Below are 72089 nucleotides of genomic sequence, written 5' to 3' on the forward strand. Positions count from 1 at the left end.
CGTGGTGCCAACCTGCCCATAGTGGCATCATCAATGTTTTTCCCCCTTCCCGCCATTGTGTTCATACTCTTTCATATAAAATCATAAACACTACAGTAGCATATTTGTCTAAATGTCACTGTGTTGTGCTTTATGTCTCATTTATAACGTAGCTGCCAAAGTTTTAATTGTATGTAAAGCTGTAGCTATGCCTATGTGTATATAAAGCAAGTCACTCTGAAATATTAGCATTTGACCACTTTAAACCTGGCATCCCTATAGTTTGGGTATGTCCTTATAGGTGAAACGTTCAATTATTTTAATTTTATTCTTCCAAAAAATGATCTACACAAGCACACAACGCGATGCGATGTGACGCACTGTGAGGTATTTTTGCTGCCCTTATAAGTTGCTTCAATTGTTTAATGAACATTTTCCTAAGACCTCACTCACACCTAAGACCACGCAAGACACACTTATTGTGTCCTGTGTCTTTTGTGTGTCATCATGGCCGCCTCAATGCATTTCCAATGGGAGTCACATGGTTTGAAGACACAAGGTTGCAGCGGTGGCCGAACGGATAGCGGCGCGGTCTTGATACCGGAAGGTTCCTAGTTCGAATCAGCCGTCCGACACGTTAAAATTACCACCGCTGAAGTGCCCTTGAACAAGGCATTGAACCACTACGATGAAATGTGTTCTATGAGCAGGGCCTGGCTGGAAACAAGTTCTTGAGCTTAGCCCAGATACCCTGGGTAAATATAGATTTCATTTCATTTCATTTCAACCTTGTTGCATGGGGGGGGGGGGGGGGGGCAGAAGACAGCCATGCAACAAGGCTGTCATGAAACCATGTGAAATTGGAAATGCATTGAGGCGGCCATGACACACAGAAGACACAGCGGACACAAGTGTGTCTTAGGTGTGAGTGAGGCTTTCCTTCATCCTTCTGAAGGAATAAGGGACGAGTTGAAAGTGGAGCTGGGGTCACCCCTGTCCCTTCCTGGGCCTGCCCCGCAAAGTGGCGGCCGGCCGGGTCTCACAGCAGAGCTGTTTAAATAAGGGCCCAGCCATGCAGCAGAGATAAGCTGTATGTGTGTTTAACAGACTCCCTGTATACTGTGCGTTGTACTGCAGAGTCACAGTGTTATCAAGGTAATGTTATCAGCTCACACGTTACCGAACCACGCATTCATGGGAGGAGAGAAAGGGTCTAACGTAGAATAGGATGGAAGGTTCAGGAAAGAGAGGCTTAAAAAGGATTATTTCCCCCCAAAAAATGCCTATACAGATATAATGTTTGTTATTATTATCATCACCCAACCAGGCCTCCTTCATTAGACAGCTCAAATTCACCCTTTGTCAGCCATCTGATTGGTCCCTGACTGACTAACCAGCAAGCTCTTTCAGCCTTGTTGTTCCGCCCTGGTTCCGCCTTGTTCATATTGAATTTGCTAAAACATCTTTTTGGGAAAAAACTAAAAAACAAACATGATATGCCCAGTCACCATGCTGCACCTGTGATGTTCCTTTTTTACTGACACCAAGTTTAAAATAAGAATTGAGTGCACAGAATATCAATATGAAGCAACTGAAAATGATGATATTTGATGTTATTTCAATGGTAGTGGATGGAGAGCGAGGATTTTTGTCCAACCACGAAACGGCAACCAATGGGTGCGAAGAGGGGCACAACCATGGGCGGGACTTGACAAAGGGTGCATTACGTCAGAAGGATGTGGAACAGGGCGCTCGTGTGCCACAGGGTCAGAGATAAGGAGGGCAGTCAGGCATGGAGGGTGATCTTTGTTAGAAGTGCTGCATGGGGCGGTGGCTGTCAGTAGTGAAAAGGACGTGTAAAGGACGCTAACACACCTGGGAGGCGCCAGACTCCCCGTGGGGACTCCTCACTGTGGCACGTGAACCAGTATAGTATAGGCCACAACAGCAATGGCAACACAACACAGCCATGTGTGTGGGGAGGAACGAAGTGATAGGCTCTATGCACACAGAATAATTAACTCTTCCTGCTTCCAGGCGAGGACTATCTAAAGAGGACGTACGGGAAGCGAAGACCGTATGGTGGACTCCATGTTGCTCCCTGGAAGGAAAGAAACATGCGCAGTTGAGACCAGGAAGTTGTACATGCCCAAATTTGGGCATTGCTTCCAGGCCCCTTCCCTATTCCCTACTGATGTATATTTAGCACCAAGTTACCCAAATTGTGTCGTTAGCAGTGATGGTCGTCGAAGGAAGAAAGGAGAAGACCAGCAGGTTGTCGTCACATTCTGATCAGCTTTATTGAACAGAATAACTCAGTACAAGGCTTTCCACGGGCGGAAGGCCCCGTGAAATACATGGAGTCACATCATAGCTAATCAGTGTGGACTCTCTAGAAGTTTCACTGCGTCCAAGTATTTACTAACTTCTAAGTCCCGCCCCCCTCCCTGGAAACTCACAGGCTCTTCCGGTCAAGGAGGAGGCGGGACATACACATGGCATGCAGCTCATGTGTCACTCTATGTTTTATACCAAATAAGACTAATTCAATATCTATACTATATATGAAGTATGCCAAACACATGTAATGAAATTGTTCAAACTATATTATTAACCAGTCTAAATGATTAAGCACAAATACACAGTGTAGATTCATCAATTCTGGAGCAGGGAGCAGAAAGCTCTCTGCAACACACACACAGCTGTTGGTTAGCAGTTTGAGATGTTACCAAGATTAGAACAGCACCCAGACCCCTGGGGTGCCTGGCCGCATTCTTAACAAAAGGCTTTGTTTTTACGGACTAGCTGTAAATAACTCTAAAGCAGTTGGCACACACACAGAGTATTGCATGTCTCGACTTAGTTCTGTGTCCTGTGCACACTGACACTGTGTGTCAACTGTCTATTAAAATATCAACTGATTGATATATACGTGTCCATGTCTATAAAATATCCATCACATCCTCCCTCAACAGGCTCTTACGCCTGTTGCAATACCATAACAGCATCATAAGTCATAACCTGCCTAATTAATTTTTCCAAAAATAAATTGCCAAATTAATCATTTTAACCATAGTACAACGTGATAGACCTCCCTGGACACAGAAGCATCTTGTTAACTACCTAAATTGTATCAAATTAGAACCGAACAAGCATGGGGCTTGTTCTGTTGTCTTGTATGACAGACCTGAAACTGAACCATATTTAAAACAGAAATTAAACTCCTTATTTAACTGAAATCCTATTTAGACTACATCAAATTCCTATATTGATTAAATTCAAATACCTGTACTTTAACTGAAATCCTATTTTAGACTAAATCAAATTCCTATATTGGTTACATCCTGTTTAGACTAAATCAAATTCCTATATTGATTGAATACAAATACCTGTAATTGAAAAGTTAACACTCATAGCATGACAAAATGGTTAATCATAAAAACAAACATCCCTTTAACAGTACTATTTCAGTACCTTGTTATATCTACTTTGACCTATGTCAGCACAGAATACAACATACAGACATTAGAACAACATTTTCCAACATTAATCACAATTCAGATGAACCACGATTTTTTCTTTCCATGACGCAAATTGTTCAGACGTTCAACGCGCCGTAGGAAACGGTTCCCACAATTATTTTTTTCGCCTATAGAATAAAAACGCTTGGAACCTCCTTCTTGATTCTCAGAGCTCGCACATAGCTCTCAGATCTGTAGGTTTGAAGCAGACCGTTGTCACCATATGCTTCAGCACACACGTGAACCACAGCTTAACTGCAGTCAGCAGTAGAACTCAGTAGAACTCACTTTGAGCATCACAAGGCTCGAGTGGACTGCAGATTCTCCTCGAGCAATCACAAGGCTCTTAGTGGACAGCTTATTGCTTAGTCATGTCAATCATGACAGCAAAAGCATTGAAACGCTCCTGTAGCAGGAACGCAGTTGGCACCGGCCCGTGGGCCGTAGCCTCCCTTGGACCTCTCCTGTAGCGAACACAGGTCTGTGAAAGTCACCTGCTGTTGATTTCCGACGGTAGAAGCTGAGTTAGGAGCTCCTCTGTCGCTGTTGTCACAGCTGCCTGTAGACACCCCCCTGGACTCTCTGCCCTCGGGATGACCTCCTGTAGGCGCTGGTGGTTTCCCCGTGATCCTTTTGGTGCAGTCAGATGTCACTTTCGACACCTTCAGGAATCCATAGATGGACTCCTCTCTTCCACACCTATTGAAGGAAGAAATACAGGCTCCCACTACAAATATCCCCAATAATTTCTTAGGATATTTGATGACACTACAAGCTACTGGTCACTAAGATGACCTCTCTGGCATTAATCTCATTCTCTTTGCTAACCTCCCTAGTTCTGGCATGGCAAAGGAATGTAATAACCATGGTGTTGAGAGATTACAATGAGACTATTAAATGAGAGCCCTAAATAGTGTCACTGAACTAACTAAATTCACTGATGTCATGTCACCAAACGTATTGATGATAGGGCAGGACAGGTGATTAAGCTGAGGGGTACATTGCTTTAACCCTAAAAGGTTCAACCGTGGGTGATCATCCCTCGGCTGAAACCTCCACTCCTAGAGATATGGGTCAACTCCCCCTCCGTCATGCTACCAGCTAGTCGTGCTCAGAACACAGGGTTGCGAATTCCTGTGATCACTGTTATGTAGTAAGGCTGTCAGCCGCCGCTTTCATCACCCGACACACAAACAGGCACTATTAACTAAAGCCAATACTTCAAATTCACCCCATAATACCCTCCCTTGAAACTGTAGTCCTTACGATCTACTCTTGACATCAGACTCCAAAAGCAGACATCACTTTGTGTACATGTCATTGCATGTCATTGGTCAATCAGTCATTCTTCACTCCTGTTCTTCAAACACTGTCCCATCTGTTTCTCTAAATAGCACCCCCAATAAATAGCTGCCTGCAGGACAGCTTAGTGGGTCTTTTAAAACAGACAGTGATAGGAGATAAGGAAGGGACAGGATGTCCACACCTGGCCCTAAAGCTCTCTATCTTAAAACTATTTAGGGTGAGAAGGGATTTTAGCTCTCTCCCCCTCTTTCCCTAAAAGCACATTCCGTCAGAGCATGCTAAAATTGTCATTGCAATTCCTCACACGTAGCTCTGTATGTATTTACTCATTTAACTATCACTTTTTGGCTCCTACTAGCAATATTTCACCGGACATAGCTAGAACCTTCTTGAAGTAAGTCTAGTATGAAGTACATTCAACCATTCATTCACTCACACATACATTATTCTCAATCAATTCTCGATTTCATTCACACCACAAACACTCTCAGGCTTGTGTGACCTTTTCATTGAAACCCCTGGCTGGTGCCTACCCCAAACTCAAGCTTCATACGGCCTGGCAAACATACTGTACGTTTCTTCTGACACCTGTGACAGGTGTACCAAGCCATAAATCCACCACCAAAATAAAAAAGATCATAGTAGACACGTCTACTATTGCTATGCCTTTTTTCAATGAAAAGTTCCCTGGCCTCTCATACAGAGTTGATTCAAAAATACTACCACTGTTTTAGTAGTATTATTTTCCAACCCTTCAAACTCACTCATTCCACACAGTTGTTTCACTCACTCATGCACTCAAACAAACAAGGTGGAAGTAATATTTGTCTTCCATTGCAATAGGAGAAGGAGACTCTCTCACTCCGTGACACAATCTCACACACACACACACACACACACACACATGCATGGGAATAGTTACCCCATCACCCACACACTCATTTGCATACAACCAACCCCATACTGAGTTCACCCTGAGCAACTGTTTTTGTCCCAGAATCAAATTACTCACGCAGAACTATATATAAATTTTACTAATAAGAACTGTATTTTTAACAATCCCTAATTAACCTATACCTAACTTTTACCTAAATGTAACCATTTCCAATTTGAGATGCATTTGTCATTTACCTTCTAAATTTTATTCGGACCCCCAAATTGAACCCACATTTTTAAACCTTAATTAATTGTCCCCAATCTCTGAGTTTTTGAGCACAAGACAACAAAAATAGACTGAGCTGTTGTCTCCGTCAAAATTTAAATGAACCTCCCTACTGTAATATCTATATTATTCATTTAAGAAAAAAGTCAATCCACCTTTAAACAGTCACTGATCAAAAATGAGGTAACACCCTATTATAGCTACTATTTTCACCAGGGCCTAACCCCACACCATATTCCTACAGTGAAGTTAATAGACTCGCTATCGTGGTTACTATATGCCCAATGGTTACTCTTAGCTCCACATTTTAACACAGAAAATGTCCATAAATGCACTTTAAATAATTTCTCAAATTTAATTTCACACTCCTTTATATGTGTACACTCTAATATCATTTCACACTCCTTTATATGTGTACACTCTAATGTACATGAATAGCCATATTATAGTTCCCTTATCTAATTTAGTTCATGCATCCAGTTTGTTCATTAACCTCCTATTAATTTCGTTCATTTATCTAGTTTGTTCATAAATGTATAAACCCATTACTCCCCCCTGAGCCATGACCCATCATGGCTCATGACAAGAATCTGATCATCACAAAAAACAGTGCTACGCCATCCATAACATCACTCCCAGTACAGTCATACAGTCAGTGGAACAAACCAACCGACACACGCATCCATCACGCACCCACGCACAGGCACAGGCACGCACTACACACATTGAGTACAGTCATACATACTCATCACGCACTCATCAGACGCACCCACGCAAGGCAGGCACGCACGCACCATAAACAACCATCCACAAGTACACACATACAGTACAGTCACACCGTCGCACGCATATCACAGACGTACCACGTACTCAAGGCACATGCACGCACGCACGCACGCCAAAACCATAGGCTTTGTCAAGCCAAAGATAAACCGCCACTCAAAGTCCCCAAAGAAAATAAAACAGCGCCGAAAGAGCGCACACCCACACGCACACGCGCACGCACGCAGCGGGCGTAAGGGAACAACCAGCTCAAGTTCAGAAACAACGCTTCTAGCTCAAGCATTCTACTTCCCCACATTCCCTTGCAATGGAAAGTGAAAAAATAAAAAGCATATACAGTCCGCATCACATACCGGAAGCCTGAAGAGAGTCTAAAAAGAAACAAGACTCCCCCTCCCATCGACCGGGAACAAAAACAGCAGAAAAACCGCAAAGGCCTCCTGGGTAAAAACATGGCCGCGACCAAACAATAATAACAAGACCTCAACAAGTCGTCGTGAATCCTGCCACAGATGACAAACATATCGAAAACGAACCAGCACGTCCCCCACACCACAGGGAACGTAACCACAACGCAAACGAAAAACAATAAACAGTCCGCATCACATACCGGAAGTCTGAGGAGACTGTAAAAAATAAAGAAACGCTCCCGAACGGGAGCAAAGACAGTACGGCCGCCGGATAGCCAGTACTCAAAGAGCCGCAATGCCACTGGGAAAACCAAAATGGCCACGAAGAGATATTAACAACAAGATGAGCACATCCAAATGAGCGTCACCCAAATGATACAAACAGCAAAAATAAATCAGCACGCTGCACGTCCCACTCAGGCCTCACAGGAAGAGCAACCATAAACACAATGAAAAGCAAAGCGTAACCTAATCGAATGTAAGACGCACGTTTAGTAATGCAGAAACATTTAAAAAGCGAAAAAAAGATCCGATTCCTGGAAACACTTGCTCCTCATATAGGCTACCCACTCCCCCAAAACAATACGCCCAAACGTGGAAAGCAGTACGCTGACGACAAATCATTGGCAAAAGTGTAGCAACAACATAACATCGCCATACTGTACCTGTCCAGACCCCTGTCCACGGGACAAAGGAATACGACTCTGCCATCACATCCCACGCATCTGTGTGTAGCGCTGCTCAAAACAAACTAGCCCTTATACAAGAGAAATACTCATCTAATCCCAGAATAAAGCCACACTTCCACACAGACCCACGCGATGTTTCAGCAAAAGCCCCTGTACTTTTCTTAAACAAAGGACCCCATACCCCGTCGAGCAGAGACCCCCCACCCCCACTTATACGAAGGTGTAAAACTTTAAACGTACACCCGTGTTTTTCCACAAATCACCGCTAGGAGGAAATAGTGCCAGCACAAAGCGATCATAACCAAACAATCACCAGAAATGCAGGCACATACCCCCAGCAGCAATATAAGCAAAAAAACACAAGTACACAGCAGTGCGCGCACCTTATGCATCGTATATATATATACGTCACAAAATCCCTGTTTTGCAATACGCTCGCCGGCTCGTCCTACTGGGCCTTGCGTAATCCAGACAACCTCAGAAGAATAATATTAATAAATATTAATATCAATCACCCAAAATCTCAGATTCCTATTCCATACACCCAGCAGCGTAGGGCCCAGTTATCCTACTAAACACCTTCGGCTTGCCCTCAGGAACGCACAAAACCGTCCAAATATTGTGCACCCCATGTAATACGAGAACAGCCACGCAAACAGAACTTGGTCATGAAAAACGCTCGCAAACCGCGCGCGCCTTCCGGGACTCCCAGCGGGGCAGAACAGCACTGCGGCAACTGCGTAGTCAGCTCGCATGCTACTATCCACAATCCCACCGGTTCCCCGAAAAACGTGTGCCGTTTGAAATCGCTTTAGCCTATAAGGTATATCAGAATCCACGCTCCCCCAAATTGAAGCAAAGGTATTGTTCTATATGGCCACGCCATATCTTCTGCACGTTTGGCCAGGTATGCTTCATGACAGCCATCACTTGACGACGGACTATCAAAAAGTAGGAAAGTACTTAATTGTCGTAAAAAATGCAAGATAAAGGGATAAAGACAAGTTTATGACTAGCTCGCCTGGCGTTTACAGAAAAAATAAAACAATGGTGAATGAAAACACGCGTTGTCACTGAGCAGACGACCCCCCTCTTCACCCCAACTCACCTCGATCACCCCATCACTGCTACGACACAGAGCCACAAAAGTGACCCCCAGCAGGTCGCAGGTCCGTTCAGCGTGGCATAGAGGCTACACCATCTCTCCTCCAGTCCATCGGGCGCCATTTATGATGTATATTTAGCACCAAGTTACCCAAATTGTGTCGTTAGCAGTGATGGTCGTCGAAGGAAGAAAGGAGAAGACCAGCAGGTTGTCGTCACATTCTGATCAGCTTTATTGAACAGAATAACTCAGTACAAGGCTTTCCACGGGCGGAAGGCCCCGTGAAATACATGGAGTCACATCATAGCTAATCAGTGTGGACTCTCTAGAAGTTTCACTGCGTCCAAGTATTTACTAACTTCTAAGTCCCGCCCCCCTCCCTGGAAACTCACAGGCTCTTCCGGTCAAGGAGGAGGCGGGACATACACATGGCATGCAGCTCATGTGTCACTCTATGTTTTATACCAAATAAGACTAATTCAATATCTATACTATATATGAAGTATGCCAAACACATGTAATGAAATTGTTCAAACTATATTATTAACCAGTCTAAATGATTAAGCACAAATACACAGTGTAGATTCATCAATTCTGGAGCAGGGAGCAGAAAGCTCTCTGCAACACACACACAGCTGTTGGTTAGCAGTTTGAGATGTTACCAAGATTAGAACAGCACCCAGACCCCTGGGGTGCCTGGCCGCATTCTTAACAAAAGGCTTTGTTTTTACGGACTAGCTGTAAATAACTCTAAAGCAGTTGGCACACACACAGAGTATTGCATGTCTCGACTTAGTTCTGTGTCCTGTGCACACTGACACTGTGTGTCAACTGTCTATTAAAATATCAACTGATTGATATATACGTGTCCATGTCTATAAAATATCCATCACTACCGTAACACCTTCACAGGTATTACGATTATACACATAATGCTAGTTAAATTAAGGCTCTGTTCCATTCTGGTCAGAGTCAGGGTGCTGCTATTGTGCATGTTGTCTCACTGGAAACACTACACTAACGACAAGGCATTTCAAAGTGCTTAACATAATGCATTCATTGTTGAATCATTAAGACACGGACCATTAAGAACTTAAGTCATCTGTTTTATTATGTTCAAATGTCCACACAGAAAATACACACGTAAAATGTAGAGTGTGCAAAGAAAAACAACTTAAGGCTAAACTAACTAACTAGGATACCAGGTAAACGATAAACGTATGTGTCTGTCCCTCAGGAAATTATAACTATCAAATGTTGAATTTTAAAGGTATATCCATAGATTCTATTTGACTCCAAGGAAACATTTTCAACTCCGGATCTGTACGACACCCATTTGCAACCTATGCAACAACAACAAACTGGGTGGGAACATATATGAATGTGATGTGGGAGTGTCCAAATGTCAATGGTTTTTAACTTTCTGGTCTAGAGTTTCAGAAGTATTATCTGAGGTAATGGGAACTTGTATTCCTCTATTGCTTGCCTAATATTTTAATGTTGAATGATGATTCAGCGATCGGGTTGACAATGCCACAAAGAATACTTCTGCTCTTAGGGCTGGCAGCTGCAAAGAAGCTGCTGATCACAAGATGGAAACCCCCCCAAAAACTTGAGGTCTCACAATGGATCGTCTCACTAATGGACATGATCTCTCTGGAACTCTCTATAGCTCGAAACAATGGGGCAAAAGAAAACACACTTGACATCTTACCCACAGCATTGGAAAAACTGAAATCATGTCATTAACATTATATCCGCTTATGGACTCTCGATTATTGTTTTACCCAGATTATTTTCTTTTCTCTTTTACTTTTCTTTCTTTTTCAACGGTTTGCTTTAGCTTTTTTGCTGTACTGACATTTTTGTGGGACATTTGGTATGTAGTAGGCCTATCTCTTTTTTATGTCAAAAATGTCAAACTTTCCTTTTGCTTTAAGTAGCATGTGACATGTCAAACTAGGGGGTTTTCATGATTCTGAATCCATTCCAAGCATTAGTTTTGCACAAAATACACTCCTTGGGCCTTTTAGCATTGTCTATTCAAAAAAATCACACCCGTGTGAACTGATTGGTGTAAGGTCTTATATAGACTGATCAGCTGTGGTCTGACGTAATGTCTGACGTAATGAAATCACACCCGTGTGAACTGGGTGACCATAGCAACCATGCTCATTTTTTTTGGTACGAACAGACACGTAAACTAACAAAGATGAAATCACACCCGTGTGAACTGGGTGACCATAGCAACCATGCTCATTTTTGAGTGGTGTAAACCACTCCTACGACTGGCTTTGTTAGTTTACGTGTCTGTCTGTCTGTCTGTTCGTGAAAAATGAGCATGGTTGCTATGGTCATCCAGTTCACACGGGTGTGATTTCATTACGTCAGACATTACGTCAGACCACAGCTGATCAGTCTATATAAGACCTTACACCACTCAGTTCACACGGGTGTGATTTTTTATTTATTTTTTGGTACGGACAGACACGTAAACTAACAAAGCCAGTTGTAGGAGTGGTTTACACCACTCAAAAAATAGCACATCTACAAGATCACGGTATGTCTCTTCATGCCACGCTGCCAACTTGTACATAATCATGTTATTTGTGAACATTTTTAGAAAAATCTTTAAAGTGTGAGAACTATACTGATTTAGAAGACGTCTTATTGGACTAAGACTAGTGGTTCTCAAACTGTGGTCCGGGAACCCCCAAGGGTTCAGCAAAAGAAAAAGAAAGATCACACCTGTGTGATACCCTCACTAAAAACGCCGGGACAACGCTCCACACGTCCCAAACTCTTCTCCCTTCTGGCCCCAAAACTGTGGAATGCATTCCCCGTTGCAATCAGAACTGCAGCATCACTCCCAATCTTCCGCCGTAGTCTGAAGACCCACCTTTTCAGACTCCATCATGGCCCATAGCACTTATCCTACCACCTTAGATAGCACTTTTTAGACTTAGATAGCATTTGAAACAGACTTATAGCATGTCATGTAGACAGCACAATAATTGCATTGTATGTAGCCTAGTCATAGCACATCATAGTACACATGTATAGCATAGTATAGTATATATGTATAGTTTATATGTATAGTGTCATTATATAGATATGTTCTAGTTACGTTCTTAGCTTACGCATGTTTCATGATAAATGCATTTTATATATGTGATGTATTCCCATGCTTTTGTTCTTGCCTAATGTAAGTCGCTCTGGATTAAGAGCGTCTGCTAAATGCCTAAATTGTAAATTGAAGTGAGGGGCGCTCTAATCATCGTACATCATCATCAATGAGGATGGATGGATCTTTGTTGGTTTTCTGCTTTATATGTAAAGTGTCTTGAGACAACTTGTTGTGATTTGACACTAAAAAAAAAATGGAATTGAATTGAATCAAGAATGGTGGTCCCTTATTGGCCAAGGGTTCCCACCGATTTACATATGACGATTTGCTCAGACACATATGACGTAAATTCTCCGTTCATTGTCAATGGCATTTTTGAGTGGTGTAAACCACTCCTACAACTGGCTTTGTTAGTTTACGTGTCTGTCTGTCTGTCTGTTCGTACCAAAAAATGAGCATGGTTGCTATGGTCACCCAGTTCACACGGGTGTGATTTCATTACGTCAGACATTACGTCTGATCAGACCACAGCTGATCAGTCTATATAAGACCTTACACCACTCAGTTCACATGGGTGTGATTTTTAATGTTTGTTCAGATAACACAAACATTAAAGCTGTATATAGGCCCTCAGTAAAATAATAATAATAATAAAACAACAGTTGTAAATCACACAGCTATTAGAGGTTAGCCCATAAGATCATGTATAAGAATAAGCAAGGTTTCACTCTCTCCACTGTCCTCTCCACACATACAGTATACCGGACATAGAATTCTGTAATGAACGGAAATATCCTCATGATGGAGTTCCTGGAACATAAATATCAATCACATCCTAAACAAATTGATTTGTGGTCAGTATGTTTATCTAATCCGTCCGTCCGTCCGTCCGTCCGTCCGTCCGTCCGTCCGTCCGTCCAACCATCCATCAATCCAACCATCCAACCAACCATCCATCCATCCATCCATCCACCCACCCACCCATCCATCCAACCAACCATCCATCCATCCATCCATCCATCCACCCACCCACCCATCCATCCAACCAACCATCCATCCATCCATCCATCCATCCAACCATCCATATATCCATCTATATATGGTACATATCCATCCAACTTCAACCGCTTATCATGAGTCGTGTCGTGGGGGCAACAGTTTCAGCAGAGATCACTAGACTTCCCTCTCCCGAGCACCCTATAAATCAGTGGTTCCCAAAGACGGGTCCGGGGACCCCTAGGGGTCCTTGAGAGAGTTCCAGGGGGTCCCCAGCAAAGTTTTAGTTAGGAACCAAATGAACCCTTATTGGTCTGTAACTCAGAGATTGTACAAATGGAACCAAACGGACCCGTTACTCTCAGAGTTAAATTAACTTTGATTTCACAATGTAAATTTGGGTCCCAGAGATAAAAATGCCATTAATAGTGGAGCGTATAACCTAATTCAGGTCAAACCGGGGGCCCTTGAAATTTAACGGGTTGAGAATCACTGGTAGGGCCGTTAAAACTCTCTTATGGGGGTCATAATATATTTTTAAATGGGGGTCCGCGGGCTAATTAGTGTCAATTTGGGGGTCCTTGACATGAAAAGGTTTGGGAACCACTGCTATACATAACACAACGTATGAATAAATAACCAACACTAGATAAAGTGCCCCTCGGGGCACAGGTCTCCACCAGGGCAGGTCAGGTTGTGGCCTCCTGGTGGCGCTATAACCTCGGGGCACAGGTCTCCACCAGGGCAGGTCAGGTTGTGGCCTCCTGGTGGTGCTATAATAGGCCAATGTGAAAAGCGTGCCATTTCTTCTTATGCCTTGGATGGCAATTGGATGATTTGAGGCAGTGTGCCAAAAATGTGTTTTGCAAAACTCCACCTGTTGGTGGCGCTATAACAGGGCCAATGTGAAAAGGGTGGGATATATTCCTCAGCCTAGTAGGAAAGTCTGTGAAAGATTACACGTAAATTGCACAGTGCGTTCATGATTTGAGGCCATTTGTTCCAAAAATGTGTTTTGCAAAACTCCACCTGTTGGTGGCGCTATAACAGGCCAATGTGAAAAGGGTGGGATATATTCCTCAGCCTAGTAGGAAAGTCTGTGAAAGATTACACGTAAATTGCACAGTGCGTTCATGATTTGAGGCCATTTGTTCCAAAAATGTGTTTTGCAAAAATCCACCTGTTGGTGGCGCTATAACAGGCCAATGTGAAAAGGGTGGGATATATTCCTCAGCCTAGTAGGAAAGTCTGTGAAAGATTACACGTAAATTGCACAGTGCGTTCATGATTTGAGGCTTTTTGTTCAAAACAGGCCAATCCTTTGAAAGCCAATGTTAGCCAATTAGAATGGAATATACGGACACAGTCACACACGGACACACACACGGACGGAGTTCAAAACATACTCTCTCCCCATGCCTTCGGCCTGGTGGAGACAATAAAGTACATTATCTATTCTGCATATAGTAGCCTAGTAATCTGAATACTAATGACCACGAATCCCAGCTGTGCCTGACCACTCGTGCTCTGTCTATCCTGCTGGGGATTTGATGCAGAGGAAGTTCCTTCTCTCCATGCAGTCCCTGATCTGCCACTGGGTGCTGTGGTCTTTGGGTAGGGTTCCACAGTGCCGCCCCCAGGCCGGACACAGTGGCAGGTTCTGGTACTGCTGTGGTTCCCCGTCCACCCAGAGCCACTGGCCCGCCAGGAAACGCAGATCTGTCCACACCTGGGGACAACATGGAAAGCAAAGGAGGTCAAACATCCTCCCTCAAGTGTAACTGTGTTGAAATTAGTACTACAGTATATGTTGGCCTATGGTAACTGCTTGTTAATAAATACAATTTAATTTTGGATTCAGAATGAGACAAACATTACTGCCAACAGTGTCAAGGTTAGTGTTTTCCGTTCTGACAGGGCTTGCCGATCCTAAGAAAGTTGGGAAAGTGATGAAAAAGTTTGATACTGCCTCAAGGCAAATAAAGGCAACCTGTATGAATGAGGCAACAGCTACAGCCTATGCATATGATATGAAGTAGTTCACATTTTGTGTTGATTATGACAATCCAACAGAAGACAATTAAGACTTAACAAGGGACTTTGATTTACAGTATCTTTGAAATTATAGAAAGAAGAAATCAAGTTTCCTGCACGTTCTAGCCACAATGTTGACCCGTCAACCCAAACCCTCAAACCTCATTGGTCGTGGCCTCCTGGATCTTGTCCCTGGTGTAGCGGTGGTCGTCCTCAGACTGCAGGCTCACCAGGTCATACTGGTGGTCACGGTAATGATTATGTTGGCTGGAGTCGACGCTGCCGATGGCCCTGCAGTGCTCCAGAGCCTCCTCCCATGTCTTGTTCTCCTTCACCACGATCACCTCACGGGTAGTGTTAGGGGTAGTTTTAGGGGTAGTGGGAGTGTTAAGGGCAGGGGCAGGGGCAGGGGTAGTGTTAAGGGTAGGGGCAGGGGCAGGGGCAGGGGTAGTGTTAAGGGTAGGGGCAGGGGCAGGGGTAGTGTTAAGGGTAGAGGCAGGGGTAGCGTCAGAGATCACCAGGATCACGTTGTCATCGAAACACATGAATGGAAGTTCTCTAGAGCAATGTGCACTGTACCACTTGTCAGTAACAACGGAAAGGAAGCCACAGTTCTCAAGATCTGGCTGTCCCGGAGCCCAATTCCTATAGTCTGAGTCCGTTCCAATCCACTTCCAGACGTCTTTAGACGTGGAGCTTCCAGGTGTGTTAGGGGGTATATGCAGTCCAATCCAACCACCTCTAGTGAACTTGTGCTGGTTGCTCTGTGTGACAGTGGCTAAGACCATGGACTTCTTGTTACAGCTCTCCTGGGCATCAAACCAGCTCATTTGTTTAGTCTCATGTAGGACACTGTCCCCATTAGAGCAGTAGAACCAACGATTATCAGAACATTTATAATTCTTCCACCCATTTGTAGCGCGCACACGGGTACAATTCAATACAAGTTCAAGTTCTCCTGTTGCCCAGTGTGTGTCAAGTGAGGCATCCCCTCTGTGGAAAATAGTATACAATATTCAATAATCATCATAAATAAATGTACTGTATGTACATGCACACACACACACACACACACACACACACACACACACACACACACACACACACACACACACACACACACGCACACACACACGCGCACGGACATGCACAAACACACACGTGCATGTGGACGCGCACACCTTTCTCAAAGGCTACACACCTTTCTCCTGTCCACCTCCAGACAGAAATGTCCCCAGGGTCTCTGTACAGACCGATCCACGCAGACATGGCTTTACTCTTCACAATCTCATTCAGCAGGTCTTCTCTCTGATAACCAGCAGAAGCCAAGTCAGTGAACTTCTCCTTGCAGTACTGTTGAGCATCAGACCAGGTTTTCTTCTCATTCACATAGTGAAATGTTTTCTTTATGAAAAACGCCTCCAATTGAAGAGCAGCAATGATGAGGAGGAGGAAGAAGAGGAAGAGGGAGAGGGAGGTCATGAATGAGATCCTCTTCTCCATTTTCACAAGTTGTTTCTTCAGTTCAAGCAGAGAAGAGTGCAGGGCAGAGTTCAGTTGTTGTCATAATGTCCACTCTGTAGCTGAGTCCTCTGTGTGACCTGGTGGTCTAAGTAAAGCAGGACTCACAGAGCAGGATAAAGATGTGGTTAGTTGTCTGGTGAGGAGCAGGCTGTCACACTGTTCTTATGACAGCCACCCACCTACATGCACCTGGACACATGCACATACATGCACCTGGACACACATACCTACATGCACCTGCATGTAGGTGGGTGCACGCGCACACACACACACACACACACACACACACACACACACACACACACACACACACACACACACACACACACACACACACACACACACACACACACACACACACACACACACACACACACAGATTTGAATATAGCTCATCACCCTATCTGGGCATGAAGGTGGCCGATTTTGAATGACAAAGTCTTAAATAAATAATTACATTTGTATAAGCTTTAGTGTCAGGAGTGTCCTCACGCCTGCAAGACCCGGCCATCATGGAGTCGTACAGGTGCACCATCACAAACAGGTTTAATGCTCTCTCCAGTGGGATGGCCCAGGATTGGCCTCACTTTAAAAATGAGGTCATCGGCCGTTAGTCCGAGTCTGGCAGTGTGCCGCGGGTTCGACTCCCGATCCCGACGGCCTTTACTGCATGTCACTCCCCCATCTCTCTCTCCCATTTCCTGTCAGCCTACTGTCTGTCTCTCTATAAAAATATAAAATAAAGGCGAAAGCCGCAAAAAAAAACATTAAAAAAAAGAAAATTGGTCATCGCTTCCACAGAATCCATCGGGCGAACAAGACCTGCCCCCAAGAAGCCCTGGATATCCCAGAACACACTGGACATTGTGAACAACAGACGAGCCGCCTGTTTGCGAGGGGATTTGGACCTATATCGGCGCCTCAACAACCGACGTAATATCTCTATCCGACACGACAGGGAGAACTTCTGGAGCAATCAGGCAACACCCATGGAGACAACCTCCCAAAATAACAACCTGCTCCGTCAAGGGAAAGCGGGCCCACGCCAGCACTGCTTCCTAGTCAAGGACCAGGCTGGCAACGTCCTTTCAACTGAAGCCGATTGTATCAGTCATTGGAAGGAGCATTTCAGCGAGCTCCTAAACCACCTCCCCTGCCCCAGAAGACCCCAGTCTTAACTCCACCACAAACCCGGACTGTTCCATCACCCCCGTCTCCCCAGCTGAAGTCAAAGCAGCCGCCGTTGACAAAGCTAAAGAACGGCAAAGCCCCCGGCATATGTACCATCACAGCAGAGATGCTGAAGGCTGGGGGCGACAACATCATCCTCTGGATCAAACAGATCATCAACCTTGTGTGGGTCTCTGAGTCGCTGCCCGATGACTGGAGACGGGGCATTATACTTCCCTTCTGGAAGCATAAGGGAGATCAGCTGACCTGCAGCAACCATAGAGGCATCACAGGGACCTTGAATATGCTGATGACACCAACCTGTTCAGTCTCGCCTGTTCGGCGAGACTGCCGATCAGCTCAGTGAAGCCCCTCAGCGTGTTTCGATGAGGAGACTAAAAAGCTTGGCCTGAAGATAAGCTGCGGTCCAAGACGGAGCTTATGCATGTAGGCGATGGCCCAGACCCACCACCCTTCATATTTGATGGTACCCCCTGTCCACTTTGTCCCCACCTTCAAATATCTTGGCTCGACAGTGTCCAACATCGGTGACCTCAAAACAGAGGTGGACCGTCGTCGTGCCCTATAGCAGCCTCTGTCATGCAGTCCCTGTGGAGGCCGTTGTGGCGACACCGGCACATATCCAGGGAGACGAAGCTCAGAGTCTACAATGCCTCTGTCATCTCAGTGCTCCTGTACGGCTCGGAAACATGGCCGCTGGCGGCCAGGCTCGATGGCTTTGACTCCAGAGCCTTCAGGAGGATCGAAGGCATGTCGTGGAGCCCCCCCCCCCCCCCCCCCCCCCCCCATAATGTATTCACTTATCAATAATAATATAATAACAGTTTTCCCTTTTGCACCCGTACATTGGTTCATTTTACCCCTAGCCACCATTTTAGAAAACCATGACTGAGGAAGGTCGCAAGACCAAACTTTGCTTTAATAAAATGCTCTGAACGCAGCAAGTGGCAGTGTGCGGGTGTCTCTCCTTTCACATTGTATATGCCTCGTCATCATCGCACCTGCTCCAAATAAGCTACTTCAGACAATTTATTTGCGAAATGATTCACGTGGTTCTATCATCAATGTGGATGATATTACATTTTAGACCTAAGTACATTTTGCTTTGTCGACATTTTACTTTGACCGACAAAAAACAGTTTTTTGTGTAAAATAATGTTTTCTACTTTCCCCATGTGCTTCCCAACTTCACAGCCAGGTGTAAATGATGGATACTATACTATAGCATCCACCCCCCACTGGCTGGATGTAATAGCCCAGGAGCATGTAACGTGACGTTGGCACAAGTTCAACACCTTGCCCACGACAGACCCAGATGGATAGACCTGGTTGCTATGGTTGGCGCTACGCGCCCTGAAGTGCAAGAGGACTAAGTAAGTAAGTCAGGAGTGTGAAATGAGGTCCATGGTGTACTGAGGCAGCTCAAGGTTCACGGTCAACGTTCAAGGTTTTACTTTATTGTTACATCTTGTGTAAATTACGTATGTAACTTATGCAGTTACATAAGAGTAAAACTTATTTTGGTTTTGGCTTCCTTCAGACAATACAGCAGCATAGACAATAATAACAGTAGAATAGTAATAAATAAGAAATAAACTAAAACGTAAACATATTAAAGAAAGGGAGAGAGTGCAAAAAATATGAAATATATATGTTCACTAATCTTTATACCGTTATATACTGTATGTAACGCTGCCTCTGTGCTGACGACCATAAAGGAGAATTTCAGACTAGAAGGCTTTCTTACCTTTATTTGTAGTTGTTACGTCCCCACCAAAGAGGTCCAGGTGTTATTTTGTGCAAAAGCCCATAATTGGTTATTTCCCCTACCATAAGCCCTCAATGAATTGAATTGAATTGAATGGGGCATTGGGTTGTTGCTAGGGATGTCCCGATCACGTTTTTTTGCTCCTGATCATTTTATTTTGAGACATACCGATACCGATCTTTCCCGATCCGATCTTTATATTTTTATATAACACTTATGCCATATCACAATAGCAAATATCCTAATGTATGTCACTCTAGTGTAGTCTGAAAGGCAAAATGTGACTATCATTTTATTAGAATGACTGTCATTGTGGGGTTTTTTTACCAGCAGCTTCGTAGAAGGTGCTGGTTAGTGTTTGCCCTGGAAACTTGCGACACCGCTAGTCGACCGGTAGACGTCTTTCTGCTGAGTGTTGCCAAGTCCGCAAATTTCAAAAGCCCACAAAAACACCTTTCAACACACTACTTACACGCACTCCAACTCGCTTATAAATCGCGGACCTGGCAACACTGCCTCCCCTCTCCATTGGCTCTTATTTACTGAGCAAGTCTGCACCATTGTGAGGTCAGTTTAAAAAAAAGAACGTATACAAGCACACCTGATAGTCGCTCAATGTAAACAAACCAGACAAGCCAACAAGTATGGCGGCCGCTACCACGTGACACATATGTTGACGCCCCCTCCAGGAGATTTTGTTACACCCTATAGCTGTACAGCGCTACAATTTGGAAACCAAATAGCTGTAGCCTACAGTGGACTGTAACTTTGCTTGGTCATCATGTAACGTGTATGCAGTGAACATTAACATTAGCGCTTACATATTTATATGGAGCATTTACCGTGGTGACGTTGATTAGGTAATTTAGGTTATTCACCCAGCTGGGTTCAATGAGACAGCAGTGTCTTGTTAAGCCCCGACCCGACGTTTCCAAAACTAGCTATTGCGGATGCATCGATGGTCTTATAAAACATTTAAGCATATGGTAAGTTAACTTTAGAGTTATATAGGGGAGAACGGGGTAAGATTAACCACTTTTTGCTTAAGTTGTCCTGGAAGCAAGGCAAAATGAGATGGCAGTAAAATCTAATGATCTACCCATATTTCAGGATGTCTTCTATCAATTGAAATTATGAGTAAGCATCTATGACAAAGGGCCATGAAAATATGACCTTTTTTTTAAAAAAAGTGGTCATGTCACTGTGGCTCAATTTGCCCCAGTAGGGGTAAGTTGATGGGTAAGTTGAACCACATGATATTTTAATGTTAAAAGCTTAAACTTGAACAGATAATGTATTCACTTATCAATAATAATATAATAACAGTTTTCCCTTTTGCAAATAGTTTTATTTATTTGTTTATTTATTATTTAAACAATATTAAGACAATTAAATAAAGTTGGTTATTCAGAACCTTATATTTGCAATATTGTTAATACAATATTGCAAACTTCTCTTAAATGAGTATGTACATGCAAGTTAAAGGTAATTTAGTATAATTTGAGTAGCAAAGACTTCATAAATAAAATATGAATAGTGATTACCATTGACTCAATTTATCCCCGGACATTGGTTCATTTTACCCCTAGCCACCATTTTAGAAAACAATAAGCTACTTCAGACAATTTATTTGCGAAATGATTCACGTGGTTCTATCCATTGGCAAATCATCAACGTGGATGATATTACATTTTAGACCTAAGTACATTTTGGCTTTGTCAACATTTTACTTTGACCGACAAAAAACATTTTTTTGTGTAAAATAATGTTTTCTACTTTCCCCATGTGCTTCCCAACTTCACAGCCAGGTGTAAATGATGGATGCTATACTATAGATTTAAGGTCACATGGCAACACAGTTTTCTAGTTTTCTAGATGAAGGGGGTGGTTAACTTACCCGTTGGCTCATCTTACCCCGTTCTCCCCTTGGTGCTGAGCACTATGCAGCTCATTTGGCTTGCAAACCAGAGGCCAGACAGCGGTAGCAAGTTCAACAACCACCGTTCTATTCTGTCATACTTCTCTGGTGCGCTGCTGATCCTCGCCTCCTCCTCCAGCAGTCCAGTCACATAATAGTATAATAGCCTAAACTGTAAAAGTTAATCGCCAGCATTCACCAGCTCAGCCCTCTTCATACAGAATTGTTATTTTTATTAAAATAAAACTATTACAAAAAATAAAAATGTCGGGCCGGGTCGAGTAGGGTCGGGTTCGGGCAGAGTTTGAGAACTCTAGGTAGTACATAATAAATGACAATAATAAAAAAAATACATTAAAGGGCCAGAATTTAAGCAATATTAACTAATACTCTCTTCACGTCTTGAGGAAAACACCTCATTGATTCATAATAGGCTACTTATGACTCAACTTATCTAATTATACGACAAAACACATATACCCATATAATGCCCATTAATTTATGTTGAAAACAAACACCGACTTACAACTTGTAATCAGAGTGAAGGAATTGTTCGTCTTCCCTCTGATATGGACAAAGGAAATTTCTTCTGTATGCCGCTTTTCAGTTACCTCGAAAGTTCGCTCAGCCACGGATCAAGTTTAGTGAGTTTGTAACTCTTAAAACCTCTAATTAAAGCTTATAGCTTTCGATTATATAATGTGGCTGTATTTTGGCTGACTTGTGTTGATCATGGAGGACCAGAATCCACAATGATTGTATAATGAATGATCAATAATTCACTCAGATCTTATTATTATATTTCAATTACACAAATTGTTTGACACACATTTACACACATTTACAAACATGAAAGCTGTATATGACAACTATTAGAGGTTAGCCCATAAGATCCTAAACAAATTGCTTTGTGGTCAAGAAAACAGTATCCATCCATCCATCCATCCATCCATCCAACCATCCAACCATCCATATATCCATCTCTCCGCTTATCCAGAGTCGTGTCGTGGGGGCAACAGTTTCAGCAGAGATCTCTAGACTTCCCTCTCCCGAGCACCCTATAAATTAGTGGTTCCCAAAGTGGGGTCCGGGGACCCCTAGGGGTCCTTGAGAGAGTTCCAGAGGGTCCCCAGGTTGGACCCGTTACTTTCAGAGTTAAATTAACTTTGATTTTACAATGTAAATTGGGGTCCCAGAGATAAAAATGCCATTAAATAAGGGACCGTAGCCTAATTCAGGTCAAACCGGGGGCTCTTGAAATGTAATGGGTTGAGAATCACTGCTATAAGGCCGTTAAAACCTTCTCTTATGGGGATCCCTGGCATAATATATTTTCAAATCTGCGGGCTAATTAGTGTCAATGTGGGGGTCCTTGACATGAAAAAGTTTGGGAACCACTGCTATAAATAACATAACATATGAATAAATAACCAACATAAAGTATATTATATGCATAGTAGCCTACTGTAGTAGTAATCTGAATACTAATGACTACAAATCCCAGCTGTGCCTGCACGCTACTCGTCCTCATGGCTGTTTTGCTAGGGATTTGATTTGCAGAGGAAGTTCCTTCTCTCCATGCAGTCCCTGATCTGCCACTGGGTGCTGTGGTCTTTGGGTAGGGTTCCACAGTGCCGCCCCCAGGCCGGACACAGTGGCAGGTTCTGGTACTGCTGTGGTTCCCCGTCCACCCAGAGCCACTGGCCCGCCAGGAAACGCAGAGCTGTCCACACCTGGGGACAACATGGAAAGCAAAGGAGGTCAAACATCTTCTCTCAAGTGTAACTTGAAATTAGTACTACAGTATATGTTGGCCTATGCATGGTAACTGCTTGTTGTTGAATACAATTTAATTTTGGATTCAGAATGAGACAAACATTACTGCCAACAGTGTCAAGGTTAGTGTTTTCAGTTCTGACAGGGCTTGCCGATCCTAAGAAAGTTGGGAAAGTGATGAAAAAGTTTGATACTGCCTCAAGGCAAATAAAGGCAACCTGCATGAATGAGGCAACAGCTACAGTATATGAATAGAATATGAAGTAGTTCACATTTTGTGTTGATGACATTCCAACAGAAGACAGTTACGACTTAACAAAGGACTTTGATTTACAGTATCTTTGAAATTATAGAAAGAAGAAATCATGTTTCCTGTTCTAGCCACAATGTCACCCCTGAACCCAAACCCTCAAACCTCATTGGTCGTGGCCTCCTGGATCTTGTCCCTGGCGTAGCGGTGGTCGTCCTCAGACTGCAGGCTCACCAGGTCATACTGGTGGTCACGGCAGTGCTCCAGAGCCTCCTCCCATGTCTTGTTCTCCTTCACCACGATCACCTCACGGGTAGTGTTAGGAGTAGTTTTAGGGGTAGCGTCAGAGATCACCAGGATCACGTTGTCATCGACACACATGAATGGAAGTTCTATAGAGCAAGGTAGACTGTACCACTTGTCAGTAACAACGGAAAGGAAGCCACAGTTCTCAAGATCTGGCTGTCCCGGACCCCAATTCCTATAGTCTGAGTCCGTTCCAATCCACTTCCAGACGTCTTTAGACGTGTATGTATTAGGGGGTATATGCAGTCCAATCCACCCACCTTTAGTGAACTTGTGCTGGTTGCTTTGTGTGACAGTGGCTAAGACCATGGACTTGTTGTTACAGCTCTCCTGGGCATCAAACCAGCTCATGACTTTAGTCTCATGTAGGACACTGTCCCCATTAGAGCAGTAGAACCAACGTTTATCAGAACATTTATCATTCTTCCACCTATTTTTAGCGTGCACACGGGTACAATTCCAAAGTTCAAGTTCTCCTGTTGCCCAGTGTGTGTCAAGTGAGGCATCCCGTCTGTGGAAAATAGTATACAATATTCAATAATCATCATAAATAAATGTACTGTATGTACACGCACACACGCACACGCACACGCACACACACACACACACACACACACACACACACACACACGGACACACGCACACGGACACGTACAAACACACACGTGCATGTACACGCGCACACACACACACACACACACACATGTCGTGTATTTTCACACCCAACTAACCCAGTTTACTCACTAAACTAGAGAAAATGAACTCTAAAGCAAGCAGCAAACTGTAGTCATCAGATCGAAGAGAAACAGGCAGAGAAAGGTGAACTGAGATCCCAGAGTAGTATTTATTCAGAAGTACAAATACAACAGAGTCTAGAACAGAGCTTCCCCTCAGACCCTGAGCATGGAGCCCAGGGCCCCTATAGTACTGACCACCGGAGCCAGCCAAGACTAGTGATTCTTACATTGACAACATGACAAGATATAGTACAGAATTGAATTCAGAGGTGGAGTCAAGATTTACATACATCTCAACAAATGGCATTTGGTTAGCAGATGGCCGTCTCACAAACATCCTTGAGGGTATCTTGAGACAAAAGAATGCTTAAGTGTCTCCAACACCTCACCGAGCCTCAAAGGGTATAGAACAAAGCCTAGCCACAGGTACTTCCCTGAGAACTTCTGATGAAGGAAGGCCCCCAGACTAAGCACTTTTGACCAGACAATGAGTCTCCACTCAAATTAGCAGTACCAAAATGTATAGTGTAGTTATTGACAGAATATAGCATATATTGGCTATGGACTATATTTTACGAGACCACATTCCCCCTTATGACAATCACAAGATTGGCATACAAAGAAATACATATAGTCCATATTCAACTGTAGTACACCCCCCTTTGACTCCACATAGCCTATAACACACATTAGGAAAAACAACAACAAGTGACACATTACAAAGAAGTACACAAATTATTACAACTGGTTCAAATTACATGGTCACGTTCTTCTAAATGATTCTTCTTCTACATCCTTACAATTTCATCAATGTACAACTAGCATCACTTTTCGACACATCACGACACTCACAATACCGCTGTCTGTAACTTCAAATCACTTTTTTTAAACGAATTTCACATAACCTTATCGATCAATGATAGAAATGATTTCCATTACAGTAAGTTACAAATACAATTTCGTATCAGTGGAGAATTCAGAAATGATTTCCATTACAGTAAGTTACAAATACAATTTCGTATCAGTGGAGAATTCTCTTTGCGTTATTTCAAACTCTTATGGCTAAAAATGTTACAGAACAATGAACACATCACATGGACCCCTCTTCTTGGAGACCCACATGAAAACTGCCGTCACTTCGTCAACTTTCGACAAAACAAAGACCAAATATCTCAGCTCGTACTATGCGCACAAACAAAGAAAATCGCATTTTAAGCCCTAGAGAACCACAAAGAGTCAAATTAAACACTGTCGGCACTAAACGGCTGCCAATTGCCCTGTCATTTAATCACTATCCTGACTTTAAACACTGTCGGCACTAAACGGCTGCCAATTGCCCTGTAATCTAATCACTATCCTGATTGAATCTCTCCGTTATTAATAAACTTCTTATAATGTCACACTTTTCATTGTTCTCACCTCATGTCCGTTTTAGCCATGCGTGGTCAAACAGAAGCTGCATGAAAGTTGCTGTTGAACTCGCACCGCACGTCGCTCTGCTTCCATTGTCCTATCCAACACAGCACTCATTCTCCCCCTTCCAGACATTATATGAATATGAAATATCACATAAATGACTGGAAAGAAAAATATGAACGCATGTGTAGCTACAGGCCTCGTCGAAACAAAGATATGCCGCAAAACGAGCTTGCAGATCCGCTGTACTTGAAGAATGAAATGAACCCGTGGTCGCCGTTCGTGGCCACCTCCGCTGATGACGAAACGAGCCAAGCCGAGCCGAGCCCTCTCCTCCCGGTGCACGGACCGCTGATGAACGCCCCCGGTCCGCTGCTTGGTGAAGGCCGTGTATCGATTGCCTCCCTCGGGTCGGAGACCCGCTGCTCCCTGCCGAGACGTGAAGAGAAGCATGGTCCCCGTCGACGCGCTGTAGAGGGCCTCTCCCTCCTGTCCGTCGCCGAGTCCAGGCCGCCGTCCACCTCGGAGATCCGGAGCGCACCGTTTGCGCCGTTGTCCCCCATTCTCGCCGAAGAGAAGACCACTTCTTCCCGCTGTAGACGAACGCCGTTTCGCCGAAAAATCAAACTAACCCGCCGGTCGCCGAAACCAGACCAACCTCCAACCGCCAAAATCAGACTGAAACTGTCCAAAAGTCCCCGCCGGTTTTTCCTGCCTGGCGCCGGAACGCCAAAGACACCGGTTTCGTCGCACCACTTATGTCGTGTATTTTCACACCCAACTAACCCAGTTTACTCACTAAACTAGAGAAAATGAACTCTAAAGCAAGCAGCAAACTGTAGTCATCAGATCGAAGAGAAACAGGCAGAGAAAGGTGAACTGAGATCCCAGAGTAGTATTTATTCAGAAGTACAAATACAACAGAGTCTAGAACAGAGCTTCCCCTCAGACCCTGAGCATGGAGCCCAGGGCCCCTATAGTACTGACCACCGGAGCCAGCCCAGACTAGTGATTCTTACATTGACAACATGACAAGATATAGTACAGAATTGAATTCAGAGGTGGAGTCAAGATTTACATACATCTCAACAAATGGCATTTGGTTAGCAGATGGCCGTCTCACAAACATCCTTGAGGGTATCTTGAGACAAAAGAATGCTTAAGTGTCTCCAACACCTCACCGAGCCTCAAAGGGTATAGAACAAAGCCTAGCCACAGGTACTTCCCTGAGAACTTCTGATGAAGGAAGGCCCCCAGACTAAGCACTTTAGACCAGACAATGAGTCTCCACTCAAATTAGCAGTACCAAAATGTATAGTGTAGTTATTGACAGAATATAGCATATATTGGCTATGGACTATATTTTACGAGACCACACACACACACACACACACACACACACACACACACACACACACACACACACACACACGCACGCACACACACACACAAAGGCTACACACCTTTCTCCTGTCAACCTCCAGACCGAAATGTCCCCAGGGTCTCTGTACAGACCGATCCAAATCCAACTCGCTCTGCCTCCGTTCGTCACAATCTCATTCAGCAGGTCTTCTCTCTGATAACCACCAGAAGCCAAGTCAGTGAACTTCTCCTTGCAGTACTGTTGAGCATCAGACCAGGTTTTCTTCTCATCCACATAGTGAAATGTTTTCTTCATGACAAACGCCTCCAATTGAAGAACAGCAATGATGATGAGGAGGAGGAAGAGGGAGAGGGAGAGGGGGGTCATGAATGAGCTCCTCTTCTCCATTCACAAGTTGTTTCTTCAGTTCAAGCAGAGAAGAGTGCAGGGCAGAGTTCAGTTGTTGTCATAATGTCCACTCTGTAGCTGAGTCCTCTGTGTGACCTGGTTGTCTAAGTAAAGCAGGACTCACAGAGCAGGATAAGGATTAGTTGTCTGGTGAGGAGCAGGCTGTCACACTGTTCTTATGACAGCCACACACCTACATGCACCTGGACACACCCACCTACATGCACCTGGACACACACACCTACATGCACCTGGACACACCCACAGGCACCTGGACACACCCACCTACATGCACCTGGACACACACACCTACATGCACCTGGACACACCCACCTACATGCACCTGGACACACACACCTACATGCACCTGGATACACCCACCTACATGCACCGGGACACACACACCTACATGCACCTGGACACACCCACCTACATGCACCTGGACACACCCACCTACATGCACATGGACACACCCACCTACATGCACCGGGACACACACCCCATACATGCACCGGGACACACACACCTACATGCACCTGGACACACACACCTACATGCACCTGGACACACCCACCTACATGCACCTGGACACACACACCTACATGCACCTGGACACACCCACCTACATGCACCGGGACACACACCCCTACATGCACCTGGACACACCCACCTACACTCTAAATAGGGAACATGCCCTGCCATTCATTTGAATTGTTTTTTATGCTTGATCTGACATACTAAAATTACTTTTCTCAAGTTTTCTGTCTATCCATTGGTATAATGTAATTTAAAAGGGTTCATTCAAATTAAATATGTGTTCTGTTGGTTCAACTAAAATTGAATACTCGTATGAAAGCCTTCACATTGCATTCCTTGAGTCACGTGATGCTGACGTCATAATCAGATCTTTGCTCACTGCTCAGCCTCAGATGTCCGCCATTACACTCGGTGCGCACAGCCACAGTTGGACTCGCGGGCAACGGGGCAAACAACATTTATGCAGCCAGCGGGTGTTTATATTCACAAACCACGGTAAGAAATATGAAAACATGATCGAGCGTTTTTGTTAAAATCATTGTTATTATAAACCGCTGTTTTACGAACATAACATTTTAATGAAAAAGTAATAATGACTACTATAATTTGTGTTTGTCACTCCACTACTCCTACAAAGTGAACTGAACTAAGAAACTGTGAACCAAATGTAGATATTTTCTTTGCATGTATTTACTGAAATTGCGTTTTTGGTTTTGCAATTATACAATGTTGTGGTGACTGACTGTCTGTGAATGCTAACGCTATAGCATGATGTGGCTAGAGCTAACTTGGTGTGGCTATAGCCAGAACAGCTAACTTGAATCACAGAGTTGCCGCGTTTAGCACGGCACTTGTTGGTGTATGAAATTAGTTTAGTTGTGTGAAGATGAAACGTGAGTTGGCTCGTAGCCTATGTGTTGCGATAGTTTAGTGTGGTTTTGTTCGCCATTATTATTATCATTTTATTGTGAATGCTAACGCTATATATATCATGATGTGGCTAGCTACTAGCTAGCTTGGTGTGGCTATAGCCAGAGCCCAGTACAGCTAACTTGAATCAGAGTTGCCGCGTTTAGCACGGCACTTGTTGGTGTATGAAATTAGGTTAGTTGAAACGTGAGTTGGCTCGTAGCCTACGTGTGTTGCGATAGTTTTGTGTGGTTTTGTTCGCCATTATTATTATCATTATTATTGTGATAGCTTGAGTGAATGCTGTTGCATGCACGGGATTAGAGCTATGGACCAGAGCTAGGCCGCAACTGTTACTGGTGTAGCATTGGCGGCGACGCTGCCGGCCGCGGGACTCAGCGTTTAGCTGCAAGCCTGCACGTGCTACTACGGTAGTTAGCAACGTTAGCATCTCGTTACTGTCAATGGTGTGGACACGGTGACGCGGTGTCTGTTTCTCTCGCTTGTGTGCACGCATGCGTGCGAGTAAATTTAAGCGTTTAAATAATTTATTTGCACGTGTGTGTGCGTGCGTGTAAATAAATAAAACGCTTAAAACTTGTAGGCCTACACCCCCCCCCCCCCCCCCCCATGGCCAACATAATACATATATTTAAAAAAATCACACCCGTGTGAACTGAGTGGTGTAAGGTTTTATATAGCATGATCAGCTGTGGTCTGACGTAATGTCTGACGTAATGAAATAAGGTAAGGTATTATGTAGCCTGATCAGCTCTGATCTGACGTAATGAAATCACACCCGGATGTGATTTCACAACTGGCTTTTTCTGTGCAGAGAAAATGACCATGGTTGCTACGGTCATCCAGTTCACCCGGGTGTGATTTAATTACGTCAGAAATTATTTTGAACATAGCAACCATGCTCATTTTTTTCTGCACACAAAAGCCAGTTGTAGGAGTGGTTTACACCACTCAAAAAGAACATGCAGCTCAACTGTTGAATAAAGGAGAGGATGTTAAATGGACTAAGGCTAAAAGCATGTAGTAAACTGACCCTGTTGACTGTAAACCATGCATTTTTATTGCATTTGGACCTGTTGCTTTCAGAAACAAGCTGACCTGTTTTAAAAAAATCACACCCCCGTGTGAAGTGAGCGGCGCTCTTAACATCATCCATTCTCTGTCCCTGGCTGTGTCCCTGGGTCTGTCCCTGTGTCCCTGGCTGTGTCCCTGGGTCTGTCCCTGTGTCCCTGGCTGTGTACGAGTGTTTTAGTCCTTAATGGCATTGAAATGGTTGGTTGCATGCAGAATTTAAATGACCAATCTACAAGCTCACAACGTGTCGCAGCACAGGGCTTGTGCTTGTAGATCTGCTAATTTCATCATGCAACCAAGCATAAAATGACTTGTCCCTTAGTACAGTGGTTCCCAGGGGTCCTTGAGGCAGTTCCAGGGGGTCCCCAGCTATAATGATGGGGTCTGTAACTATGAGAGTAATGGGTCCATTTGGTTCCATTTGTACACTCTCAGAGTTAAATTAACGTTGATTTTATATATATATATATATATATATATATATATATATATATATATATATATATATATATACATTGGGGGTCCCAGAGATAGAAATTCCATTAAATGGGGGTCCGTATAGACTAATGCATGTCAAACTGGGGGTCCTTGAAATTAAACAGGTTGAGAATCACTGCTAGAGCCGTAAAAATCTTCTCTTATGAAATGTGATGAGGTCATTTGGGCAATTGGCTAAAACCAAATTTAGCCCAAGGAGTGTTTTTAGTGCAAAACTAATGCCACACAAATGTCATATGCCAAACTAATGTCACATCGGCCCAAAATGTTGTGTTGTCACGATCCGAGTTGGCTTTGTTCGAGGCTTGCAGACAGGGCTCCAGACTAAATACATGACCTTATCACTGATAAGATCATGTATATTGGTGATAAGTTATCACAAGGGCTAGCAAAGGATTTCTTGGCTGAAGCATAAACGCCTTAAATTAAGCACATAACATGGAATATTTCTCTCTCACACACACACACACAAGCTATAAGCTACCTGGCCTGGGCATGATGGCATTAAATAAACATTACATTCTATAGGAAATTATTATAATTAATTAACCTATAGTGCATTTTTCCATATCGTTATTTGGCTATATGAAACAGAAATGTCGGTGAACCTGTGTGGGGAATTCTAAATAACTTGAAAGACATTGTAGACCTCGCCGTTGCACCTACTCTCACCAATTAATCTATAGCTTACCTGCAGTTTAAGATATCTGAACATAGGGTACTATTCCAAGAGGTTTTCCCTGATGTCAAACTTTTGCCCAAACACCACTTTTTGGAGCATTATCCTGAGCTAATACAAGAGTTTGGTCCCCTGGTTGCTCTATGGACAATGAGATTCGAGGCGAAACATAGCTTCTTCAAAAGGGTTGTGCGGCACACAAACTGTTACAAGAATATCCTCTTATCATTGGCACAGAGGCATCAGTTTCATATGACGTATCAATTGCAGTTGTACAATTCCCTGACACGCACTCAGAAGTTACAAATGTTTCCACACTTTCAATTGATCTTCTGAAGGAAGACATAGCACATGCTGTTAGGCAGAAGAACCTCAATGTGGATATTTTGTGTATGGCCAAAAATGTAACCTATGAAGGCTTCAACTACAGGGATGGCATGATTATTGCAACTGGGGATCTTTCTGGTATGCCAGAGTTTGGTGAAATAATTCAGATGATTGTTCTCCAAGACAAACCAGTTTTTATTATCAGAAAGCTTGAAGCATGGTACACTAAACATTTCAGAGCCTTTATCCTGATGAAGCCGACCTCTACTAGGGATATTGAGCTTGTAGAACACCATCATCTTAAAGACCCATACCCACTGGCTTGCTACACAGTTGGAGAGAGGCGCATGGTGGTTCCAAAGCGATACATACATGTTTAAGGGTATTATTGTTATTACATATTGTGATCACATGGTCAAAGTCATGGCTTGAATGCTAATTTTATCCAAATAGGAGAGAACTTTGATTAACGTTGGTATTACAGCCTGAATGTTTGTTTTTTAACCAGAGCTGGAGGGACAGGGGGACCCCTGTTACTGAACAAACACACTATTGCATTGATTACTTACAGTATAGCTATGTAACATTTAAAATGTGTAAATTACTGTATATAATTGGATTTGTGATTATTATTATATCCCCCCCAATAACAATGGTCGCCATCCAGCTCTAAAATGACCAGAGAATACATTTTCATATGGATTACAAATGCCATCTAATCATGAGAGCGCCACAAAGATAATTTATCAACTTGTGTTCCAGTTTGAAATTGGTTTAATCACTGCTAATTTCACTTGTTTATCATGTGTCCTGTATTACTTACTTTTCCTGATTGGTTAAAATTGGTATCCTGAGAACCTATTTTCTGTTTACTGGAGAGATGAAGAGACCGCTGTTACTGAACAGACACTCCATGTAGGAATGAAAGTAACATTACTAATTTACTATTCATTGTGTGTTTCCCCAACTCAGAATCTGTCGACCATGGCCCAAAACAAGACGGCAAAGCTGTTGGTTCAATTGAGTGATTGATGAGCATCGAATTAAGTTGATTCTGCAAGATGGGATTCCAGGAACGATGGAGGATCTTATTGTTGCTGTGAGGGACACTTGTGGAATAAGAGGGAACTTCAGGCTTGAATACATGGACCAAGAATTTGGTCTATTTGTAATTTTGACAAATACTGGAGACCTTGATAATCTTGGTACTATAAAGGTACTCCCATTGCCTGATGACGTTGCAGTGGCTGAAGACCCAACAACTGGTTTGGACCAGCATCGTGGTGACTGCATGTCCACTCATTCTACTGAGACTGACGGCACAAGTCTTTCCTCACAAGAGTCCGTTTCCCTAAGAACTGAACAATGGCCAGAAGTATTTCCCATTCCAGTCTTCTCTACTAGTACTGAACTGCAGTTGGATAAAGGGAATACAACTTATCAGGCAGGTGGTGGAAGACTCATTTACGCTACCAAGTTGCTACCAGATATTCTACAAAAGATGGGTGATCAGATCCACAAGTACAAACCGTACCCCGGGAGGAACGACTACTTGGAGGTTGCACAGGCACTGATCAAGAAGCACCCCTGCTTGAGCAACCGTGTGGGAAATTTAAATGGTGCCTATGGGTGGTCAAAGAAGTTGGAGACAAAGCTGCAGAACATGCGCACTAATTTGAAGGGACTGGCTAAGGAGAAATGCTCTGAGTTTGAAATAAATTCCCTGAAGAATAAGCCTCCAGGTGCTGCCTATCCAGCAAAGAATGTCAAACGAGCCAGACGTGGTGAGGCCAACCATGTGCCATCCATTCCAGTCTGGGCGACGGAAGAGAAACTTGAAATCGAGCGCAAGTCACTTCTGAAGGAGGTGAAGAAAAAGAACAATGAGAGGATCATCAGAGAAAAAATGGCCATGACGTTTTCCCTACGGAGACAAGAAATAGTGGATAAACAGCCCAGGGTGGAGGAGCTACAGGAGCGATGGCCAGCACTATTTCATAAAGAGGAGGTAGTAAGCTGAGTTAATTGTAACATTGTGTGTGGTGTGCTGTTTTGTTGTCTGTGACTATTGGCCTGCTAATGTCCAATCCATCTACTTCTCTTAAGGGCCTTGCAAACGGGGAGCAGGAACGCACCCGTTGTTGCCTGGATCAACGACAGGTCTGCTCAAGAGGGGCGCGACAACGCAAGCGTAAAAAATAAGCTAAACCGTATCCAGGTCTGGTGAGTTGCGGGCGTGTCCACAAAACGAGCACGCGCGCAACAAATTCACTGGACCGCGCTCACGTAAATACGCTTGCGTTGTCGCACCGTGACTTCTCCGAGCAAAAACGCAGGTCTCATTGAAAATGAACTATAGGCACGTTTTATCGCTCCCCGTTTGCAAGGCCCTTTACACTCGACATCCCTGCCTGTGCCTCTCAACCACCTGTGTCCCTCTTTCCAACCCCCTGCTTTTCCTGATACTCTCCCTTGTGCCTGCCCGTGTCTGTGTCCCTCTGACATCCCTCTCGCTAACTGTCTGTACCTCACCACCTGCATTTCTCTTCTACCCCTACCTGCCTGCCTTCATCTAACATGAAATATGTTCATTTCAGATATGTGCAGAATTCCTCCGTATCACCACAGTACCTCTCGAAGCAAGGTTTATGGCAAGTCTGGATAAACGGACCAGTGATCTGCTTCAGATTATCCGTGGCAGAGGAGGAGCTTTCCGTGCTAAAGTGAACGATACACTTCGAGATATTGATCAGGTATGAAATGCAGGTGGATCATTTCATTTAAATTAGGCCAGTAATGTTAAGTTGCATTTTAAGCCATTAAATGTTTTCAAATATCTATTCTAGAGTGTGGACATAAACGTCCGAAGAGAGTGTCTTCTCAAGTGCCTCATCATGTTCCTGGGTGAAGACGTGAGCTGCCTGATCAAAGAGTTCCTGGTAAGGCAAATTAGTATTGCCATCTTTTAACCCAGATTAGACTGGAAACCCCTCTGTCACTTTAGTTGCTATGCTATCTTATATATCTGAAGGAACAGGTGAGACTGTCAGTCTTGTCATATGTATATTGTCTTTTGTCATGTCTCTTGTATACACATTTGTATGATAGAGACCACCTCTGAGCTATGTTATGATTAGCAGAATAATGCTGACATTTACCCTAGCACTAAGAACTTGTAACCCACAGTCAGACTGGTCATATTGACGACGGCGCTGGCCAATGTTTGACCCACCACAGAGATACTTTACTAAAGGAAGGGAGATGTTGGAGCATGTTTAATGGTAGCCTATACAGTTCCACCCTGCATGTGGATGTTACTGTGTGTGTGTGTGTCACACACCTGAGTTGTAATTATACCTGCGTACTGTGAAGACACAGCACTGATATATACACAGCCTGACTTGCCTCGTTAGAAAAGACTGACAGACCTCTTGAAGATGTGTAGGTGCATACTATCTAGCTGAAAGAACAGGTGAGTCTCGGTCTTGTCTGTCTTAACTGTGACAAATGCTAATGTTCTGTCTCTTTCTCCCTCCTTGTCTGTCTGTCCTTCAGGTTGTCCAGAAGGATGAGGCTGAGACGGAGCTTGCCGCCACCACCATGGGCAGGGCTGGACTGGGACAAAAATTCGGCCCGGGCATTTTCGCGTGAATTTGGCCCAGACCGGCCCACCACAACCAGCGCGCAGATAGGCAACATAATATTATGTGGCCCCCCCCCTGCACTGCACCGCCGGGGGGGGTCATGGGGGGCGCTACCCCAGAATGGCAGCACGCCCGGACCTTTTCTGGTGGCCTGCCGCCTATTAGCCTGCCTGCCTGTCAAAAAAAAAAAAAAAAAAAAAAACATTTTTTTTTTTTTTTTTTTTTTTTATCATGGCGGCCCCCTACGGTCGCGGCCCACCGGGCAAATGCCCGGTATGCCCGGTGGCCAGTCCAGCCCTGACCATGGGGGTGTTTGTCCTGTGTGAAAATCAAGGTCCTCTCTGTGAGCCGGTGGACATTGGCATCGTTATTGATGGTGTTGAGGTACTCGGTGACCAGTCGTCAGTTGCTTCTGCTTGTGCCATGCTGTTTGGCCTTATCTATGCCCTGGACTTGAAGTATCCGGAAGAGCTCAAGTATAGTTTTGAGGCCTTTCAGAAAATGATCATGAACATTGAGACGAAAAATATGTCAAAAAGGGTACTGAACCTTTTAGAAAAGCTGCAAGATCTTGTGTAAACGCTTTACTTGGAGCAAGGTTATTTGTGGTTATATGTCGCATAGGGTACGTACAGAACCTTACAGCAAAGCTGTAACATCTTGTGTAAACGGCAAATTTGTCAAGAAGGTACATGATTTTACAGCAAAGCTGTAACATCCTGTGTAAACTCTTACTTGGAGCAAGGTTAATTGAGCCTTAAAAATCACCTTCCGTTTAAAACGATCTGTCCCTTCATTTGTTTTTATTTGTAAAAAAAATGTTTAGATGGAGCCTTTGAGCCAAAACCTCAGCCAACAATTGACTGATTACTATGTTCTTTAATGTCATATATGACATAGAGAGCAAAAATGTGAAGAAGGGTGAACCTTACAGTAAAAGCTGTAATATCTTGTAATGAAGGTACATAACTTTACAGCAAAGCTGTAACATCTCATTTAAACTCTACTAGCAAGGTTAATTGTGAGCCTTACAAATCAGACTGGAGCAAGGTTAAGTGTGAGCCTTAAACATCCTACACATTCAGGCTAGAAGATTGTTTTTATTTTAAATTTGATTTGATGGACAGAAGGAAGCCTAAGTTAACCTGTAAAACAGAAACTATTTTGTTCTTTAATGGAGCCTTATGGACATACAGAGCAAAAATATGTCAAGAAGGTAATTAACTTTACAGCAAAGCTGTAACATATTGTGTAAACTCATACATTGGAGCAAGGTTAACTGTGAGCCTTATAAATCACACTGGAGCAAGGTTAACTGAGCCTTATAAATCACACTGGAGCAAGGTTAACTGAGCCTTACAAATCACACTGGAGCAAGGTTAACTGTGAGCCTTACAAATCACACTGGAGCAAGGTTAACTGTGAGCCTTACAAATCACACTGGAGCAAGGTTAACTGTGAGCCTTATAAATCACACTGGAGCAAGGTTAACTGTGAGCCTTACAAATCACACTGGAGCAAGGTTAACTGTGAGCCTTACAAATCACACGTCCACACATTCCATTTAAAACATTGTCCCTTCATTTGTTATTTGTAAGTAGTTGGAGCCTTTGAGCCTAAACCTCAGCCAAAATCAGAAAGATTTTGTTCATATTTTAACAGAGCCTCTGTTTTTGTGTCATTGTACACCACCATTGCACCTATTCAATTCATGCTGCACATCTAGAGGCTATCAGGCAAAATAACTTGGATAATCATTATGGTGTAAAACATGCTTGTATAATATCAGATAAGCTGTCTCACTTATGTCTTTATGACAAAGTCAATAACAGTATCCATAAGAAAGCACGCTAGAGATGTCAACATAAAAATGAAATATTATTGTACTGTAAAAAGGGACTTTGTTATACTATTCCCTTCAGCTTTATCCTTTGTAGTATTAGACCGAATACGGACACACTAGAACACCCAACATTGTGATCAAATCACAATTCAATCAAAGCAAACCGCGTAAACAATATTAGTAAATACGGACACACGCTAATCACCACAAACACTTTATTTATTAGAACACCCAGATCGAATCACAATTCATTCAATCAAAGCAAACCGCATAAACAATATTCGTTTGCCTTTAATTCTGGAGCGTCATCTGTGCCTTTAGAATACTACGCCTATCGCCTGTCATCATCTGTCACAGGGCGCCGCCATCTCTGACTGTTTCTGACATTGACAACAACGAGCTCTGGCCAATCAGATGCGCAGGGCGTCACCAAGGGCAGGTCTATGTCTTAAAGCGTACGTAGAAAGAAATCACGCACTACAGACACCTATGCCATCATAGCGGGGGTTGCATTTCCTTTTGTTTTCATCATAGGTGTTTTTCACGCCTCTGAGTGTGACTAGTCTTTGTTTGATGATCTCTGACTGGGACCAGAAGGAAAACAACTAGCATAAACACAACAGTGTTTTACAAAATCTCATTGTAAATCTGTCTTTGAGATTTACATTAGACAATTCAAAATCCAATCTTTTCTCCAAGATTCCGATCTTTTGAAAATCAGTTCCCTATAGTTGTTGTGCTAATTCGCTTATTTCCATCGCTCAAAAAAACATTTTTTTTAAATATATCCTCTCTTCATAATGTAAATAGTATCCCAAGCGGCACACTTTACTACTCATTTTGATGGAAATAAGCAAATTAGTACAAAAACCCAACCCCCATTGAGGGCTTATGGTAGGGGAAATAGCCAATAATGCACTTTTGCACAAAATAACACCTGGACCTCTTTGGTGGGGACGTAACAACTACAAATAAAGGTAAGAAAGCCTTCTAGTCCGAAATTCTCCTTTAAGAGACGTACAGCACCTGAGTTCTGAATTGTAACTCTTAAAACCTATAATTAAAGCTTATAGCTTTTGATTGTGGTATTTTTACCCCTGCCAGTAACACCTTACAACTGTAAATGTGTCAATGTGGGAATGTATGTAATGTGGGAAAGCACATGGGAAAGCCCTTTTTTGTACTATTCGTGGAAAAAGCTTTGAAATTTAACTTTTTTTCCCTGCTTTGATTCTCACTGTTTTGAACTATGCTGCACCATTTACTTGTAATGTGCCTAAATGTTTTTTACGCTGTTTCTAGATTTTAATTTGTACAAACTATACTATGTATTATATAGTATTATCATTTGTGTTTGATTTAATGCTTACATGTGCAACAACTACATGTATACAGGATAGGATACATAAAAAGGGATCAAAATCTCAATTTGGATTAATGCTGGTTAACCACTTAAACCCTATACATTGTCTGGGGTCCCCCAAGGCTCTATTCTTGGTCCGCTCCTCTAATCTCTTCATCAAAAATAGCTATATCCCAGAATAGGAACGCTGAGATTCGTGTGGTTAAATTACATTGTACCATTCATTCCCGCTGAGGAATTAAGGCCGTATAGCAAGTTAAAGAAAGGATGCATGTCGCTCTCTTTCTTGCTACCAACAGAGTGAGCAGACGGGAGCACACAGAGAGAGTGATTGTGTGAGATAAAGTTTATTTAGAAAATAATCACTGAAACGTATTTTCTCATTGTCTGTGTTTGAGCATGTAGAACTCCTGATTCGTGGATCTGTTGCTGGAGGCGTGGTTATGTGTAGGGGGTTTTCGACGCAGCTCATTCTCCTCAGTGTGTGCCCTGTGTTGTGTTCTGAACACTTCTCTGTTGTGCTAATTTTGCTAGACGTCGGGTCCCTCCGCCTCGCTACCGAGACACAACTTTTGCGGTATGCGTTCATTGTTGGGTCTAAAAATGCTGCGCAGTGCCCACCCAATCAGAAACGGTACAGATATTTCATGATATTTTTTATAGGCAAAAAAATAAAGGATCCCCATAACTTTTGATTGGGTGGGCAGGACGCACGTTTGGGTGGGCTGTGCCCACCCCTGCCCCCCCCTAGAACCGGCCCTGATATTAGCAGGCCGAAAGTGAATCATCCATGTGAGATCTGCTGCTGGGGCTTGTGAGTGCTGGTGATCTTTGCAAACATCATTTTAAATTAAATCAGATTTAACACTCGCATGACTGAAGTAAAAGATGCTATAAGTAGCCTACCGGTATGCTTAAATTCATATTTAGAAACTGTTTCAGATGTAAAAAATGAAAAAAAAGAGAGATGATGGGATGATGATGGATAATGATAGTCATGGAAGGGGAACCTTCTGAAAGCTTCATGGGCAACGATAATCAAGTTAAAAAAATAGGTCAAAACTAGAACTGCACTCTGTCGAGTGCCTACTTGCTTGTTGCACCTACTAGTGCGCAAGCAGAGCGCGCAAGTACTGTATTATTCATTATTTCGTTACGTAATTAACAACAATCAATTACGTAATGCTGTAATTAATACTGATGAGTGGCGGCTTTCGATGGTGACGTATATGTCGATCAGTGTCGGGTGGATTAAAGGAAATGCCTCTATGTATATGTATATGTAATTTGTAAGTTGATTAGCGGTATAATGTGGTTACTTTGTGTAAGCCCCGTTTGATGCGTATGTATCGTAGCAGCATGACGTCAGGGTATAACTGGTATAACTAGCTCTCAATGATGACGTAATAAAGATGTGGATTAAAGGACCCAATGCCAGGGTGTAATTGGTTTTCGATGGTGACGTAATGACGATATGTTTTAGTGTCGTGAGGATTAAAGGTAATGCCCCTATGTATACGTGTATGTAATCTGACACCACTGCCATATCAAGCACAAGTAGTCATTACGTCATACGCTGGCACGGTGCATACGCATCAAACGGCGACATACGCATCGAAGCACTGGACGAAAACTATTACTTGCACGCTCTGCTTGCGCAAGTAATGACCTCTCAGTCATGCGAGTGTTTGGGATTTCCCATAGATCTGAATTGTTGCAGTCGTATAGTGCACTCAATATCTCATTGTGATGATGCTTTGTTGGCTGATATGTGTTGATCATGGAGGACCAGAATCCACAATGATTTTAAATGAATGATCAATAATTCACTCAGATCTTATTACACATTTCAATCACACAAGTTGTTACACATTTCATAAGATGAGATAAATTATTATTATTTATTTTTTTATTATTATTTTTATAGGTATAAACCATGTATGTTTATTAACTTAAAGTACAGTTCTACAAAATGAAACAACAAAATAAAAAGCATGTTGGAAAGAAAAAACAAAACATAATGCAACAACTGTAGTGTTAAATTGTTAGAGCAAGGTTAATGAGGCACTGTTCAGTTTGTTTCTTAATATCGCATCCTGTTGAGTAAACCGATGCTACCAATACATTTATATAACTGGGAATATCAAGACATTGATGCCAGCGCATTCAATCTAACACAAAAATATATATATTTTCTTTTAAATCTTTTTATTGGGTTTTTAAAAAAAAAATCCCCCTCCCATGTGGGGTCCTTGTTCATGTCAACATATACATTTGTTAATACATATAAATAGGCACCCATCATTTCCCTCCCGTCCACCCATTATGCCCACCCACTCTTCCCCAATTGAAAAAAGATGAGTTCAATTAAAGATAATAATGATCCCAGGAGGTAAATGCAGGTGTCATAACTAAATACAGGAGAGAGGTACAGGTGAAAGTAGAGTTAAGAACCAAACCAAATAATGAATATGAAGTAAAACTATATCAATTTGTGAAACTTTATTTATACGTCACAATACGTCATACCGTACACCGCATGCAACTCCATGTGCTGAAAATGACAGATTGAAATAAAAAAGTAAAGTAAAAATAAACATAAACACAACTATACTGTAATAATAAAATTGACAGTCATGAATAAATAAATATCTCTCTGTGCCAGCCTCACCTTCTCCAGTAATCTGTTGAATTTGGGGACAGGACAATGGCTGAAAGCAGCCCCAGCGACCCACCCGAGGCTGCTTTGAGTGCTTTATTTTATTTTTTATTTTTTACGACATGGCAATAACATCATATCTACAAGCTCACCATAACACACTGCATCGCAAAAAAAGTATGAACTGATACAAAAATTAAAATTTTATACCAGAGTTATTCAATTTATAATTTAATTTTATAGGTAAAGCAACGCAAGTCCATTTGTGTAGGCTAGTGAATGTCAACGACCGATGAGGGCGGCATTTCAAATAGTTTTACTTAAAATATAATGCGGCGGTGGCTCAGGGGTAGAGTGGCTGGATGGTAACCGCAAGTTTGCCAGTTTGAACCCGGGCTCCCCCAGAGTCAGTTCTTTTTTTTTGGACCGGCCGGCGATAGCCCATTTGGATCTCTCCCTCCCGGTCAGCCTATCGAAGCGGCCTGCAGGCTGGCCGGCTCTTTAGGACTTAGACCTTGCTGGGATTTGATGCAGAGGAAGTTCCTTCTCTCCATGCAGTCCCTGATCTGCCACTGGGTGCTGTGGTCTTTGGGTAGGGTTCCACAGTGCCGCCCCCAGGCCGGACACAGTGGCAGGTTCTGGTACTGCTGTGGTTCCCCATCCACCCAGAGCCACTGGCCCGCCAGGAAACGCAGAGCTGTCCACACCTGGGGACAACATGGAAGGCAAAGGAGGTCAAACATCCTCCCTCAAGTGTAACTGTGTAGAAATTAGTACTACAGTATATGTTGGCCTATGGTAACTGCTTGTGATTAAATACAATTTAATTTTGGATTCAGAATGAGACAAACATTACTGCCAACAGTGTCAAGGTTAGTGTTTTCAGTTCTGACAGGGCTTGCCGATCCTAAGAAAGTTGGGAAAGTGATGAAAAAGTTTGATACTGCCTCAAGGCAAATAAAGGCAACCTGTATGAATGACGCAACAGTATATGAATATGATATGAAGTAGTTCACATTTGTGTTGTTTATGACAATCCAACAGAAGACAATAAAGACTTAACGAAGGACTTTGATTTACAGTATCTTTGAAATTATAGAAAGAAGAAATCAAGTTTCCTGCACGTTCGAGCCACAATGTTGACCCGTCAACCCAAACCCTCAAACCTCATTGGTCGTGGCCTCCTGGATCTTGTCCCTGGCGTAGCGGTGGTCGTCCTCAGACTGCAGGCTCACCAGGTCATACTGGTGGTCACGGTAATGATTATGTTGGCTGGAGTCGACGCTGCCGATGGCTCTGCAGTGCTCCAGAGCCTCCTCCCATGTCTTGTTCTCCTTCACCACGATCACCTCACGGGTAGTGTTAGGAGTAGAGGCAGGGGTAGCGTTAGAGATCACGTTGTCAACAACACAGATGAATGGAAGTTCAATAGAGCAAGGAATTTTGCGCCACTCGGTAGTGCCAAAGAAAAGTCCGCCACAGTTCTGAAGTTCTGGCTGTCCTGGAAACCAATTGCTATAGTCTGAGTCCGTTCCAGTCCACTTCCAGACGTCTTTAGACGTGTAGCTTCCAGGTGTGTTCGGGGGTATGTGCAGTCCAATCCACCCAGGTTTAGTGAACTCAAGGTGGTTGCTCTGTGTGACAGTGGCTAAGACCATGGACTTCTTGATACAGCTGTCCTGGGCATCAAACCAGTTCATGTATTTAGTCTCATGTAGGACACTGTCCCCATTAGAGCAGTAGAACCAACGTTTATCAGAACATTTACCATTCTTCCACATTTTATCAACGCGCACACGGGTACAATTCCAAAGTTGAAGTTGTCCTGTTGCCCAGTTTGTGTCAAGTGAGGCATCCCCTCTGTGGAAAATAATATACAATATTCAATCATCATAAATATACTGTATGTAGCCTACACGCACACACGCGCACGCACGCGCGCACGCACGCACGCACGCACGCACGCACGCACGCACGCACGCACGCACGCACGCACGCACGCACGCACGCACGCACACACACACACACACACACACACACACACACACACACACACACACACACACACACACACACACACACACACACACACATGCACGCACACAGGCTACACACCTTTCTCCTGTCCACCTCCAGACGGAAATGTCCCCAGGGTCTCTGTACAGACCGATCCGAGTATACGTCGCTCTGCGTCCGTTCGTCACAATCTCATTCAGCAGGTCTTCTCTCTGATCACCAGGAGAAGCTAAGTCAGTGAACTTCTCCTTGCAGTACTGTTGAGCATCAGACGAGTTTTTCTTCGCATCCACATAGTGGAATGTTTTCTTTATGACAGACGCCTCCAATTGAAGAGCAGCAATGATGATGAGGAGGAGGAAGAGGTAGAGGGAGAGGGGGGCCATGAATGAGCTCCTCTTCGTCATTTTCACAAGTTGTTTCTTCAGTTCAAGCAGAGAAGAGTGCAGGGCAGAGTTCAGTTGTTGTCGTAATGTCCACTCTGTAGCTGAGTCCTCTGTGTGACCTGGTTGTCTAAGTAAAGCAGGACTCACAGAGCAGGATAAAGATGTGGTTAGTTGTCTGGTGAGGAGCAGGCTGTCACACTGTTCTTATGACAGCCACATATACATGCACCTGGACACACCCACCTACATGCACCTGGACACACCCACCTACATGCACCTGGACACGCACGCACGCACGCACGCACGCACGCACGCACGCACGCACGCACGCACGCACGCACGCACACACACACACACACACACACACACACACACACACACACACACACAGATTTGTATATAGCTCATCACCCTATCTGGGCATGAAGGTGGCCGATTTTGAATGACAAAGTCTTAAATAAATAATTAAATTTGTATAAGCTTTAGTGTCAGGAGTGTCCTCACGCCTGCAAGACCCGGCCATCATGGAGTCGTACAGGTGCACCATCACAAACAGGTTTAATGCTCTCTCCAGTGGGATGGCCCAGGATTGGCCTCACTTTAAAAATGAGGTCATCGGTTCCACAGAATCCATCGGGCGAACAAGACCTGCCCCCAAGAGGCCCTGGATATCCCAGAACACACTGGACATTGTGAACAACAGACGAGCCGCCCGTTTGCGAGGGGATTTGGACCTTTATCGGCACCTCAACAACCAACGTAATATCTCTATCCGACGCGACAGGGAGAACTTCTGGAGCAATCAGGCAACAGCCATGGAGACAGCCTCACAAAATAACAACCTGCGGCAGATTTTCAACCTGCTCCGTCCCGCCAGTGCTGCTTCCTAGTCAAGGACCAGGCTGGCAACGGATTGTATAAGTTGTCGGAAGGAGCATTTCGGGGAGCTCCTAAACCGCCCCCCTGCCCCGGAAGACCCCAGTCTTAACATACACTCCACCACAAACCCGGACTGTTCTATCACCCCCGTCTCCCCAGCTGAAGTCAAATAATAATAATAAACTTTATTTGTATAGCACCTTTCATACATAAATGCAGCTCAAAGTGCTTCACAGGGAATACAATAAAACACAGTCAAGTAGTTAAAATGATAGAACAATGGCAAAGAACAAAATAAAAGTATAAACACAGAAAAAATAAATAAAAACACAACATGCAGCAAATCAGTCAGGACAGAGTAGGAACGCAGATATTAAAACTCAACTAAAAGCAAGAGTGAAGAGGTGAGTCTTGAGTTGAGATTTAAAAATGTCTACAGAGGGTGCGTGTCTGAGCTGGAATGGTAATTTATTCCAGGCTGTTGGGCCGTAGAAGCAAAAAGCTGCCTCACCATATTTTTTTGTGCACATTTTTTTTAGCACTTCAAGCAGGCCAGCAGTGGAGGACCTGAGGGGGCGGTTAGGGACATATCTAGGTAGGCAGTCACGGAGGTACAAAGGTGCAAGACCATTTAGGGATTTATAAACAAGTAAAAGAATTTTAAAATCTATTCTAAAAACCACTGGGAGCCAATGCAGTGATGATAGAACTGGAGTAATGTGTTCTCTCATTTTAGTTCTAGTTAACACTCTAGCAGCCGCATTTTGAACAAGTTGGAGTCTATCCGTTGATTTCTTTGGCAGGCCTGAGAGGAGGGCATTACAATAATCTAATCGAGAAAAGACAAAAGCATGGACCAATGTTTTAGCATCATCTAAAGATAAATTTATGCTCTAATACGTGCGATGTTTCGAAGATGAAAGAAAGCTGTCTTGGTAGCTTGATTAATGTGTGCATTAAAATTCAGATCTGAATCGATAATAACCCCTAGGTTCTTTACTGTCGACTTACTTCCTACATTTAGGTTACCGAGTTTATTTTTTATCAATTATTTTTGCTCATTAGAGCCAATTATAAGAACTTCTGTCTTATCCTCGTTCAGTTGGAGAAAGTTCTCACTCATCCAGCATTTAATGTTGGACAGACAGGATAGCAGTGGGTCAAGGGCAGAGGGGTCATCAGGGGCTACGGAAAGATACAGCTGCGTATCGTCCGCATAGAAGTGGTAATTCACTCCGAGGGCGCTAATGAGTTCTCCCAGCGGCAATATATAGAGGGAGAACAATAGAGGACCAAGGATTGAGCCCTGTGGAATACCGGAATCAATATTGTGCGTGTCCGATACAAAGTCGGCTAGGCTGACAAAATAGCTTCTTCCTGATAAGTATGAGGAGAACCAGGATAAGGCCGTGCCTGAGAGGCCTATCAAGTGCTCGAGACGTTGTATTAAAATTGAGTGATCAATTGTATCGAATGCGGCCGTTAAGTCCAGGAGTAGTAGAACGGACACATGTTTCTTGTCGGCGGATACCCTGAGATCATTGATTACTTTTACAAGTGCCGTTTCAGTGCTGTGCCCTTTTCTGAAACCGGATTGAAATTTATTATGTATATTATTGTTCTGCAGAAAAATGTCTAGTTGGAGAAAGATGATTTTTTCTATTACCTTGCCCAGAAAGGGGAGATTGGAAATTGGTCTGTAATTTCCCAACACAGAGGGATCAAGGTTATTTTTCTTAAGTAGTGGCTTAACTACAGCCGTCTTCAGTGAGTCAGGAAAGATGCCTGATTGTAAGGAGCTGTTTACAATTTGCAGGATTTCTCCAAGTACACACTCTAGCACCTCTTTGAGGAAGGGGGTGGGAATACCGTCCAGTGAACATGTGGATGAGGACATCTGCATTATGGTCTTGCGGAGTTCCTCTTCCTCGACTGTATGGAAAGACGCCAGGCTTCCCCTAGGGCGAACAATATTTGTAAGCGAGGCACCATTTGCTGTGTTTGCAGCAGCAACATTTATGATGCCAGCTCGAATGTTATTGATTTTGGCATCAAAAAAGGATGCAAACTCGTTGCACTTAGCAGTAGAGGCGGGAAATTATTGCTTGTAAGACTGGGGAGGGTTAAGTACACGTTCAATAGTGGAAAATAGTACTTATTTGTCTTGTTCTTAACAATGGTGGCCGAGAAATATGCCTGCCTAGCCAAGCGCAAAGCTCTGTTGTAGGCAGCTGTTGAGATCTTAAGAGTCTCTAGATTGATCGTGTTTTTATTTTTTCTCCAGACACGCTCTGTTCTGCGACTTAAGTGAGCGTGTATGCTCATTTATCCAAGGTGTTATTCTGGAGTTGCATTTCTTTTTGGTTTTTAACGGAGCCACTATATTAAGGGCAGACTCTACTTTGGAATTAAATTGTTGGACCATATCATTCACTGAGGGAGTGACCAGTGATGGGGGAGCAGGTGTGAGATGACGGGAAAAAGCAGTGGCGGTGGATGTGTTAAAAAAACGTTTTTTTATAGTATATTCTGTGTGGTTTTTTTCTAGAGCCGTAATAGTCATATTAAAACATAGCAAGTAATGATCCGATAACTCAGGCCTTTCAATGGTCCTATCAATCCTAATATTCAGGTTTCTGCTCATGACCAGGTCAAGGGTATGGCCATGGTTATGAGTAGGCCCAACAACATGCTGAATAAAGTCGAAAGAACTTAATAGTTGTAGGAAGTCCATAGCCACGCTGTCTGAGGCATTGTCCACGTGCAAATTGCAGTCACCTATAATCAGTGTTTTATCATAGTTTGTGGAACAAATAGATAAAAGCTCTGACAATTCGGTTAAAAACAGGGCTTTACTTGATTTAGGAGGACGATAAATACTAATTAATGGCACAGAGGATTGACTCTCCAGTGTAGTGGCCTGGTACTCAAAAGATAAAAAATTGCAGAGGGCTAAAGGTTTGATTTTTAAAGTGTCAGAGAAAATATTGGCCAGTCCACCTCCTTTCTTAACCTCACGCACTTGGTGGATGAAGCTGTAGTCCGGGGGACATGCGGCTGCTAACAGAATAGCTCCGTCGGAACCAAGCCATGTCTCCGTTAGAAAAATGATATCAAGCTTTTCTTTTCTAATGATATAATTTACTGAGGAGAGCTTGTTAGTTATTGATCTTATATTAAAAAGGGCAAGGTTTAGCTGGACTGGTGGTGACTGATTAACTGTGGTGGGGGCCATTGGGATGGATAATAAGTTTATAGCTGAACGTTTTGATGATTGGGTATGTCTGGCATAAATTAAATCATGCTCGTTTTGCTGATGAGCTCTAGATGTTATTAACACAGGAATAAAATATTGTGGGACAGTCTACCCAGGGGGCAAAGGGGGTTGACCTGCATTTGTCATAACATACAAAGTTGTCCACCAGAAATAATATCTATGACCCACTAGGATCACAACCTACATGGACAACTCGGTCAATTTAGTTGCGAAAGTCCAATATGGCCGCCCCCAATATTAGCCCCTATTAGTTATAATGGGGGGTGAATAGGGCAAAATTTTAAACTGAGAGATATTTCCACAAAACTTCTCAGGTTGATCAATGATATGAATACGAACATTTTTTGTATTGCAAGTTTCCATGAAATCCAATATGGCCGCCACAATATTAGCACCAAGAAAATAGGTTTTGGCTCTAACTTCTGAACCAGATGAGCTAGAAATGCAAACTTGGTGTCTATTTCATGGTTTCTGACCATGAGAGACTCAATGGAATACCTATTTTTATTATTGGATGTGTCTGGACCCTTATTGTGCATATTTACAAGATACCCGAAATAGTGCTTTACCATGATTTCTACCATGATTGTTGACTGTTTTGGCAAACACAAGCAATATTAATCCATTGGCTAAGATTCATGGCACAGAAGGAACATATTTTCTTGAGCTTGCATATTGTCAAAATGGCTGCAAAAGAAAAGAGACATTACATTACCTGTCAGATCCTATTACCCAGGGGGGCAAACCACCCCTTTTTGGATACCTGCATTTGCCATAACATCAAAGGTTGTCCATCAGAAATATCTATGACCCAATAGAATCACAACCTATATGGACACACCGGTCAATTTCTTTGCTGGAAATCCAATATGGCCACCACAATATTAGCCCCCATTAGCCTATAATGCGGGTAAATAGGGCAACATTTTTAACTGAGGGATATTTCCACGAAACTTCACAGGTTGATCAATGATATGAATACCATAATGGTTTGTATTGGAAGTTTCCATGATATCCAATATGGCCACCACAATACTAGCACCCAGAAAATAGGTTTGGCTCTAAATTCTGATCCAGATGAGCTATAAATACAAACTCATGGTTTCTAACCACGAGAGATATATAAATATTTTAGCCATAATTTCCCTCTATTAAGTATTATTGTTCTGGGGTGTTTCTTTGCAGAAAGACATCCCTCTGGCTGTATTTTGGTTTTGTTCTACTGTTTCTGTTGGCATTTCCTCTGTTTATGTTGACAATCATCCCTGGCAGGGACGTGCATCGCCAAGCCGGACATCGCTTCACTGAGTATGGATGGTCTCTCAGTGATGGTCCCCTGTCCATCTAGAGCCAGCCTGGCCTATGCCAGAAAATCTGTTCATGTGCCAGGGACTGGAGACAAGATGCAGCAGGAGCTTCACTCCATTCCTGACTGGGGATGCATCACCATTACCTTGGACTCTGGCTGGCATCCTGTCATGAAAGGACGCGATGAGAGAGATCAATGTCCCTGGACAGCCAAACTTGCCAGGGATCTGCCACAGGCCCTCACGATTGACTGTGTGAAAGGCCTTGGTGAGGTCGACAAACACCATATAGAGACCCTTCTGCTCTCTGCACTTTTCTTGCAGCTGGCAAATGGAAAAGATCATGTTACAGGTACCTCTGCCTCCGTGGAAACCACATTGGGATCCAGGGAGAACATTCTCAGCATGGCTGATTAGCCGGTTGAGGATGATTCTCGCTAAGATCTTTCCTGTGATGTTCAGGACTCAGGAGGGCTATACCATGATGGTTATCGCAGTATGCCCCGTCCCCTTTTCTCTTGTAAACATGCACTATGGATGCATCCTTGATGTCTTGAGGGACTTCCCCCTCTTCCAGATGACCTGGTACAGGTGCCAAGCCTCCATTCTTGTAGATGTCTGCGGGCAACCCATCACCTCCTGGTGCCTTTCCAGAAGTGGTTTGTTGGAGTGCTTTCACTGTCTCTGCACTGGTGGGGGGGGTCAGCCAGATCAGCTTTGATTGGCAGCTGGGGTATCGTGGCAATATCCTCTTCGGAAATTGAGGACTCTCTGTTTAAGTGTGCTAGGATGTCACTCTTGTCAGTGAGCAGGACACTTGTCAGAGGAGCGGACTGGAGTTGAGCCAGTGGTTTTGGGCCCATAAAGAGCACACAGAATGATGCATGCACCTGAGACATTCCCAGTCAGGAATGGAGTGAAGCTCCTGCTGCATCTTGTCTCCAGTCCCTGGCACATGAACAGATTTTCTGGCAGCCTTTGATACAGCTACATGATATTGTCTTGTTCATTGACATAGGCCAGGCTGGCTCTGTAGATTGGACAGGGGACTGCATTCCCGTCACTGAGAGACCATCCAGACTCAGTGAAGGAAGGGATGTCCGGCTTGGCGATGCACGTCCCTGCCAGGAATGATTGTCAACATAAACAGAGGAAATGCCAACAAACAGTAGAACAAAACCAAAATACAGCCAGAAGGATGTCTTTCTGCAAAGAAACACCCCAGAACAATAATATATTTCGTGGTTAGAAACCATGAGTTTGTATTTCTAGCTCATCTGGTTCAGAATTTAGAGCCAAACCTATTTTCTGGGTGCTAGTATTGTGGTGGCCATATTGGATATCATGGAAACTTCCAATACAAAAAATTATGGTATTCATATCATTGATCAACCTGTGAAGTTTTGTGGAAATATCCCCCAGTTAAAAATGTTGCCCTATTCACCCGCATTATAGGCTAATGGGGGCTAATATTGTGGTGGCCATATTGGATTTCCAAAGAAATTGACCGGTGTGTCCACCCACATAGGTTGTGATTCTATTGGGTCATAGATATTTCTGGTGGACAACCTTTGATGTTATGGCAAATGCAGGTATTCAAAAAAGGAGTGGTTTGCCCCCCTGGGTAATAGGATCTGACAGGAAATGTAATGTCTTTTCTTTTTCATGTTTGCAGCCATTTTGACAATATGCAAGCTCAAGAAAATGTTCCTTCTGTGCCATGAATCTTAGCCAATGGATTAATATTGCTTGTGTTTGCCAAAACAGTCAACAATCATGGTAGAAATCATGGTAAAGCACTATTTCGGGTAGCCACCATCTTGTAAATATGCACAATAAGGGTCCAGACACACCCAATAATGAAAATAGGTATTCCGTTGAGTCTCTCATGGTCAGAAACCATGAAATAGACACCAAGTTTGCATTTCTAGCTTATCTGGTTCAGAAGTTAGAGCCAAAACCTATTTTTTTAGTGCTAATAATGTGGCGGCCATATTGTGGTGGCCATATTGGATTTCATGGAAACTTGCAATACAAAAAATGTTCGTATTCATATCATTGATCAACCTGAGAAGTTTCGTGGAAATATCTCTCAGTTTAATTTTTTTCCCTATTCACCCCCCATTATAACTAATAGGGGCTAATATTGGGGACGGCCATATTGGACTTTCGCAACAAAATTGACCGAGTTGTCCATATAGGTTGTGATCCTATGGGGTCATAGATATTATTTCTGGTGGACAACTTTGTATGTTGTGACAAATGCAGGTTTCCTAAAAAAAGGGTGGTTTGCCCCCTGGGTAGTCTCAGAAACTCTAATGATAGGTGCAGGTGTCATCTGACTGCTGGGCCACAAGGGGGCAGGCATAGTACAGATAACAGTGGTGGAACGAAACTGAGAATGACCAGAAGTGACCATGTTCTCGTCGGACATGTTATGGTGTGGGACAGAGAGTCCAGCGAGTCCAGCGAGCGCTGCAAATGAAATGATAAAGAATTATTTCCTAGTGTACTAGGATGCAGGCCATCCCGACAGTAAAAGGCATGGCGAGCCCAGAACAAATGGAAGTTATGGACGTAAAAGCAGCCTTGACAAAGCTAAAGAACGGCATATGTACCATCACAGCAGAGATGCTGAAGGCTGGGGGGCGACAACATCATCCTCTGGCTCACACAGATCATCAACCTTGTGTGGGTCTCTGAGTCGCTGCCCGATGACTGGAGACGGGGCATTATACTTCCCTTCTGGAAGCATAAGGGAGATCAGCTGACCTGCAGCAACCATAGAGGCAACACAGGGACCTTGAATATGCTGATGACACCACCCTGTTCGGCGAGACTGCCGGTCGATCAGCTCAGTGAAGCCCCTCAGCGTGTTTCGATGAGGAGACAAAAAAGCTCGGCCTGAAGATAAGCTGGTCCAAGACCGAGCTTATGGCCGTTGTGGCGACACCGGCACATATCAAGGGAGACGAAGCTCAGAGTCTACAATGCCTCTGTCATCGTGTGTGATGGTGACACCAAAGAATTTGAGATTCTAGAAGGCGTCCTACAGGGTGACACTCTTGCTCCCTTCCTGTTCGTTGTAATGATTGATCATGCACTGAGACTTGCAATTAATGGCAGAGAGGAGGCACTGGGGTTCACTCTGGTCCCGAGGAAGTCAAGGCGAGTACACCCCATCATGGTCACTGACCTCGACTATGCAGACGACATCGCCCTAATCTCGGATACAGTTGAGAAAGGAAGGGAGCTACTACTGGCAGTAGAAAAGGAGTGCAGGAAGATCGGCCTCAAGCACAATGTCAAGAAAACAAAGGTAATGACAGTTAACACAGAGGACAAAACCATTGCCACTGCAGACGGGACGGTGCTCGAACGAGTCGAGGACTTCAAGTACCTCGGGGCCTGGACTGCCTCAACTGAACAGGATCTGGAGGTTCGGAAAGCACTTGCCTGGAAAGCCTTGCACGGGATGCGGAGAGTGTGGAAATCAGATATGGGAGAAGACCTTAAGAGGCGGCTGTTCATAGCTACTGTGGAGTTAGTACTGCTGTATGGGGCAGAGACATGGACCCTTACAATACAACAGGAAAAAGCCCTGGATGGAGTCTACACAAGAATGCTACGAATGGCACTAGGTGTCACATGGACGGACCGCATCAGAAATGTGGACCTACCACGGGTCACGGACAAAGTCAGAGAGAGAACCCTAACCCTTGAACAACACCCTGGTGGCCAGGCTCGATGGCTTTGACTCCAGAGCCCTCAAGAGGATCGAAGGCATCTCGTGGAGCCAGAACGTTACAAATAAAACTTTAAGAGAGCTAACCCAACAGCCCCCTGCATCCCGCCTTGCAGCAATGCGGTGGTATGGCCACGTCATCCGCCTGCCATGCAGAGGAACATCCAACACGCACCATCCTGGACTTCAATCCCCAGCAAGCCAAGACCTAGAGGCGCCCCCCCGCACCCGCTGGCTGGATGTAATAGCCCAGGACCTTAGAGCATGTAACGTGACGTTGGCACAAGCTCAACACCTTGTCCACGACAGACCCAGATGGAGAGACCTGGTTGCTATGGTTGCCTCTACGCGCCCTGAAGTGCAAGAGGACTAAGTAAGTAATTCAGGAGTGTGAAATGAGGTCCATGGTGTACTGAGGCAGCTCAGTAGAAGGTCAACGTTCAAGGTTTTACTTTAGGGTCGTAGGCATCCGTCCGTCAGTGATGACGATGGGTTGCGCCTGAGTGGTCATGTTTTCTTGCAGCGGCGGCTGTGGCAGTCTTTAGCGCAGTTGGCGCAGACAAAACGAGAGGGGACTGGCACAGGAGTGGGGGCTGCTTCACGCAGTTTCCTCTTCGGTCTCTTCGCCTGCAGCAAAGAGATGTGTCTCTCCACGTGATATCATCATCAAACCCGGAAGTACTGCAGGAACGCCTACTGAGTGGCAAAAAAACAATTTCTGGCCTTGACAGCTCATACATCCTAAAATAAAAGTCCTATCTGATTGCATTGAACGACATTAAACAATGTTAAACTCACTTTGCCTGTCACTTTGCCACTCGATTTGCCACTCGATTTTGCCATTCACTTTATGCATACGCATACACTCTATTGTTACATCTTGTGTACATTACGTATCTAACTTATGCAGTTACATAAGAGTAAAACTTATTTTGGTTTGGCTTCCTTCAGACAATACAGCAGCATAGACAATATTAACAGTAGAATAGTAATAAATAAAAAAAACTAAAATGTAAAAATATTAAAGAAAGGGAGAGAGTGCAAAAATATGAAATATATATATGTTCACTCATCTTTATATATACTGTATGTAACGCTGCCTCTGTGCTGACGACCTTAAAGGAGAATTTCAGACTATAAGGCTTTCTTACCTTTATTTGTAGTTGTTACGTCCCCACCAAAGAGGTCCACGTGTTATTTTGTGCAAAAGCCCATAATTGGCTATTTCCCCTACCGTAAGCCCTCAATTAATTGAATTGCATTGATTTGAATGGGGCATTGGTTGTTGTTAGGGATGTCCTGATCAGGGACGTAGGGGACGGGGGAGACACAGGGGTCAAGTCCTCCGTGGGCTGATGACCGTATACGGGCCGCGGACCTTATGGGCCGGGATTCAGATTTTACGGGGGCCAGTTTCGAATTGCAGCCGTCCGTAGGTGCCGTTTGAGAGCGGATTTGAAGGAGTCAAGGGATTTGCATGTCTTAATGACTGTTGGTAGGGCGTTCCACATTTTGGTGGCATAGGAGCGAAAATAATTTAGTCCCTTGTTTGTGCCGAATCTGGGTTGCACATGGTTTGTTGCACTCCCTCTGGTGTTGTGGGTGTGGACTTTGTTAACATTAAGGAAGTATTTGGACAGGTCATGGGTATCTTGGTGGTGTATCGAATCTTGTGGACCAGGCCCATTGCAAGATGCTGTACTCTGTCGTCGACCCTAAGCCATTCCAGCCTGTCAAAGTGGGCAGGGGTGAGGTGGGTTCGGGGGGTGAGGCCAAGTAGGAGCCTGACCAGTTTGTTTTGGGAAGTCTGGAGCCTAGTTTTAAGGGCCTTTGAGGTGCTGTGGTACCAGGAGGTGCATGCATAGTCAAAGAAACCTTGTACGAGGGCTCCTGTTAAGGTCTTCAAGGTGTTTTTGTTGACCAGTGAGGAGATCCTGTAAAGGAATCTTGTTCTTTGGTTGACTTTTTTGATTACGTTGGTGGCCATTTTACCACCGGAAAGATTAGCATCCAGGATGGAACCTATAGGTAATTTCATGTGATAATATTGTCACCCAATCTAACCAAGAAGCCATCTGCCTTGCTGAGATTACTATTAGATCCAAAGAGAATTGAGTCAGTTTTTCCCAGGTGTAAAGATAGTTTGTTATCAGCGAGCCAGGTGCAGATTCTACCGAGTTCAGAGCTGAGGGCCTTTTCAACCTGCAGTTTGTTCCTGTCCGAGACCAGCAGTGCTGAGTCGTCTGCGAACAGGAACAAGTTGCAGTCACAAGCTGATGTCATGTCATTTACATATATTAGGAACAGTAAATACTTCCTTGTGGAACGCCACAGCTCATTGAATCAGGTAAGATTAAAGAAAGTATAATGTTGTACTGTGTAGAATGTTGTGGCACTGGCACCGGGCCACAGCTGAGCTATGTAGGCTATTGTGAAGGCAAAAGTTTCTAAACGTCTCACACCCTTAGCTCACATCCTGCATATTTCCTTGTACCTGCAAATAGCCGATCTACAAGCTCACAACGCGTTGCGGATGCGACGCGTTGTGAGCTTGCAGATCAACTATTTTCAGCATGCAACACAGAAGTCAGGCTTCACTTGACAGCTGTGTTTTGTTGGCCTAAATATTTTATTCAACACTACTAAACACTACTACAAAGGAGAGAATGAGAATAATTTAACTGCAAACTATTTCAAAAGGGTTTTAAAAGTGCCAACAGCACATTATAAGCTTGTCTATTCTGGTGTCTAGACATAATGTTGGAATCTTGAGCTCCATAGGGTTTGATAAAGTTAAAATTGGATGCTTCATATATGTTGAGCATAGATGTGTATATATAAAAAAAGATATTTCACTTTATTTTCACTGTTCACATCCTAGCTTGAGGCAAAACAAGGTAATGGATACTGGTGTAGCGACCCCATGTGGACATTTTAGTGTAATGCACCTTAAATGGTTTGCCAACTGCCAATGAACCCAAAAGAAGAATCACAGGGAGGGAGGAATGCTTATTTATTTTCTACTATTAGTGCACACACCATGGTCGGACCGAATCAGGTAAGATATCTGAAGAAAGTTTATATGTTGTAGTTACTTGTACTTGTAGTAGGATTTGGCACCCACAGCTCAGCTATGTATTTTCCAGTATGTTTCTTATCAAGACGGTGACCATGCAATGGATGGCCATTTCAGGCAATTTTCATTGGCTCATAAAACCTTCATTTTTTCACTTAAAAAAACGTACTATACTTTCCCATTTTCCCAAAGTTCACGTGTAGAAGTTTTCGTGCATTTTGATGAAAGATCCTTGGAGATGCATTTTAATTGATTTTCATATAATTCAAAATGGCGGGTGATCTAGAGGTCAGAGACGGTCAAACGGTTCATGAGCTATGCGTGGTCAAAGTTTGCATTTTCAATATAGCGCCACCCTTTGGCCAATGGTTGTTGGCTTCGCATCCTCACCGTTTGGCATGGCCCTCTACCATATCTCCAAATTTCGCGAAAACCGACTGCACGGTTCAGCCAGAACTGCTATTTTTGGCGGAAGAGAAATAACTACAAAAACAATAAAGGACCAAGTCCTTTCAGGACTGCTTGGTCCTTTAATTAAATCCGATTTTTTTTGCACGACTGAAGTAAAAGATGGTATAAGTAGCCTATGCTTAAATTCATATTTCGAAAATGTTTCAGATTTAAAAAAACAAATATCTGAGATGATGGAATGATGATGGATGATGATGGTCATGGAAGGGGAACCTTCTGAAAGCTTCATGGGCAAAGATAATCAAGTTCAAAATCTAAAAAAAATAGGTCAAAATGACCTCTCAGTCATGTGAGTGTAGATCTGAATTGTTGCAGTCCTACAATGTAGTGCACTCAATATTTCACTGTGGTGATGCTTTGTGTTGGCTGACTTGTGTTGATCATGGAGGACCAGAATCCACAATGATTGTAAATGAATGATCAATAATTCACTCAGATCTTATTATATTTCAATCACACACATTGTTACACAGTTACAAACATTAAAGCTGTATATAGGAGCGGCTAGCGCCCCTCAATAAAACAATAAAAATAAAACAACAGTATTTCACACAACTAATAAAGGCAAGAGCGAGACTGTGTCATAATGTGGGTTTTTTTTGCCTTTTTTATGTCGATTTGGCCTTTTTTAACATTGATTTAAAGGAATACAGACATCCTACCCTAGAAAAAAGAATCCTAAAATATATGAACATATATTTTGTATATACCACATCAACATAATTTATTTGTGGATATATATATATATATTTTCTTTTTGTGCTTAAACTGCAAAAAAAATGATAGCTGCATATGATGCTGAATAATAACCCACCTTTTGAATAATAGCATTTAACAAAATGAGTGAAAGAGTTGCACCAGGTGAAGAGATGCAGGTCAGTCTCCTATTGGTCATATGGTGCACCTTCTCCATGTGTGCCTATGTCTCCTATTCAAATAATATCCATATTGGTTTACATAAAAGTCAGACTTTTAAAAACGTATTCTGATGTGATAAGACAGACGTACATCACAAATTAATCACCCTCCTCAGTGGAACATTCTCTGTCTGTCTGTCTGTCTGTCTAGGCTACTGGAGAACCTGATTTGGATAGGGGCACATGATCTGATGCAAAACAATGTCACTATGACATGGGTCTGTTGCCACATTCATACATGACAAAAAAGGAGTCCACACACAAGGCAAACCTTTTATATTATATATTTATTATTCTAAATTAAAATAAGTTAGGCAATAATCAAATAAACTGGTATGAGATGTGACAATGTCAGTAATCAGTCATGTATGCAGTGTATGGATGTATGGAGTGTGCTGTGTGTGAGTGTTGTAGAAGGTGTGCAACTGCTTGAAAAGAAGGTAAGAGAGCTGGCTTGAGAGTAGGCATGCCACGGTATGAGATTTTACAGTACGGTACGGTGCCGGTATTGATAACCTATACCTCGGTATTCCACGGTATTTATATTAAAAAAAAAAAAAAATAATAAGCCCCCACCCCCACCTATGTCTAGTGACTACCCCCACCTCATTATAAGCCCTTCTTTGTTCCCCAACCTGTAGGCCTACATATCTTATTTTTACCTTTTTCTGATATTTTGAATTTTGTTATTTGTCATGTGACTTGTCATGATTATGAATTGATTACCCAGGACCGAATGGAAACAAGACTGCAAGGACTTTTTTCATTTATCCCTTTGGACATGTGTTTGACTGTACTGTACCCTATACTGATTACATTTCTTCCAATAAAGTATTCAATCAATGAATCAATAGCTATTCCCCACTGTATTTCACTGTACTATGGCTCCCCCTAATGGCCGTTTTGTACCCTGTAGCAGAGGTAGTGCAATCTGCATGCTCACAACTGTGTGCCTCTCCGTGTTGACAGTTCACACTTTTAGTTTAGTACATGTGGAAATATGGAATATACAATTGGATCTGGGTGTCTTTCAGCAACACTAACTCAAAGGTAGGAAGCAACTTTTCAATCTACTGCAGCTGTGTGGTGAAAATAAATGTTTTGCCTTAGTATGTGAGTGGAGTTGCACTGCATGCGCGCAGCATGCGCCGCCCACCGACGCTGTATTAAAATACCGTAAGCTCGGAAATCTCACGGTATCAACACCGTGGCTGTTCCTGTCGCGGTATTACCGAAATTCGGTAAACCGCGGCATGCCTACTTGAGAGCATGGAAGGAGAGGCCCTTATATACTCTCCCAAACCACACCCCTCTCAGGTGTACACAGTTGGCCTGACGGCCTGCTCCACTCTGCCCTAATCACCCAGGCTGCCGGCTAGCCTACAGTGAGGCAGAGGGGGCAGGGCCTTCACACCCCCCTCCATAAGAATGTGGTTCCACCACATTATCTACAGAAAACAAACCACAAATTAGCAACCAATAATATAACAAACACTTGTCCTAATAAAATCAATTAGCCACCTCGTCATCTTTAACTTTATAACAAGTCTTACCAAACAAATATGCACCATGTATGCTGCAACCATAAATACCTGCCTCCCCACTTTGCCACACCATCCTGCCCCCAGCCTCAGCAACCTTGTGCACAGGAGCGATTTAAGAGAGCCGGAGACAGGATAGTCTATAATGAGGAAAACAAGAAACAGGATTTGTCAGCAAAACAGGTTGACACACTATTCTAGGGTAACCTTTAATAAATATGTTGAACATCCAAATTGTAGCTACAAAAAACCCATTGCATCGGAATGTTGAAGAGATCACAAAACATGTCAGTATACTACTGAAACATGAGTGGTTTCCATGACTGAAATACATACAGCCAACTGGGTTTGACATTTTCAGTGACTGAAGCAACTTAAATCCAATAGGCAAGGCTGGCAAGCTACCATGTATCTGGAATTCAGGATGTTCCCAATAAATCCCTGAATTCCCCAAATGCTCACCAGTCTGGTTTTAAACCTATGGAAGACGTTTGTCAGACACTTCAATTGCACAGCCATGTTCAAAATACACAAACCCAGTCATAAAACCATTCTTATTCCCCCATTCACCAGCACCCCCAGAATCCTCCAGGTTAGCCTGTATGATACTCTTCATTCTCTTACACATGCTTGGGTACTGAATAAAATCTCGTTCAACAATTCAACAGACGGTGACTTAAACCTTTGTACAATGGCAGTAATTTGTATTATGCAGATTACCAAAAAGATAGTGTTGGGGCAGTAAGGCAGTTTAAGCAAAAAGTGGAACAAACCCCACCCTAATCTACCTAATGATCCTATATACTACCTACGTACCTTAATCCTACGGTCGGCCACTGAGCATGAGGATCTCTCCCATTAGTTAAAACCATTCCATGACTTCCCCATGCCCACACACTTATCTCTCTCTCTCTCCTCTCTCCCTCTCTGAACAGAACTAACGAGTCGCGATGTGGCCCCTCCCCCTTCACACACACACACACACACACGCTTGCGCACACACACACACACACACACACACACACACACACAGAGTTTCGGCAGAGATCTCTCCCGAGCACCCTATAAATCAGTGGTTCCCAAATTGGGTCTCTCAGTCCTTGAGAGAGTTCCAGAGGGTCCCCAGGTTGGACCCGTTACTTTCAGAGTTAAATTAATTTAATTTGATTACAATGTAAATTGGGGTCCCAGAGATAAAAATGCCATTCAATAGGGGACCGTAGCCTAATGCAGGTCAAACCGAGGGCTCTTGAAATATAACGTGTTGAGAATCACTGCTAGGGCCGTTAAAACCTTCTCTTATGGGGATCCCTGGCATAATATCTTTTCAAATGTGGATCCAATTAGTGTCAATTTGGGGGTCCTTGATATGAAAAAGTTTGGGAACCACTGCTATAAATAACATAACATATGAATAAATAACCAACATAAAGTATATTATATGCATAGTAGCCTACTGTAGTAGTAATCTGAATACTAATGACTACAAATCCCAGCTGTGCCTGCACGCTACTCGTCCTCATGGCTGTTTTGCTGGGGATTTGATGCAGAGGAAGTTCCTTCTCTCCATGCAGTCCCTGATCTGCCACTGGGTGCTGTGGTCTTTGGGTAGGGTTCCACAGTGCCGCCCCCAGGCCGGACACAGTGGCAGGTTCTCGTACTGCTGTGGTTCCCCGTCCACCCAGAGCCACTGGCCCGCCAGGAAACACAGAGCTGTCCACACCTGGGGACAACATGGAAAGCAAAGGAGGTCAAACATCTTCCCTCAAGTGTTACTGTGCTTTAATTAGGACTCAGCTTATAGATCTAATCAACCTTACTTTTATTTTCCAAGCTAATTGTTCCTATGAATTCAAAATTCAGAATCTGAAATGTTTAATTAAATAACAAAGAATGTTATTTAATTAAACATTTCAGATTCTAAATTTTTAATTCAACTTGTTACTTTTTGTTTTGTATTGCTTTAAATTCTTATATATTTGTATTATCTGAGTTATTTTTATTCCAAATGAAGTTGTTCTTGTCTTTTTGTTCTCTCCCCTGGCCCTCACACTAGGTGCGTTTACATGGACACCTTTCTTCCAATCTGATTAAAATAAACCCGATTGAAGGTTTTGGATCAAGTGTTTACATGGGGCAAGTTCAATCCGATCAGGTGTTTACATGTGCCCACTTTTAATCAGATTAGCTACTGTTTGTATAATGAAATCAGACCCATGTAAGTGGTGATGTACTCAGGGGCGGCCTTAGAGACCGGGAGGCCCCGTTCATGAAGTCATAATTTTAATAATTAATAATTATTATTATAAAAAAAAAATATATATTTTTTTTTCACTTTTTTTGTCAGTGTCTCAGCGCTGCTAGTGCAGTGAGTGCACGCGGGAGGCCCCGTTCATGACGTCATAATTTTAATAATTAATAATTATTATCAAAAAAAAAAAAATGATTTTTTTTTTCCCCTCTTTTTTTGTCAGTGTCTCAGCGCTGCTAGTGCAGTGAGTGCACACAGGAGGCCCCGTTCATGACATACTGTACTGATACCGTATTTGTACTGTAGCCTACTACATTGTACTGTACTGTACTGATACCGTACTTGTACTGTAGCCTACTACATTGTACTGTACTGTACTCGTACTGTAATGCACTTGTACTGTAGTCGTACTGTACTTACTTGTACTATACTGTACTCATACTGTACTACATTGTACTGTAGGGCATTCACTTCTAGTCATTTTTACTAGTTGACTAGTTGCCTAGTTTACTAGTCGACTAGTTGATTAACTACCTATTATGTAAAAGTATAGTACAGTACAGTACAGTAGGCTACGAGTACACTCCACTAAAAAAATCTCAACTTCCCATCATGCACCTGTGCACGGTGTGAAGCTCCTGTTGGTACCCTAAACGGACGGACAGACATACATACAGACAGACAGACATAGGGACACACATTGCCGTTCCTTAAGTGGCTGCACCACTCAATAATACATTATTATTATTATACACACAGCTAACCCTATTATTATTAATAGGCCTATTATTACTATAAAATGGGTCACCACATGTGTTTTCCCACTTTTACCCATTCTTCCCTCCCGCCTTTACACACACTGAACTGTTTTTTTGGGGGGGGGTTTTAATCGGGAGGCCCCCGATGCTCGAGGCCCGTTTCAATTGAAACGATTGAAACATATATAAGGCCGCCACTGGATGTATTTGGATTTGTTTCGTTAATGAAGCCGCAGAGCAGTTTGACTTCAACTTTTCTGATGGGGGAAATGAGTGGAGAAGATGAGCATAAGAACAAAGGGATTGTAATGGTCAGTGGCGTGCACAGATAGACACTAGGGGGTGCTAGAGCACCCCCTGCCCTTTTGGCAATGTGCCCTTTTGAAAAAAAAAGAAAAAAAACTTTTTTCCCTTTTTTTTTTTTTTGATTTTTCAAAAATAGCAGACCTACAAGCTCGTAGCGCGCCACTCGGTGGCGCGCTATGAGCTTGTAGATCTGCTATTTTTCAATAGATTAAGGCAACCGGCCGGTTCCACGCGCTGCACAAGGTGCCCTTTTTTAACTTGAGCACCTGCCCCTCTAAATGTCTGTGCACGCCACTGGTAATGGTAGGCCTACCTAATACCTATAGGCTATAGAGTGTCGCAGTCCCGCCCCCTACCATGGCCCAGGAAATGAATCCCAATGCATTTTTCCCATAGACATTTCAAAAAGTATTTATTTAAAGACGGTTACGCCGCGGACAAAGCCAACTCGAGTTGTGACAACTCATGACAACACAAACAATATGGACCAAACAAATAATTATAAAGAAGAAAAACAACAAAAAAAGTGTTGTAACCTGCCGTTTTTTTCTTCTTTCTAATTATTTGTTCGGCCCAAAAAATTGTGTTTGTTGTCATGATTTGTCACGACTCGAGTTGGCTTTGTCCGCGGCGTAAACGTCTTTAAATAAACACTTTCTGAAATGTCTATGAGGAAAATGAACGGAGAATCGTTTCCTGGGCCATGGTAGGGGGCGGGACTGCGACGCTCTATAGGCCTACTGTTACAACGCTGCTGTTTGTGTAGGCCTACAGGCTACAGCCCTACTTGTAGATGGGCTTGCCCACTTCCAACCCATGCCAGTTAGCCCACATGTAGACCATGTTGGAACTACATGGGCTTGCCCACTTCCAACCCATGCAAGTTAGCCCACATGTAGACCATGTTGGAACTACATGTTCCCAGTTCAAGCCCATTCCCACTTGTACCCATGTATCCCGCATTGAAACCACATGGGACCCAAGTGGACGTGCTGGCTGGGTTCCATCTCTCCTCTCTCATCTCTGTCGAGAATGCAACTAGCCTACTTGGACTGTGTCTGTTTAGCAATGGTAGGCTACTGAATGGTAGAGCCTTCAGACGTCGGAGTTGATTGATTTCCAGCTTATTTTGTGGCTAGTAATTAATAACCCTTATGGTCTGAGTCGTCTCGTCTTTATACTATTTATTATTAATTCAGCTTTCACATTTTACCCTACCCTATAGTTGCAATGGAAATAATATTATATTAAATATCTATATACAATGAAAAATATTAAGAGTACATGGCATGCACGCCATTTAAAATGTCAAATAGGCTAATGTGGAATTTTACGCAGGTGGTTCCAAATGATGAATTGATTACATCACTAGCAAAAGACGTGAAACTAGGTCAAATCAATTACTGTAGCTGCAGCGGAGCTGTTCCGACTCTGATTTGAAGCACACTAAACTGACCAGCACGGCTTCAAGTTTAAACCATAATTTCATGTAGGCATATTGGATATCAACTTTCTTCAGCCAAACAGAAACAGATCTGCGATCACAGAGGCAGGGGGGGGCAGCGCATGCAACTTCAGGTAGCATACGAGTGATTCTCATCATCCATTATCTCAGTGGCTGCAACACTTATATTTATTTATACTTTTTATTTGCATGGGAGATTTTCGGCTATAGTGCCGCGTGTGTGTGTGTGTGTGTGTGTGTGCACATGCGCTTGCAGAGAGAGAGGGGGAGAGGGAACGAGAGAGAGGTATACCGCCTCATCGCACTGCCAAAAACAAGGAGGTTAAGCAACAGAAATTGCCGACGATTTGATGTGCAGAAAGAACATATCAGATTATAATCGGGTTAAGGTGTATACATGGAAGAAATGTCCTCTTGATCGGGTTTAAAAAAAGTCTAGACCACCCCTCTGCACCCGATTAGAATTTAAATCGGGTCGGACTTGATCGGGTTTATTTAGGTGTATACATGGATATTTTAAATCGGGTGTATTTAAAACCTTGTTTTAACCCGATTAGAACGTGACATGTAAACGTGCCTATTGTGACCCGTCAACCCAAATCCTCAAACCTCATTGGTCGTGGCCTCCTGGATCTTGTCCCTGGCGTAGCGGTGGTCGTCCTCAGACTGCAGGCTCACCAGGTCATACTGGTGGTCACGGTAATGATTATGTCGGCTGGAGTCGACGCTGCCGATGGCCCTGCAGTGCTCCAGAGCCTCCTCCCATGTCTTGTTCTCCTTCACCAGGATCACGTTGTCAACGAAACAGATGAATGGAAGGAGATAGGAGCAAAAACCACTGTGCCACTTAGAGTTACTGGAAAGGGTGCCACAGTCCTCACCCTTATCAGGCTCTCCAATATCCCAGTTTGTGTCACTTGAGGCGTCTCCTCTGTAAAATAAAAAATAATCAATATTATACGACTGCTCTGTGTTTCTACAGTAGCAAATACTTTGATTTTAGTTTCTAAAAGATTACCCTTTTCATCAAAATGTAACAATTAGCTTTAACCATTATTTCCATAATTTATACTTTCCAAAATGTGTGTGTGTGTGTGTGTGTGTGTGTGTGTGTGTGTGTGTGTGTGTGTGTGTGTGTGTGTGTGTGTGTGTGTGTGTGTGTGTGTGTGTGTGTGTGTGTGTGTGTGTGTGTGCGTCGCGTGCAGGTTTTCTTCAGTGGTCCTTGAAGGGGTTCCATGTGGTCCCCAGCTAAATGATGGAGAGTTGGTATAACCAAATTGACTCTTATTGGATCTTTAACTCTTGAGACTAGTGTGAAACGCTCTCAGTTAAATTATTGTTAAGCACATCTGCATTACTTCATTTATAATAAGTCTACACAATTAGATAAATGTAGAAGATTATTTTATTTTTTATGTTGTTTTTGTGGCTTCTGCCTTTATTTTAAATTTTTTTATGGAGGGACAGATACTCAGACAGGAAATGGGGAGAGAGCCAGACTGGATTACCAGCCAAGGTGCCTGGACCGCTGAGCCATGGCCCAGGTCAGAAGAATTGTTATATGATCAGTGTTTGCCTGTTACAATATCTCTCCATAATGGTGCCGCATTAATACAGCATGGCATTTTTGACAAAATCTTATCTGTACGGCAACAAAATATTATTTCGTTTTGGGTCTGAGGCTGAAATTGCATTATAAAACAAAATGTGAGATGCCGGAGAACAAGACCAACCTTTCTCCTGTCCACCTCCAGACAGGGTCCCCAGGGTCTCTGTACAGACCGATCCACGCATACCTGGCTATATTCGCCAAAAGCAGGTCTTCTCTGTGATCACCACCAGAAGCCAAGTCAGTGAACTTCTCCTTGCAGTACTGTTGAGCATCAGACCAGGTTTTCTTCTCATCCACATAGTGAAATGTTTTCTTTATGACAGACGCCTCCAATTGAAGAACAGCAATGATGATGAGGATGAGGAAGAGGGAGAGGGAGAGGGGGGTCATGAATGAGCTCCTCTTCTCCATTTTCACAAGTTGTTTCATCAGTTCAAGCAGAGAAGAGTGCAGGGCAGAGTTCAGTTGTTGTCGAGTCCTCTGTGTGACCTGGTTGTCTAAGTAAAGCAGGACTCACAGAGCAGGATAAAGATGTGGTTAGTTGTCTGGTGAGGAGCAGGCTGTCACACTGTTCTTATGACAGCCACACACCTACATGCACCTGGACACACCCACCTACATGCACCTGGACACAAACACACACACGCACACGCATACACATACACACACACACACACACACACACACACACACACACACACACACACACACACACACACACACACACACACACACACACACACACACAAGTAGGCTAGCTCATCACCCTATCTGAGCTTGAAGGTGGCCGATTTTGAATGACAAAGTTTTAAATAATTTGTTTAAGAGTCAGGAGTGTGAAATGAGGTCCATGGTGTACTGAGGCAGCTCAAGGTTCAAGGTTAACGTTCAAGGTTTTACTTTATTGTTACATCTTGTGTACATTATGTATGTAACTTATGCAGTTACATAAGAGTAAAACTTATTTTGGTTTGGCTTCCTTCAGACAATACAGCAGCATAGACAATAATAATAGTAGAATAGTAATAAATAAGAAAAAACTAAAACGTATATTAAAGAAAGAGAGAGAGTGCAAAAAATATGAAAAAAATATGTTCACTCATTATATATATATATATATATATATATACACGCACGCACACACACACACACACACACACACACACACACACACACACACACACACACACACACACACACACACACACACACACACACACACACACACACACACACACACACACACATGGTGAAAGTAGAGTTAAGAACCAAACAAAATTATAAATATAAAGTAAAACAATATCAATTTGTGAAACTTTATTTATACGTCACAATACGTCACCGCATACAACTCCATGTGCTGAACATATAAACACAACTACTGTAATAATAAAATAAGAAATAGTCAAAGTGCCAGATCAAATGAACACATGTAGATACAAGGCAGTCCTGAATAAATAAATAATCTCTCTGTGCCAGCCTCACATTCTCCAGTAATCTGTTGAATTTGGGGACAGGACAATGGCTGAAAGCAGCCCCACCGACCCACCCGAGGCTGCTTTGAGTGCTTTCTTTTCTTTTCTTTTTTTTACCACATGGAAATAACATCAGATCTACAAGCTCACCATAACACAAGTCACACTGCATCGCAAAAAAAGTATGAACTGATCAAATTATTATTTTTATACAAGCCTTATTAATTATTAAGACACTGAGAATTAAGATTAAAATAACATTTTAAGAGAGAGATAACCACTTTTTAACTGCATACGTTGATGAGCGAAGTCCCTCAGGCCTCTACGCTATAGTGACTTTTTCTCGTTTGGGTCTTTACGTTAAATATCTTTGCTGAAAATACGGGGAAATAAATGTTTTTGGCATTTGAACAAGTGACAGCAGCTCTGGGATCAGGACACAAGAGGAATTAAACTATATGCAAAACAAACAAGAGTGTATTATTAATCCAATCCGTCAATTCCGTCAACGGTAGTTCAAGGGTTCCGGTCGATGCCAAATTTTGCACACACACTCCCCGGATGCCAATGATGAACCTCTGCCCCAAATGTTCCAGAATGGCCTGTTATAGCACCACCAGTAGGCCGACTTTTGAAAAAAAAAAATGTATATTAGTCCTCCAGATTCTGTCCAAAAATCCCGCAAATCATTACAGACTATCTCTATAGTCATGTGTTCAAGACGGATCTGTCCGATATTTCATAGTCCATCTTAATTGGCTAACATTGGCTTTCAAAGTTTGCAGGATTGGCCCGTTTTGAACAAAAAGCCTCAAATCATGAACGCAGCGTGCAATTTACGTGAAATCTTTCACAGACTTTCCTACTCGGCTGAGGAATATATCCCACCCTTTTCACATTGGCCTGTTATAGCGCCACCAACCGGTGGATTTTTGCAAAACACATTTTTGGAACAAAATGCCTCAAATCATCCAATTGGCATCCAAGGCGTCAGAAGAAATGGAACCCTTTTCACATTGGCCTATTATAGCACCACCAGGAGGTGCACAACCTGACCTGCCTGGAGACATGTGCCCCTTATCACACACACACACACACACACACACACACACACACACACACACACACACACACACACACACACACACACACACACACACATATTTGTATGGAGCTCATTACCCTATCTGAGTATGCAGGAGGTGGCCGATTTTGAATGTCAAAGTTGTAAATAATTTGTTTAGGTGTCAGAGGAGTGTGAAACGAAGGTCCATGCTGTTTGTTTGATTCAAAGTTGTACTGAGGCAGCTCTACCAACATCAGCACATTAATGATATCTCATGTTAACATATCCTTATGGACCCAGGGAGATATTAGACTTTTGAGGCTCTGAGCCACTCTGCTACACCCACCCCCCTTTTGACCTCCTCCCACGGGGAAACCCGATCCGGGTCACGGCACCAATGTAACACCCAGGATTCGAACTCGGGTCTCCCGTGTGAAAGTCCAACATCTTAACCACTAGACCAAAGGGATATCCCTATATGGACTGCATGGGGGAGATATTAGACTATATTTTTTAGTTATAGTTATTCTATTTATAGTGACTCATAGGAATAGACTATATGTGACAACCGGGTATAGTCTGGTGACCACCGGAGAGACGGGTGACAGCCGGAATGTATAGACGGCACCCGAGTGAGAAGTATGGGTTAGCGCCCCAGCCTGTGTCCTCTGTACATGTACCAAACATCTCACTATGCCTCCTCTGTACATGTACCAAACATCTCACTATGCCTCCTCTGTACATGTACAAAACATCTCACTATGCCTCCTCTGTACATGTCCAAAACATCTCACTATGCCTCCTCTGTACATGTACCAAACATCTCACTATGCCTCCTCTGTACATGTACCAAACATCTCACTATGCCTCCTCTGTACATGTACCAAACATCTCACTATGCCTCCTCTGTACATGTACAAAACATCTCACTATGCCTCCTCTGTACATGTCCAAAACATCTCACTATGCCCAGTGATGTAAATAGGTTTTCAATGTAATGAGTCCCGGGATGCAGGGATGGTCTTTTAGATGAGTCCCAGGGACATTTTATGAGGCCCACTTCAACGACGTTAGGAGTCATATTTTGCCTTTTTTTTACAAATTGCAGCATTTAACTCCCATTTCATTTTGTATGGTTATAATGTGTTTATATTCATATTCACTCTTTCTATGATCTTCGATATAGAGCTTAATATTGACAATTGTCGGTAGTTCCCAGGATCCAATTTGCTACCTTCTTTATAGATTTAATCCAGAGCAATTTACAGTAAGCAAGAACACCACATGGTGGTGCCCGCTGGCCTATAGTGGTCCAGGTGGATGCCACATAATAGGCTCTGGCCTGACAGTGCGTCACGTGTTTGAGTCCCCCTTCATGGTGACCTTTGCTTCATGGATCTCCCTGTCTCTCCCTCACTCTTTCCTATCAGGTCTTCACTGTAACCAGGCAGAAAAGCCCAAAATGACATATTTTACCAACTGCACACACACACACACACACACACACACACACACACACACACACACACACACACACACACACACACACACACACACACACACACACACACACACACACACACACACAAACAAGTGGGTTGTTGCTGGCTGCAATGCTATTCCATTGGCTGAGAGGTCAGGCAAAAAAGTCATTCAAATGTTTGTCATTCAAAACACTCCTGTCTCCATGATGCTTGGGTTGGGTAAATCAAATTAATACAAATGGAGGGATTTGAATTTATTTTAACGAGACCTTCATATGTCCTTGTGCTGCAGCCCTTGGCACCATAATGACTTATGTGTGTGAGCGACCGCTGGTGACCTATCATCAGCGGCGCAATCGAAGGCATGGCATAACCTTCCGTTCAGGACATGATCCAAACCCCCACCTCTTAATTACTACACACTTATTCAGCTACACTCAATCTTTGTTTTCTTACATTGGTCACCTGGGTATACAGTATGCATAATCATTTCTTCTTTAAATACAAGTGTGGGCTGTAGATGTGATTTATTGTAAAACTGTTTAACTGCTCACACACAAATAAAATAAGGCTCAAATGATGGAGCATTTCACCCTCTTTTATGTGATTTGACAATAAAGTTGAGCAGGGAAAAATGTTTACAGTAATTTGGTGTGTGAACAAACCAGATCATATAGGCCTACTGAAATCTCTCCAGGTAGGAGTTTATAAGTCTTTACTTATGACTATAAAGTTTACCACTTAACTTAAGACCGTAAAGCAAATACTTAAGACCGTAAAGCAAATAATAATAATAATATAAAGTGTGTAGATCTATTTTTCCTATTTCCCATTGACAATGAAAGGAGAAATTAGGTGTCTGCCAAAATTACGTACATTTGTGTCAACAGGCAACAGGCATTCTGATATCGCCCTTCACTTCACACAGGTGTGATTTTTATTCATTATTTATTTGAATATATTTTTTTAAACTTTTTGACATTTTTGTACATTTCTGAAAATATCAGAATTTTACGCCATATTGAAATAGGTAAATTAAATTCCATGTCATAGGATCTTAGAGTATACTCTAAGCATAGGAGAGGTGACAGTAGTGCAGGATGCCAAGCAGCCAAGGAAGAAAAACAGACCGTCTGCGGAACTAATCATATGCGGAGCTAATGACCTTAGCATCGAACGGACGCATTTCGCGGACGGACCACTTCCGGTTCTCATTCAACGCGTCAGCAGTTAGCACACCCAGCTAGCATCCACAGCACCGTTCGTTCCGTAAGTAAATGAGAATACCTTCTATTCAACCTACCGTACCTTATCAACCCTCGCTATGGAGCCATCAGACTGACATGTGTCTGTTACTCTGTTTAGAAACCTAGCCAACGATCGAGACACGTTTTAGTCAGGTTGTTCAGACAGTGTAGTTAGCAGCACAGCTAACGGCTCAATGTAAAGCTAGCAGTTTTGACAGGCGACTGTTTGCACTGTAATCCCAATGAGGACAGAAGACTCCACACTATATTAGCCTTGGATCCAGACGATCACATGCATATTATGGATTTTGATTTAGAAATCGATCAAATACATCTACGATAGTCCTGATCCAAGGCTAAATCCTTGGATTGGCTTGATTGACATGATTGTGAGTCAAGATGATCTGTCAAAAAGGTTTAAAACACATTAAAGCTCTAGAAATTATTACTATTAGTGGTCCTACTATTACTGAAGTGTAATCAGTTACCGCATACTAAAAAATCACACCTGAGTGGTGAAAGGTCTTATATAGACTGATCAGCTGTGGTCTGACGTAATGTCTGACGTAATGAAATCACACCCGTGTGAACTGGGTGACCGTAGCAACCATGCTCATTTTTTGAGCACAGACAGACAGACACGTAAACTAACAAAGCCAGTCGTAGGAGTGGTTTACACCACTCAAAAATAAAATAAACCTGATATGGGTATGTAATGTATCGAAAGAAACATACTCAAATCTTTATTCACATAGCCTTTGATGATTGAATTATTTATTAACAGTTTGCAGATTTACAGTACATTTCAAGCACAACCTAATACAAAACTGTTAACTGGACGACACCATAAAGCATTACACTTGTTTACAATAGGGTCCACCGGTCCACCATGTTAAATTCATCATAACATTTACAGGCGTTGACACTATGGGTTGCCCACCTGCCCCTGGCAGGTAAATATTAGCCTGGCGCGGCCAGACTCATAGGGTTCACTGATGTTCGGGGAAGAATCTTCAGTGAATCCCCGCTATGAGGCTGGCCAAGCCAGGCTAGGTAAATATAACTTTCGGGCAGGAAGAGTTTGCTTTCAGGTTGCCCGACGGGGCAAGTGCTTGTTTGAGAGGAGGCAACTGTTTAGGAACACAACACAAGTCTTCTGGTCTGTGGAATGTAAAATTAGAGCGCTCATGTTGATTAGGTGATGTAATGGTGATGTAAAACAAACGCCATTAACAATAAAGAGACAATATGATGTAATGAGTTACATTATGACGTACATTTTCCCTTCATTGTCAATGGCCTTTACAAAACAAACATTGAACTAAAGACAAACATTAAACCTGCATATAGGAGCTAGCCACTCACTGTGAGAACTGAACTTGGAAAACTACTGTACGCTGCACCATTCTCTTGGAATCTGCCTCAATGTTTTTTACGCTGTTTCTAGATTTTAATTTGTACAAACTTTTTTATATATTATCATTAGTG

At 43.1% G+C, this 72089-nt stretch overlaps 1 protein-coding gene across 1 annotated transcript; it reads right to left on the bottom strand.

Moving 5' to 3' along the window:
- Positions 1 to 23053: 23053 nt before the first annotated feature.
- Positions 23054 to 24061, bottom strand: LOC306924907 (secretory phospholipase A2 receptor-like; the record flags this gene model as incomplete). The annotated part of the gene is made up of 2 exons (XM_079503590.1): positions 23704 to 24061; positions 23054 to 23245 (listed from the first exon to the last, which is right to left on the bottom strand). The coding sequence occupies exons 1-2, from the start codon at positions 23917 to 23919 to the stop codon at positions 23054 to 23056; spliced, it is 408 nt and encodes a 135-aa protein (XP_079359716.1). The 5' UTR covers positions 23920 to 24061.
- Between the last annotated feature and the right edge of the window lie 48028 nt (positions 24062 to 72089).

This window comes from Electrona antarctica, assembly GCF_951216825.1.
Source record: "Electrona antarctica genome assembly, chromosome: 6".
NCBI lineage: Eukaryota > Metazoa > Chordata > Actinopteri > Myctophiformes > Myctophidae > Electrona > Electrona antarctica.